At 33.2% G+C, this 71,019-nt stretch overlaps 2 protein-coding genes across 3 annotated transcripts; one reads left to right on the top strand and one right to left on the bottom strand.

The window, feature by feature from the left end:
• Positions 1–14,681: 14,681 nt before the first annotated feature.
• On the top strand, positions 14,682–22,395 carry LOC114757753 (protein ZINC INDUCED FACILITATOR-LIKE 1-like). Its single transcript, XM_028946818.1, has 17 exons — positions 14,682–14,715; positions 15,898–15,938; positions 16,220–16,280; positions 16,632–16,734; positions 16,836–16,938; positions 17,721–17,774; positions 17,881–17,943; positions 18,212–18,261; positions 18,455–18,530; positions 19,429–19,629; positions 19,965–20,052; positions 20,547–20,632; positions 20,844–20,951; positions 21,368–21,412; positions 21,519–21,607; positions 21,734–21,777; positions 22,283–22,395. The coding sequence occupies exons 1-17, from the start codon at positions 14,697–14,699 to the stop codon at positions 22,393–22,395; spliced, it is 1,344 nt and encodes a 447-aa protein (XP_028802651.1). The 5' UTR covers positions 14,682–14,696.
• A 4,753-nt stretch (positions 22,396–27,148) lies between these two features.
• Positions 27,149–38,456, bottom strand: LOC114757762 (histone-lysine N-methyltransferase, H3 lysine-9 specific SUVH1). 2 transcript variants are annotated; one of them, XM_028946837.1, is made up of 3 exons: positions 38,446–38,456; positions 28,766–30,596; positions 27,149–27,481 (listed from the first exon to the last, which is right to left on the bottom strand). In XM_028946837.1, the coding sequence occupies exon 2, from the start codon at positions 30,588–30,590 to the stop codon at positions 28,830–28,832; it is 1,761 nt and encodes a 586-aa protein (XP_028802670.1). In that variant the 5' UTR covers positions 30,591–30,596; positions 38,446–38,456; the 3' UTR covers positions 27,149–27,481; positions 28,766–28,829. The 2 variants fall into 2 exon arrangements, with proteins under 2 accessions (XP_028802670.1, XP_028802669.1); XM_028946836.1 differs by lacking the exon at positions 38,446–38,456 and having other exon boundaries at positions 28,766–31,302.
• Between the last annotated feature and the right edge of the window lie 32,563 nt (positions 38,457–71,019).

Genomic DNA, 71,019 nt, shown 5'->3' with positions numbered 1-71,019 from the left:
ATCGTTCAAACTTTTGAAAAATCTGAATTTGAACAAATCTTCAAACAAAGTATGTTAGAAGAATTGTTAGAAAACTAGTTGATTCAAATGAACCTCTTTCACAAGAAAATTCAGAACAGCCTAAAGCTAATTGCAGACATAATAGGAATCACCCTTTAGAACAAGTTATTGTGAAGTCAATGACGGGATCAAAACCCGAAGACAAGTGTTCAATGAAGTGCATTTCTCTGCATTCATTTCACATATTGAACCAACCAATGTTGACGAGGCTCTATCTAATGAATTCTGGATAGTTGCAATGCAGGAAGAGCTGAATCAATTTGAAAGAAATCAAGTTTGGGAATTAGTACCCAAACCAAATGCCATCCATAGGCACCAAATGGGTATTCAAAATAAGCTAGATGAGTCTGCACAAATCATCAGCAAAGCCAGACTAGTAGCTAAAGGCTATAATCAGGAAGAAGGAATTGATTATAGGGAAACATATGCTCCAGTAGCTAGGTTGGAAGCCATACAGGTACTCTTAGCCTTTGCTTGCATCAAGGATTTTAAAGTATATCAAATGGATGTTAAAAGTGCATTTTTGAACGGTTATATTTTGGAAGAAGTTTTATCAAACGGCCTCCTAGTTTTGAAGATTCCAATTACCCTAATTATGTTTACAAACTAAAAGGGCTTTATATAGTTTAAACAGCTCCTAGAGCTTGGTACAACAACTTAGCAATTTCCTGATAGAAAAAGGTTTTGAAAGAGGCAAAGTAGACGCTATAGTTTTCATCAAAAGAAATAAGAAGGAATTTTAATTGTTCAAATTTACGTAGATGATATTATTGTTAGGACTAAGGTTTTGATGATAACAAAGTAAGAAATTTGTGTTTCAGTATGTTGATCGATCAGATGATCGATCAAGGACTTATCGATAAGTTGATAGATAATATCTTTGTACAATCAAGTAACTTAGCAAAACTTTGATCAATAACTTGTTAGCTAATGTTTGATTGATCAATTGATCGATCATTGTTAACTTAGTTGTGTATAAAAATCTGGAGTAAATTATCGATCACTTGATCGATAATCAAGATGATCAAACATTAGTTAGATAAAGGACACAAATCTGATAGGCATTTACCGATAACATGATCGATAAACAGATTATCAATGAGAAGACAGATAAATGGTAATACGTTCTACTCATTCTATGTTTTGCTTTAGTCACTATTTATCAATCACTTTATCGATCAGTCATTTATCGATAATATGATTGAACATTGCTCCATAACTCTGCGTGTAGGTAATTATTTCAGTAGCTTATCGATCACCTAATCGATCAGCAAATTATCGATCATGTCAACACATCGTTTTTAAATCATGATTCTTCGATCACGGGATCAATAATCACATTATCAATAATATGATCGATCAGAGCACTTCATGTTTGCCCTGTTTTTCACATAACGTGATCGATAAATCAGTTCCTTGATTTTACAAGAATAAATCTCTTTATCGATCACTTGATCGATCATTTATTAATCGATCACCTATTCCATCAACTTACATAGCCTGTTTTTTCACTGAATATAATTTTGCTTATTGTTTATCGATAAGATTATCCATCATCTATGTATCGATAATGTGTTCGAAATTATTGTTTCAAAATCTATTTCTATAACATCGTGTTTATCGATAACCGGATCGATCAACAAGTGTTCGATCACTTGTTCGATCATGGAGTGATTTCAGTTTAAACTTCAACCAATCACGATGTTTCTCAAAACTTATCATCTATTTCATTCGAGCTTTTCTCAACTTTCATGATTGTCTTAATTCTCTATTTAAAAAGATTCAAAATCAAAAGTGACCTTGATCTTCTTTTTCTCTGCTTACCAGAATGATGTCACTATTTCCTTTTATTGATCACTTGATCGATAAATCATTAATCCATCATTTGATCGATAAACTTAGTTATTTGTTTCAAAAGCTCTTACTCTGAATAATCAATAACCTGATCGATCAACCCAGCAATCGACCACTACTTCGATCAAGCACGATCAATTATGCTCAGCACATTTAACAACTGATTGATTCTACTTGTAAACTATAAATGTTCATTTTATCATTTGTTTGGTTCTGTTTTTTATCTTACTCTGCAAAGAAAAACTTATTGAATCAATGTATTATTACAGATTATGAAGAAAAACCCAACAGCTCTCCAATGGTTTTCTAACTAGCCTGTAACCTATCTTGTCAGAAGCATTAATGGCGAAAACCATTGCAACTGGGAAAACACGCAACCAGACTCTCAATAGCTAGAAGCTCTTCTATCTAATGGTTACTAAACTACCTCAACTATAAAAGGTGCGAAGAAGCATTAAATGAAGACATTGAATACGCGAGCTACCCTCTATTGATTATTTTATTGTTACATTCAATACTCTGTTCCTCCATACACTGAGCTTCAGTGATTATCATTTATTCACTCTATAAGAGAGTTTATATTTCTCATCATTAATCACGTCTTGTGTGAAACTCAAGAGTGTGGACTCTTGAGTGGGTCTGTAACCTTATGGGTAGTAGGGGGAGTGATTAAGAGTATCAATTACTGTATCGAGGCACCAAGAGCCCGATCAATCTTGGAACATAAACTTATTAGATTGACATATTTTTACAAATTACAAGAAAAAAGTTCAATGGTTATCTAACAGTTATTCAGTACCCTGTAGCCTACCATGTCAGAAGCATTAAACGGCGAATACCATTGCAACTGGGAAAACACGTAACCGAACTCTTAATGGCTAGAAGATCTTCCATCTAATGGTTATTAAACTTTCTCAACTATAAAAGGTGCGAAGAAGCATTGAATGCAGGGAATTGAATACGCAAGCTACCTTCTGCAAATAACTTACTGTTGCATTCAATACTCTATTCTTATTTGTACTGGGCTTCAATTTTTCTCATCCATTTACTCTGTGAGAGAGTTTTACATATCATCTGTAATCACCTGCTGAGTGAAACTCAAGAGTGTCGACTCTTGAATGGTTTTGTAACCTTACGGGTAGTAAGGGAGAGTGATTAAGTGAATCAATTACTGTACTACGGTATCAAGAGCCCGATTAATCTTGAAACTTAGTGAAATACTCAAAGGTGTTCTGAGGACTGGACGTGGGTCAAGTGGTTGAGACCGAACCAGTATAAATTCTATGTCTACTCTTTACGGGGAAATCCCTCTAACCTACGCTCTCTGTTTTCTGCTTAGCTTACTAGTTTTAATTCACAAAATTTTTATAACTCACCCAATTCTCCCCCTCTTGGGTGAGACTACCACTAACATATTCATTGTTTGATAACTTGATCGATAATTGCCTTCAGTGTTTTTGAATGTTCTTCTTATTTATCGAACACGTGATCGATCATGCATCGATAACTTGATCAATCAATTTTGTACTTATAACGTTCAAAATTTGAAAAACCCTGTCAGTTTTTAGAACCCTAACTCAATAAACGCTCCCCTTGTTTTCTCGGAACAATAAAAAATCTACTGTTTCATTAAATTTCTCACTTCACTTCACTCATCAAATCACTCCCTAAGCTCTTTTGATCCCTTCCAAACCTCTCAAACTCACAAACCACAAAACAATCCCTGAAATTTTTCTTCCGAACAACAAAAAATGGTGAGAGCTAAGAAAGCTGGAAGTGACATAGAAGAAAGCACCAAGAGGCCAAACAATCCAAAGAAAAAGGTCAGACAACTTCAAAGAAATGATACAGACCCAAAATTTGAGATAAATCCTCAAAAAAAGGAGTACTCAAGATTAGAGAAAGTCGGGCAGAGAATGTTGAACCACAAAGGAGGTCACCACGGTCCAAGTCGAAGCTGCTAATTGTGACTAAAGGATCAAAGACCGAGTCTGATAAAGAGGTCTCAGTTCAGAAAGCTGTGGATAGAGCCCTAAATATGCCGTTCCATGGCATCCGAGACACAAGAACAACAAAGAACCACTGAAGGGGTGTCTCAACCCACTCAAGGTATTACTTCTGAATCTAAATTCTTAGTGGGAAACTTGGATAAAGATGACAACGAAGGAAAATTTAAAGTTGATTTTGCCACCAGAAAATTCTGTCTAATGGTTTCTATGAATTTGGATAGTCTGAAAACCAACGAGAAGATTAGGTTGGATTTAAGTAACCCTCTAGAATATTACTCGAACTGGTTAAGCATTGGAAGAGAATACTATCCTAAGGTAGTTAAAAGGTTTTACTGTAATATGGAATCAATTGAAGAATTTAATGATCAGGATAATTTAACAAATGAGTACCTCAGAACCAACTCAGAGGTAGATCACTTATTCTCACTCCTGTCAAGCTGAATGAATTACTGGGGACTCGAAACCATGTGAGGGGAGGAGAAATGAATGGTATTAAAGCTTATAAGATCCTCATGCAGAGTGATAATTATCTTAGTAAGTTGAGCTTTCCTCCCAAGCAGATGTGTGACTATTACAGAATAATTCACTACATCTACTCAAGAAGCATGATCAACAAGTCTGGCAGTTTCTCCCACCTCAACCAAGATGACTATCTGTTGTTGGCCAGAGTAATTAGTGGAGAAAAAATCAACATAGGAGTCCTAATCTACAATGAGATGAAGGACTTTGTACTTAACAAGTCCAAGTCTACTCCTATCCCGTATCCTCAGCTGGCCACCTATCTGCTGCAAGTGCATAACATTACACCACTTGAGCCTGGAGAAGTTAAGGTGGAAGTTCCTACTTTTGGCATCAACCAACTGAACAAGATGAAGATTTTTGTGCCCTTTAGACCTTCACAGAAGCTAGCTCACAAGGAAAAGGGAAACAACCAGTGACTAGCACCTCCAGACCCCAGGATGAGGCAGAATCCACTACAGATCCCTCTCACACCTTTGGACCATCTTTCATGGAGAGATCAATCAAGGAAATGTTCCAAATAGAACTCTAAGATTTTGAGAGGAGAATTTATGCTACAGCCAAGGACTATAGGCAGATTTCTAACAAGAAGTTTGAGGGTCTTTATACAATCCTAGATCTCCATCGTCAAGCCATGGCAGTCTTGGAAAAGAGGTTTCCTAGAGATTTGATTATGTTGAAAAAGATATTAGAGAGTTGAAAGGAATGGTAGCCTCTCTCTGCAACATTTTTTTGGCACCTAGCACCTCCTTCAGCTTTGAGGATCTTCTATGTCATCCACCCTCTCCTCCTCACCTTGATCCTAAACCACCTTCTTCACCTATCTCTACTCTCCCACTTCCTACTTCACCTTCTGTACCTTCCATATTATCTCCTACTCCTCCTCCTACTACCTTAGCCATTATTCACAATTCCTCAACCTGCTCCCTCTCTTCCTCTTCCACCTATTTCTTAGGCCCTGTCTCTACTTCTCTCTCAACTTCCCCCTCTCCCTATTCCCATTACCTTGCCTACTATCTCTTCTCCTTCCCTATCTTCTGATGCTGCCAAAAAGGGAGAGAAGAAGTCTGCTTAGTTCTTCTATATTTTAATTGTGCCTTCTATTATGTTTTTATATTATGTTTTCCTGTAATTTAAATTTTGACATTTTTTTTACTTATGCTTTATGTTATGTTTGTATTGTGATAGTACTTAAATGTTATCAGTTTATATTTTTGCTAAACTCTAACAGTTTGATAGTTACTGATAAATATTACTATCTGTCATGTGTTTTGCTCAATTCTGGATCTAATTTAAGTCTTTATCTAATGAAATTTGATTAATCTTACACCTATGTTTTGTCATCATCAAAAAGAGGGAGAATGTTAGATTTGAGTTTTTGATGATAACAATTTAAGTAAGATCTGGTTTAGTAAGTTGATCGATCACCTGATCGATCAAAGGTTAATTGATATGGTGATAGATAAATGTCTTTGTATAAAAGTAACCTAGCAGTAAGATTGATCGATAACTTGCTAGATAAATCAAAATTTATAAGTTGATCAATCAATTTATCGATCAAGGTTAACACTGTTTAGTCTACAAGCTTGCAGGAAATTATCGATCAATTAATCGATAATTTAATTATCGATCAACTGATAGAAAAATTCATACAATTCTGGTAAGCTTTTATCGATCACTGATCGATCAAGGAGTTATCGATGAAAACACAGATAAATGGTAAAATCCTCTATTCTGTTTAACTTATCTTTTATTGATCACTTTATCGATTAGTAATTAATCGATAACCTGTTCTGACATTGCTTGATAAATTACTGGTTTATCAATATTTTTGTTCTGTATGTTATTGGGTTCCTTAATCGATCAATTGATTGATCTGTGCTTTATCGATTGAATGATCGATCACCATCTCACTTCACTAAATTGTTTTAAGTCATTTTTAGATCACCTGATCGATCATTAAGTTATCAATAAAATGATCGATCATCCAAACTTTTGAAACTTCTGTTTTCACATAACGTGATCGATCAAGCTTTTTCCTAACCTATTTGAACTAAGTTCTTCAACAATCTTTTATCGATCACTTAATCAATTAATCTTTAATTGATCATTTACTCGATCATCGAATATTCTTAACTTATCTGAGAAAATCTATTTTTAAACCTTTTATCGATCAGTTTTCCAATCATGCATTTATCGGTAAAGTATCTTATCAATGGTCTTCTAAAAACTATTTCTCTCATACTTAGCTTTATCGATAATATGATCAATCATACAGTTTTCGATCACATGTTCGATCATTGTATCAATTCATTTCATAACAAACTTTTCATGATGATCTCAAAATCTTTTATCTTTTTTATCTTTAAGCTTTTCATAGCCTTCCTTTTACACATAGTTCTCTCTATTGAAAGGATTCAAAGGCATAGAAATTTAAAAGTTTTATTCTTGCTAACTTTCCTCTGAAGTCACTGTATTCATTTCTCATCTTTTATTGATCACTTATTTGATTATCTGTTGATCCATAAGCTTATCGATAAATGTATATATGTGTGACTAAAGTTTTCTTTGTAATTAATCGATAACTTGATCGATCAACTACTTATCAATCAAGACATCAATCAAGTATGTTCAATTCATATTCAAAGTACCTGATGATTGATCATTGCTTTTCTAATTGATATATGAATATCAATGATTATTATTTGTTTAGTTTACAAGTTTCCTTTTGAAAGAGAACTTACTTGTTTCAAGTATTGTTGCAAATTACGAAGCAAGCTCAGCAGTTATTTAGTAGCCTGTAACCTACTGTGTTAGAAACATTAATGGCAAACTGACATTGTAACTACCAAACACATGCAACTGATTTTCCAACAGCTAGAAGCTCTTCATCGAGCATCAGTGTATATTATTCATTTACTCTGTAAGAGAGGTTTGACATATTTTTTTACTCATTTTCTGAGGTAACCCAAGAGTGTGGACTCTTGAGAGGGATTGTAACCTTACAGGTAGTAAGGGGGAGTGATTGGAAAAATCATTACTGTACTGAGGTGCCTAGAGCCCGGTTAATCTTAGGATCATAGTGGAATCTCAGAGGTATTCTGAGGACTAGACGTAGATCAAGTGGTTGAGACCAAACCAGTATAAATCTTGTGTCTTTCTCGGTGATAAAATCCTTCTAACTCAACCTTCTCTCCTTTATTCACATCACTGTTTCATTACGTAAAAATTTTATACACACCCAATTCACCCCCTTCTTGGGTGAAGTTGCCACTCACGCTTTCTTTGGATTGTGGCAAATGATAAGCTCCTAACCAATGCTCAAAGAAACATTGGGTGGGGAACGACCAGAAATTTCCAGTTTTGTGGGAAATGGAAAAGCACCTTGTATGTGCTTAGGGACTGTGAAGAAGCCAAAAGGGTATGGAAGAGATCGTAGGAGATAATCAAATCCACAAAATAGCCAATCCATTTTAGTCTGGCTGTAAGAAAATTTAAAAAGAAGAGAAGAGATAAATAGTTACCTTGGAATATCCTCTTTAGGGTAACATATTAGTCCTTGTAGAAGATGAGAAATGTGAAGATCTTCAATCTGCAGGGAAGTCACGATCTGGTTGGTGTAACACCTTATGTTTCTACCAATTAACTTGCCTTGCAGAAGCATTTGGAATCACTTTTGAAGACTACAAGTTATTAAAAATCAAGTTTGAAAATTTTCTTTTACGGATTACTATTCATTGTAACCCAAAAATATAGCAAACTTCGAAAATTCATAACTAATCGTAGAAAAATCAAAATCAAGTGATTCTAAGTTCTATGGAAAGCTTTTTGGATAAAATTTGGAGAGAAAATAGTTTCCAGACTGATTGCCTTCAAATTCAAGCCTAGTTTTTCTTGGAAAAGTTACTGTTCATATGGTCATTTTTCATTTTCCACTTATTTTAGCCCAACTTTCAAATGGCATAACTTCTTGTATGGTTATCAGATTCAGGTGAACCAACTCTCATCTTAAAGAGAAAAATTCCATATATTTGCTCACCGAATCTCATGGCTATACTCACTTGATTGCTTAATTTGACTTTAGTCAAAGTTTAGGTCCATAATGTTGACTTTTATCCCCTTTGGAAAAATAAATTGTCTTACTTGACCAATTACTTGCATACTAATTCTCCTACCATATAATCATGCATATTGGACAACACTAGCATGCTTTCACATATTAACACATAAGCTAGCATATATCCATATCTTAAAACCTTAAAGCATACTCTTAATTACATTCATCCAACATAAGGTTTTTCTTCATTCTTCTCTTCTTCTTCTTCTTCTTCTTCTTCTTCTTCTTCTTCTTCTTGAGGCAAACTTAACTCTCCACTATAGCTACTTCTTTTCCTTTGCTCTTGGAGGTTGAAGGCCCTAGGGTTTGTTAAGTATGGGGGTAAGATTCTTAGAGAATCTTAGTAGCACATTGCATACATTACTATGGTTACACATCACAATGTAATTCAAGCTACATGCATACATACATACTTGAGTATTATGTACTTGCCATGGAAAAAGATAACATCATAACATAACATATCATCTCAACCTTGCATAAACCAAGGTATACATGCATGGAGGCATCATGGCATAACATCATAACACTTAGCAATGAACATACAATGTATAGTAACTCTAACAAGCAATGGAATGGAAAAGCTACCTTGTTGGCTTTCCTTCCTCTTGAACTCTTTTCTCTTGACTAAATCTTTGGCTCTTTGTTGTGTATAGCCTATTAGGCAACCAATGACATAACATTAAGTATTACTTCAACTCCATAACTTAACATAACCCCTTAAACCCCTTTTTTCTTGACTTTTAGGGTTTATTTTTCTAGCTTTGATTCTTGAACTTTCTTGGGCCTTTCCAACATAATTTTTCATGTAGAATCCATTTATCATATTAGTTTTATGAAAATCCAATCCCTTTCTATTGAACTTGACTTGGCCGAACCATAGGGATAAATAGGTTCAAAATTTTCATTTCAATTTTTAATGCTTCCAACATCCCTTTCTTGGTATATACCTACACTAAATCATCGTTTAAACTTATTAGAAGCATCAAATTGAATTGAAACATATTCCCTCCTACATTTCTCAATTTGGTCGAACCATATATATAATTATAGGGAAAAGGATTCTCAGCAAAACTAACATATAATCACCTAATCCTTAACCTTTAACCATGCTTAATCTTAACCATACTTTATCTAAACCATTCCCTATCATTTTGATAAAATTTGGGCAGCACTTTCCCTTAGGAAAATGACTTTCCATCATCATTAAAATAGCACAAAACCCACATATCATTATTATACTTGAAATAGGAGAGTTGTAGAAGCTTACCTTGCTTCCAAATGACTTTCTCTCACTAGAAATCTTCTCTTTCTCTCTCTAAACGAAAACTTGCAAGAGGTTTCCTACTTGAAAGGCTTCACACAAAATGAACATATGGGAGGGGGTATTTATAGACTTCCTTTTTCATTAATTCCACATTTGCCCTTCTTGCATAAGACTTAATCTTAACCCTCCAATTTTTACCTCTTTCCACATGTACAAATCTTAGGCTATGTGGCTTAATATGTTGACACTTGGATGGTGAGTCATTAGGGCTTATGTCATCTTTCTTATCCATTAAGATTAATTAGGCTTTAATCAACGTTAACTCTCTTAATTCCTTGATTAACTTGGCTAATTACCCTTCTAGAAACTTTTGACTTTTCAAAGATAGATAGTTAAATCCTAGCCATCCAATGAACCATGTTTGCCACGTCTTATGATCCTACGGAAGATGACTTAACCATAATCATCTTACTTAACCCTAATTAAATTTTAATCTAACTTGATTTAGTGTTTTCTTTTCCTTTTTCTTGGTCAATTTGGGTGTGACATATGTCCTTGACATTCTGTCAGAAATTTTACCACCTCGGTTATCCTGACAGTCTGCTGAATCGTAATATAATATTGGTTTATTTTATCTGATAGCTAAAAAATTCTAGTATCTCAGAATTCTTATATTAGATCACCATTAATTATATGTCAATAAAGGGAACTGTCTTGATTAATTTCATAATTTTTCTCCCCATATAACTCTTTAAATTACCGTTTCCGTAAAAACAGACAATCTACCGATATTAATTTAGATTTAAATTTAATTAAAGCTAACCTCCTCATCATTTAGGGTTGGAAATAATTTTATAAATCTCCATAATTCCTAAATGAATTTTCATAATTTTCTGAGATCTCTAGGTATTTTTAATAATTGATATTGGCCAACAAAAGGCACATATATGGCACCACCTTAGAGGAGTAGAGGAAAAAAAAATAGTCAATATTATTGACCAATTAGTCAACCTTATTGAGTTACATAGTAGAAATTTTGCTCTACCGGGTATATAGGTAACTGTCTAACACTTACCCATATTGCATTCTTATTTTTCTACTGCCCATAAAATATCTTCTGGTGACTCATATGATGACTCATCACCCTCATAAATGAAGCACATGGGAAAGAAGAAGAGAATTCAAGTTGAACTTGTCTTCCTCAAAATATTTGAGATATTTTCTAACTTTGTCTCCTAATTAAGGGACATTAATTATTTAACATTTGACTGGAGCATTTTATCCAATCCTAAACTCTAAAAATTCATCTATTTATACCATAAAATTTGTTTAATTCTGTAGAAAATCTCTGAATTTTCTCATATCATAACTCAGACCATAAGTATTTCTTTTTAAATTTCCCATAACAAGCCCACAAACTGCAATTCTGGCCCTAAAAAATATTAAAGCCATTCTACTGGCCTTCTAGGATTGAGACTAATTTTATAAATTCTATAGCCTCTTAGATCATACATCCCCATTTTACCATAATTTTCTGAGGTTTCCTTATGACTCAAACAATTAAATCTACCTCTACATTTCAAATTAGGCCATAAACTTATAAATTCCTTTTAAGTCAAATCAAGGGCATTTTCGCCATTTCTCCTTATATACAGGCCTTAAAATGTCCTTTTCCATTTTCTAGAATTTTCTAGAATTTTTAGGTATTACTTCCATTTTTACCCATTCCTGGCCCAAAACTTTCCAAAATTACGGTTTTGTCCCTAGTCAAGTAAACCTCATAAATCACCCTATTATGGCCTCTATCATAACCTTTGGTCTGAACTAACCTCTTTTCTCATTTCTGGGCCTTGAGACTTCAATGGAGCCTCTAACTTTCTTTACATTCTAGTCCCTAGAACTTTCTCTATTTACAGTTTAGTCCCTGAAACCCTTCAACATTCTTTTTACATTTCTGGGACTCCTACTCATAGGGATTTAGTAGTCTACCTATCTTAGGCTAACCCATGTACTCTTAGACCCAAAACTTGGGGTGTGACAATTGGTAAGCAAGTCCACTTGATTCTGAATTTCTACCGGTAGATTGCAAAAGTGAAGGGATAGGACAGGGCTATTGAAGTAGAAGAGGAAGATGTGAATAGAGAGGGAAGGAGGTGGGAGCTGCTTGATGAAGGATGGGTTAACTTAAACACAGATGAGGCTTGCAAAGGAGAACATAGAAACACGAGGTGTGGAGGGGTGGTGAGATTCAGATAGAGGGTGGATTGCTGGCTTCTCTGCTCAAATCGGAAGTTGTACGGTGAAGAAGGTAGAGTGTTGGGGAGTCTGTAAAGGCTTGGAATTGGCTTGGAACCTAGGGTTGAGAAAGGTTCAGATTGAAACTGATGCCTCCGAAGTAGCAAAGAAATTGAAGGGAAAGGTGGAAGAAGGAACCTTTATAACTCACATTTGGAATCAGATCTTTAAGTTGATGAATAGAAGATGGGAGGTCAGAGTGAGATGGATTAGGAGATTGGCGAGCTCTTGTGCAAATACCTTGGCAAGATTGAGTTTTGAAATGGAAGGTGAGATGCAGATCTGGAGTGAAACTCCACGGGAAGCACTAGGGATATGGGAGATGGACAGAGTACGAGGACGAAAAGCACATGTTGGTCAAGATTCAGAAGAGAGAGATGATCCTGGATAGATTTCCTTTATGTTAATGGGCTTGGGCCTTCGTTTTCACCAAAAAAATGTGTAGTAGTGTAGAGTTTAACTATTTTGGAATTTAGATCTTGACTCAGACTGTTTAAAGCTTGAACTCTCAAAAGGCACACATCTATAACCTATATTTATAAAAGTAAAATATTCTGATCACCTTCTAAAACTATTAACACCATTAAAAAGTATTCTAAAAATGCATATATAAAATACACAACATTTTCAGCTAATATATATCTAAAAAGAATACATCACAAGTAAGTTTTAATAAATAAACGAGATTAAACATTTACATTTATTGTAAAATATAAAATTTTATTTACAAAATTAGTTATATTATGGTAACGGATTTAATGGTATAACAACAAAAATATATGTTAAAATTAGTTTTCAAACTCAAATAAATATATCAGATGTGATTAAATGGTAATTATTAAGTAATATTTGTGTTAAGGAGAAGCATTTTGGTCAAAATAAAAGGTCAACTCTATAATTTAATAGTCAATGACAGTTGGATAGATAGAAGTTGAATTTCAAAAGTGAGGTTTGTGTAACATATATTTTAATTTTAAGGGAGTCTATATAGGTTTTCAAAATAAAAAGGAGATCTCTGTAATTTAGGCTAAACAAAGGGAAAATTAATGTATTTTACTCTAATTATAAATATAACATAAAGGCATTTGTGATATTACATCGTAAACTTCGATAGATTATCCTAAAATTTCTGTTACGACATTGTTTTGTATTTTTTGGCCACAAATAAATTTTAATATATATAAAAGATACGTGTTGCAGTGGCCCAGTACGTGCGATTATTATATACCTACTCCTTCAATTATTCTCACCAAACCTCTGCATTCAATTATTCATATATATAATGGATTAAACAATAACTTCACTCTAAATTAATGTTCAAATTTCACGAAATTTTTGTTTATTTTAAAATTAGGGAACACCTTAAAGCAGAAAATCAGTGTTTTTGTTAAATTTAAAAATGATGTACCCGAATTTATGTTGCTATCTTATTGTCTCTTTTCATTGATTGATTATTCTCTTCTCGCTTCTTGAACTACTACTACGTGAAGAAAGCTCTGCTCATAAAAATCCGTTGCTGTCATCATCAATGTCAACAAAATTTATTGAAATTATGAATAATGCATTTCAATTTCTGTCACCTGTGCAATCTTTTTTTTTTTTTTGGTAAAAACCAGATGGTATTCCCTAGCCGATAGCTAGAGACTGATCCTCTTAAGAGGTAGAGATCACTGAAGTGGTTTTTACCTCCCCTAACAAAGCCTTTTTCATGTACACGGCCTGGTTCAAACCCAGAACATCATGTCGTCTGTGCAATCTTTTTTTTTGTGCTTATTTTTTTTTTCATCTTTTTCACATATTCCGTGGGGGCTCAATATGCATCGTTAATATTTCTCGACATAATATAATGTTCAATTACAAAGTTTACATTTGAAAATAAACTAAGATCAAGTGGACATAATCTATGAAGCTAGTTATGTAGTTATTGAAATTAAATTAGACATGAATATTTTGGATTGTGAAATTGTACCATGTCAAGTACTCAAGTCTTTGCATATAAGCGTGTTCCTAAGGATATTCATCTATTTTGCTTCATTTAATTTAATTTCCTTTTCACTGATTTTTCCTTCTTCATCATTGTCCCTCTATTTCTAACAAAGTGACGTCGGCAACTAATAATGACAATTATTCCACCGTAATAATATCATTCAAGTTGATCCTATCGTATATATACAGCTCTATATATAAGAAGACTGCAGCCTCTGGTAAGCCCTCATACACATACCCCCACCAAGTCCCTCATCTGGCTTATTTCATATTCTTCCATTATTAACAGGTGTGTGTGTGTGTGTGTTATGTTCTTGTTCTTCATCCTCATATTTCCATAAAAACCGAACCCAAAAGTACTATCTTTTTTCTTTCTCTTCATGTACGTAACTTATTTGATCTATGTTGCTTTCTTGGGTTTTCTGGTACGTGAAAGAAGAAAATAATGGGCTCTCACACAGAAGTAGAGAGCAGTGTTATAGAGCAGCCATTGTTGAAGAAGTGTCATGAGAACTGTGCTGGTTGTAAGGTGGATAAAGCCAAAGAGACGAATAGGCGTGTGCCTATTCGGCATCTATTTAGCATATGGATGGTTGTTTTATGCACCAGTAAGTAAATAATGAACCCTTTGTATTCATTAATTTGTTTTTTTGTTTTCCTTTAACAAGATCGGTCAGTTTTGAGTACTGACTTAGCTCATACGTACTCAGATATTCTTTATGCCCTAAAAAGTTTTCTTTTTTAATTAATGGTATACCCTCTCCCATCCCATATACAAAGCATGTTCCAGAAGGGATTTTTAATTCTTTTTTATAAAGTATTTGATAACTTTACCGAGGATTATTAATAAAGAAAATGGAAAATGTCATAATCCAAATCAGGCACCTAACACTTCAAAATCCTAAGAAAGGAAGTGGTACTTACTCTGGTATTTTGTAAATATAGTTGAATGACTAAAATGCCCTTATATAAAAAAATTTATTAGCAAGTTTTGAATTGACAATGACAAGTGTTGAATAACAACTGACAAAGAATGTACTAACAATGACAAATTATTTATTAACAAGTTGTGAACTGGTAATAAAAAATGTTGAATAGCCAATGACACGAAATGTACTGGTAATAACAAATTATAAGGTTTTTTTTTTTCAAAATATGATACAAGGGCATGTTATTCATTTAACTAAATTTACAAAATACTAGATCGGACATGACTTTCTTTTCTATCATTTCCAACTCTTAGGTGCCTGAATTGCAAAATGATAATTTCAGGGTTTTTTTTTATAGAATTTTCCCTATTTAATATTTTTCTTTCATATATATATATACTCAAATTTAGTATAGTTAATAAAGATAATATTAAAAATTATTTTAATTTTATGATAAATTTTAGTGCATATGAATTAGTTAGAGATATATAAATTATAGTTAGGATTGGAGTGAATTTATCATGAATTTACCAGATTGAGCTAACATATTTTTGGGTTTGAAACTTAACTATGGTTACTCATTAGCAAGCATTTGGTCTTGCTTGGAAGTAGCGTAAACAGCCTAATACTACGTCTTAAAGTTTTTGTACCAAAAAATGCTGTTAGTAGATTTTAATAGGAAAATTTTAGATAATTTTCTTGTGTTTTAATTTTATGTCATTTTTTAAATAAAAGAAAAGTCTGCTATAATTTATGCATGACTCAATGATTTGGTTCGATCTGCTTCTTCTTCTTTTATATTTGTTCTTTGGTTAATTTTAACGACTCTCTGATGTTTTATTTCCTATGTTCTGTACACAGCTCTGCCTATATCATCTCTCTTTCCTTTCCTCTATTTTATGGTGAGTTTCATTATATATTTACTTACATATTACCTGTTTTTCACTTGAATATTCTGATCCTTCAGAAGTTAATATTCCTCGAAATTAACAAATCATTGCATATGAAGGAATCTTGTTGGGGTGGTCCCAGATGAATTTTGTTTTTTAACAAAGAAACAATTCTATTTATTATTTGTCTTCAGGTTTATAGTCATCAGAAATCTTTGTTTTCTTTAGAGGAGAAAAATATAGTTTTGTGTTTCCTCTTATGATCATATGACAGATACTGAATATACTTTCAGGTAAGGGATTTCAAAGTTGCCAAAAGAGAGGAAGATATTGGAGGCTATGCTGGTTATGTGGGTACGATTACTTTTAAAACTTCCGAAAATAAATATTATTTTTTCTGGTCTCCTAAAATATTCTCTTCAATAATTCGTGTTGGAATTATCTTTCAATGAAAACCCTTTTAATATATACAATTAACATGAATAGTCTAGAAAATAATTCATAAATTTGGCGTATTGAAAGCTTATATCTAGGATAAAAGTAAACCCCCTCACTAATTTTTATATTTAGTACAAGAGTGAGTAGCTTATAATCTCTCCGGATCCGAACTGGATGAGTTTCAAATGAAAAGCAGTACTACCAACATGGCTTTTACTGTTTTTTAGTATTTTGATTTATGGACTATATATTGCAAAAATGTTGCAGGATCTGCTTTCATGCTTGGCAGATCTTTGACGTCTGTAGTGTGGGGAATGATATCGGACCGATATGGTCGAAAACCCGTGATAATCATAGGGGTTTTGACTGTGTAAGTATACATTTACTATGATTAATCTTTTGTTTCAAGCTCTAATAATTCATGTGGCTTCTACATAATTATACTGATTTTTGAACTTGTATATATTTCAGTGTCATTTTCAACACATTATTTGGCCTTAGCACAAGCTTTTGGATGGCTGTTACTATGAGATTTCTTCTGGGAAGCTTAAATGGCTTGCTTGGACCAATGAAGGTACTAGCAGTTTCAATGTGTGATCTAATTAGTTACAAGTCTTCAACTGTGTCCCTGTAATAATAATACTAATAATAATAGTAGTAGTAGTAGTAATTTGATCATTGTTATTATACTTCTATCCATACTTTAGCTTTGCTTATTTGGATTTTAAATGTACAAAATATTATAATAATATCTCAAAAAAAAGAAAATAACTATCAAAGAGTCTCAATAATAAGTGAGACATCATTTCCTATACTGAAATTTGCTATTACAAACTATTGAGTTGTCATTAAAAATTTTAGTAATTATGTTTTTTTTCCACTTTATTGCAATTCTCCCTTGAGCATACCTAGAAATTATGGGAATACTTGTGGAGAATTAATGATAGGGATTACCTTGATAAGTTTGAAACCTTCCTGGGTTCCTATTAAAAGAATTTCAAATTTAAGAACCCAAAGTAAAATTAGTAAAACTTTTAAAAGGCGACCTAGGAGAGTCTAATAATTAAATTTAACTTTTGATCCGCCAGAGAGGGGAGGAAAAAAAAAACACAAGTGGAGCTACCCATTTAATAATGAAAAAAGACTGTTATTAAAAAGCATAAATAATAAGTTTGCACAAATTTTTCACGGGATAAAAAACGTATAATACCTATATAATACCAAGAAAAAATTGAAACTTCAATAAATAAATTTTTGTATTGGACTAACATCGAATCTGTTTGGTTTGAAGGTGGTTTTCTTTACATTATTCTGATACTAAGCATACATTAATGTGTAAATTTTCTCTATGTTCAGGCTTATGCTACTGAGATTTTTAGGGAAGAACACCAAGCTCTTGGACTCTCAACTGTATGCTTCGTTGACCTATATTTATTGTAATTTAATGGAATTCACACACACACACAGAGCATTCGTTCATTATAATATTTAAATGTTTGATATATCTGATTTTCAGGTGAGCGCATCTTGGGGCATAGGTTTAATTATTGGCCCTGCATTGGGAGGTTATTTGGCTCAGGTTTGGTCTAATTTTTCTGCCACAAATTTAACTAAATTTAGGTATATTAATTAGAAGGATGATAACCTGAAACTCTATATTTTAATATAGAGAAAAAATGTAGAAATTTACATTTCCTTTTACAATAATAAAACAAATGAAAATTTTTTTCAAGTAAGCTTAGTCTACCAAACGGATCTTAAATAATGTGTGCGCATATATATATATATAAATATATATATATTCCTTGTTTCTCTAATTTTTTTTATTTTGGAATTTTGAATTGCAGCCAGTAGAGAAATATCCAAATATATTTCCGAAAAACTCCTTCTGGGATAAGTAAGTGCAATTATTATTTATTATACTCTTTTTGTCTGATGAAACAATATTACTGCTATTAGCTTACTAAATCTATCTACTCCTTTATGTATATAAATATCTATTTTTTTTCTCCAACATCTACTCGTTTATATTTCTTTATATATTTTTTGGCCTTGACTTTTATTTGACAAAACATTTAAATTTCTTGCAGGTTTCCATACTTCTTGCCCTGCTTCATTATCTCAGCTTTTGCGCTAGCAGTGATGTTCGGCTGCATCTGGATTCCAGTATGTATTTTAGGGGCAGTTGTGTTTGTTTTTTTTGGGCCAAAATCCTTAGGGCCAGTTTGTTTGCCTTTTTTTTCCGACAAAAAAAATGTAATGTGAGTTGGGAGAGTAAGGAGAATTGAGAGAAAAACTTGGGGATTATAACTATCTATTTTAGCTTATTCTGACCAGTTAATTGGATTATCTTACCAAAATAAACAAAAAAATATATTATTTCCAACATATCCCGATACTTATTTCAAGATCTTTTCTCCCAGATCCTCTTTACTCTCCCAACTAATTAAAATTACTTTTTTATTGTTTTTAATTTAAAAAAAAAAACTCCTCCATTAATATGCTAAATATCATCTGATGATTAATCAAATTTATATCTTTCTCACCATAACATGTAAGATGATGTTCTTAATAGCCTAGCAAGTTCCAATACGAAACCTTTACGATTTTAATGGAAAGGAAATGTCTTTTTCTGGTGGATACTACATACATATACATATACATACACATACACACACATATACACACACACATCCCTCATCCACACATACACATGCAGAGAGAAAGGAAATGTCTTTTCTATTGTGCAGCCAGTCAGGGGAATTGAGTTTCGGCGGTGATGAGCTCGTAATCTCGATTATCTAAATTCATGTGTTTATTATTTTCATTTTTTAAACAATTATTTTAATAGGTATAGGATCTAAAATAAAAATAATTCTTGACAATCAGTTTTTCAAAAAATAATTTTATCATCTAAAAATTACAGTTGAAAATTTCAAATATGAAATCTCTGAGAAACATATTCAGAATAAAAGCTAGCTTATGATTTAGAGTTGGATTTTCTTTTTGTTTTCCCTTTTTCTTGTTTTTTTTTTTTTTGAAAAAGCTATCTGCCTTGCTGTAGGAAACATTGCACAACCATAAAGTGGGTGATGAGTCAACTGAGGATGATACCGAAGCTTTAGAAAATGGAAGCAGTTCTAAGTCTAATGACACAGAAAAGAAAGTAACTCAAAAGGAGGAGAATCTCCTCAGGAATTGGCCTCTCATGTCATCAGTCATAGCTTATTGTGTATTCTCACTTCATGATATTGCTTATCAAGAGGTATTAATTAACTGAAGTCAAATTTGTTTTATGCTATCTCTGGTTCTTAATAAAAGAGTTAGATAATTAATTTTAAGATACCAAAAAAATTAATTAAGTTAGTCATTTGTCACAAATATGTATTGATCTCTTTAAACTATCTTCTTTAATCATATTTATTGGATGATTAGAATTATCTCTTAGAGGGAATTCCTTACAATCATAGATAGCTCTTATATTCAAAACCAAATCCAACCTTTTAACTAGCTCTTATATTAAGTATCAGAGCTAGTATTTATCCTAATTGATATTGTTCTGTTTCAGAAACTAATTTTGAATATTTTTTTTTTTTGCAGGTTTTCTCATTATGGGCTGTAAGTCCTAAAAGGCTGGGAGGATTGACATTTTCAACTGATGATGTTGGTGATGTTCTTGCAATATCTGGTATTGCCACCTGCAAAATGTTTCATTACTGTACTTTCACTTTACGATCCTTTATGCATGTATGACATGCCCACAAAAAAGTAATAATAATAAAGGCTTGTTTGACGGGAAGGAAAGATTTTTAATAAAAGGGAGATAAAAATTGAACTTATGGTAAGCATGAAAGTGGAAACAAAATATTCTACTTAGACGATGTTTGGTAAAAGGGAAAGAGGAGGACTGTAAATAATTAGTGCCAAAGGACTAAATTGGCCCTCTTAATTAAATCATAAAATAACTCAGCGTGGGCAATTTTGAATTTTTATAAGGATCATCCCAAATGGGGCTTCGGCCTTCTTCTCTTACATATTCAGTGTTTGATACTCAATTTCATTTTTTGTTTTTCCTCATTCCATTGCACCCCCCTCTCTCTCTCTATATATATATATATGTTCTTTTGAGCTTAATCGCTTTTTAATTGGTTAATTACTCTGTTTTCTCTTGGTTATTTTTAGGTGTTGCACTTATCATCTACCAACTTACTCTATATCCATCTGTGGAGAAAATTTGTGGACCTCTCAGTATTGCTCGGATTTCAGCGGTTAGCATTAAAATTAACGTTGCAACTTACGAAGCACAGATACACATATATCAACTATGATTCAACACTTCAAATTCCATTTAAACACTACATATTATTAATTATATATGTCATGTCATGTTTCATATTTCTGTCAAAATTGGACCTCTTAGCATTTTAGTGCATGACCTATTTTAACTAAAAGTTTTTTATTTTGGCATGGAAATTGCAGGCTTTATCCATACCACTCTTACAAAGCTTCCCCTGCATAGCGATGTTGTCAGGCTTCACACTGTTATTAGTATTAAATGTTGCTTCTATCGCAAAGAATCTTCTATCTGTAAGTAGCTCTGTTTTCATTTAACCATCATGGGTGAAATAGTTGGTCCAAAATGATATTTAAAGTAAAACTACTATTCCATGTGATAAATATTCATGATATTATTTTTGTGAAAACTCAGCATGATAACATTATAAGCTGTATTACGTAAAAACTCAGCAGGGAAGCGTTTGTTTCATATAGGGACCCGTTTGGTAAGATGGAATTGAGTATGTGGAAATAGAAATGAAATTCGAACCCGTGCTTTAACCATGTTTGGTAGCATAGAATTTGATACAATTCCATTTCCATATATCCATCAAAATATGTGGAAATAGCTTCGATCTTCTATCAATTAAGTTTTCAAATTCCATATCCACATTCTCCATTTTGGGCCCTGCCTTGGCCCTTTCATGGAATTTCTTGTTGGATTTTAGGTGACAATTACAACTGGCTTATTCCTTCTGCAAAACAGAGCCGTGGTAATATTTTTGGTTTCAACAAGTTTATTATTATCATGATTATGATTATGATTATTATTATTATTATTATTATTATTATTATTATTATTATTGTATGAAAAAACAGGAACAACACCAAAGAGGAGCAGCTAATGGCATTTCTATGACGGGAATGTCAATATTTAAAGCAATAGGTCCTGCTGGAGGAGGAGCAATGTGAGTATCGACTTTGTTTCTTTTGATTTACTTATTTTTTATAGGGGGGAAAAATAAGATAAAATGGGTATAATTATTTTATTTTTCATCGAATATCTGATTTATGTATTTTCTTATTGAATACAGATTAACATGGTCACAGAAGAGAATGGGTGCTTCTCTCCTCCCAGGTATGATCTTTAATCAATTTGTTTGTGTTAATTGAATTTCTTTATTTAATAAATATTTTTGGTCTTGGCATGGGGCAAAGACGGAGATAAACTTCTTACTTCTTTAAATTATTTTTGTTTTCATTCATTAAGTTCTCTCTCGGGTCCTAATAGAAATAAAATAACTAATTTACAGATATTAAAAAATTAGTTAAGTTAATTATTTTAAAAAAAAATATGCGCTGATTTTTCTATAAATTCTTTTTAATCATTTATATTGGAAACTACATTCTTGATGGAAAATACTCTTAAAGTTTGGAGACACAGTGAATTGAGGTTTTATATTTAGTATTAAAGGAAACCCCTCTACATTATCATAATTGAAATTTTAAATTATGATTTTTATAAATTTATTTATGTTAATAATTAAAATTTATTTTTTAATTTACTTAGCATTGTATCAAAACTTGAAGCTGATTGAAGAGCATATATATATATATATATATATATATATAATTATTTGCAGGTCCCCATATGGTATTTTTTGCGCTGAATTTAGTTGAAGCAATTGGACTGCTTATGATGTTCAAACCATTTCTGGGTGAGAAAAAGAAGAAACCTTCACAACAGTTATACTGATAAGACCAGATTTTGCGGAAAGAAAAAAGGCTTCAAGCATTTCTATGGAATTCCGTTTTTGGCGGCGCCCACTTCTGGGATTTGCCTGCTTCTAATTGATAGAGCAATAATACATCATACATGTAACTTGCATTCTGCTTTGTTATAAGGGGAAATAATTATTAATAATGACGAGGATAAAAAGTCAAAAAGGGAAAGAGAAACAGTCATATGCTATTGTACTATTGTTCGACTAATCATGAAATTTAAGTTTTGCTGGGAACTTAAAATATGAAGTTCAAAGGTTTGATACCGGTGTTGTCATTATTTCATTCTTCAATCTCCTCTTTTTTTTTTTATCCGGTGATAATCTTCTTTTTGTTTTTTCCCTCCTACCTGTCATTGAAAGTTTGTACTTCTCGTCATGTTCTATGATTCTTTGCAATTAATTAAAACACCTAAATAATTTAGCACAAGTTTGGAGGTTGACAACTTCCAAAATTTAAAAAATGTTTAGGTGAAAATGAAATTATAATTTTAGAAATGATTTTATGAAATTTGAAATAAGTATGTAAGAAAAATTGTCTCTATTTATATAAAAATATATTTTTTAAAATGCTTTAAGGGCATATTTTAGAGCATACCTAAACGTCTAGTGAAAAAGCCCACAGCCCACTGATCTATGGGTCGCTCAATTTGGTGAGAACGTAAAGCTCCTCAATCTAAAGTACAAGGTCCAAATTACTCATTTTCTTTTAAATTTTTTAAAAAATCAATGTACTGATATAATTCTATTTATAAATTATTTTTAATATATTTCACACAAATTAATAAAAAAATTAAATTATATTAACTTTTTTTGTGAGCTAAACTATATTATCTCCGTATTAAAATTTAACAACTTTCTGATTTTATCTTAATGTACTATACATTATACACTATGAAAATAAAGCCAACGCAATAATAAATGAAAAATATATTTCTACCTTATAAATAGAATCAAAAAATTTTTTTCTTTCTCTACCTTATAGGAGTATGAATATTTATATGTATAATAAAATATGTAATAAGTTGTCTTAAAAAATTAGATCCAGTGACTTGTTTGTTGCACAGGGGCAATCAGTATGATAAGCGGGGAAAACGTTACTCCTTTTCTACCTACCATAACTCGTGGATTATCGGGAAAGAATGTCTTTATTTAGTTTTCTCTGCACTATCTTTTATTCATTATCTCTGCCATTGGATTAATATCTAATGGCTAAGATTTAAAAAATGTATAAAAATAATTTTAACCTATATATAAATAAATATTATCATATTATTATAATCAAACGGCATAGGATAAAAAAATAAAATATTTAATAAAAATCTATAGAAATAATATATGCATATTAAAATCTGACTGTTTATGTATATTTGTTGTTTAATTAATATTATAATAATATTTTTATAATATATTAAATATCAACCAGTGGATGTTAATCCAAAAATAAAAATAGTAGAGTGAAGAGAGAATTAAATGGAGACATTATCCAGTTAATTAGTCACTAAAGTAATTCAATTTTTCCAAATATATCCTCCATATAATACAGTTAACTCTTTTAATGGAGAGTGAACCATATTGAAGAGGGTCAAGGAATTTTTTTAATTAATCAGAAATACTTTCTAGATAAGCATATTGGTTACTCTCAATATTTTGCAAAAGGACTTATAAATGAAATAAAAAAAATCTTTTTAAAAGATGCTTTGTAATAAGCAACGGAGAGAGTATACATAAATATGTGTGTGCGCGCGCGTGTGAAATCTTGGGCCTCGTCTCTAGTTTAGTCTTCTCAAATCTGACCAGGTCTATCGTGAAACGAAAATTTTAACTTCAAAATCAACTCACAACCTTGATGTACAGTTTTTGTCTTTTATTAGTCTCCTTTTAAGATGCATGGGATTAATTGTAGGCCTGCACAACATACTGACTGGACCAGATCAAAACCCAACCCGCTAGACTAGATTTCCAATTTTCTTTTTTTTTTCTTTTTTTTATGGGAAATAAGATTTCAACATGATAAATACAATTTAAGATAATAAAAATACCTATAATCATATAAAAATCATCCTAAAATATTAGGACTTCATCATAAATACACAAAAATCTCTAAAAACATTAAAAAAAAATTTAAAAGTAACATCTAAATTACAAATTATTGAAAAATAAAAAAATTTACCTGGATTGGACTAGACCAGTCCAAGTGGTCTAATCACTTGATCTAAAACCTAGTCCAACCCAACCGACCAATCTAATTCAATCTAGTCTAACTTTATCATATAGTTTATTTGGACTAGATTGGACAGGAACAGACCACTTCACGTTGGACTAGACTAGACTAGACCTAACCATCATGTACTTGCATACCCCTAATTAATTGTGTTTACTGAACAAAGTACTTAGGCTTCATTGTGTATGAAGCATTAAGGGTTGTGATTGGCATTGACATTGATATAACTTATTTTAACATATTTGGTAGGAGATACTAAATAATACTTGGGATTGTGCAATACTACCCAGATAAGATTGCATAATATCACCACCCTCCATGGTATTATAAAATCATTCATAAGATTGAACATTATTTATACCAAATTATCCCTATGATATTTTATGAACTCCTTTTTTTTTTTAATTTATAAGGGTATATAAGTTTTTGTATAATTTATGGCTAATTATAAAAAAAAATTAATATAAACATTCTCCCAAGTATTTTTTTCATACCAAATGTGATTTCAAAGCCTTATTCCCACTCTCATTCCCATTTCTATTCCCACTCCCTATACCTTAAAATTCAGGTCCATATACTTGCAAAATGATTCTACGAGTTTAATGTTTTTATGTTTTTAACTTATAAAGCGTGTCAATTCGCTTTTAAACTCATGCGAACTACAAACTCATTTGAACTTACGAGTTCACTCATTGAGTTTACTGTTTTTAAGTTTTTAGCTTATGAAATCAGGTCAACTCACTCTTAAACTCATGCCAAATTTTTAAATCTAGTTATGTTTAATGACTTTATACATGAATTTCATAAAATTTTCTTTGTTGAATATAGTAAATTATGAACATTAGTGGATTTAATTTCAATTATTTGAATTTAAAATATATTTAAATAAAATTCTCATTTTTTATATCTTAATTATTTAAGTGTATATTTTTAATATCAATTTATTAGTAAACTCTTATAAGCTTACAATCCGAATTTACATCTGTATCACAATCATAAGTTTAATAACTTTGACTCAGTTGTTCATCCATAACCAGTGTGTGTTAAAGACAGAAAATCTTTTATAAGGCCCAAACATGTACTGACTTGAGTTTTCAGTTTTGCAAGGCCCAAATATATACATGAAAACAAGTTTCCGAATATAGATTTGTATAAACTACAACCTCCATCCTTTATTATAAACAACATAGAACTCCATTGCGTAAATCTAAAAGCTAGTTAAAAACAATAAATAGGTCAGAATTAAAAAAAAATTTCTCCAAAATACCCTTATTTATAGGGAGAGAGAGTATAAGAAAGAATAAAAACATTATTATAATAAAAAGAATTATAAAAGAAAATGTGTGATGGAGAGAAATAATAGCTTGTAAAAAGAGACAATAAATATATTGAATATTAAAATAAATAATTAATAGGGATAAAATAACAAATTTGTTACAAAATTAAGACAACTTGTAAATATTACTTGTATTTAGGAAAAAAAAAAAGAATGACAGTTATTACTTAAAAAAAGATGGAGGGAGTATTATTTATCCGTTGTTTTATTATAAAAAGGTATTTAAGATCCAGAAATTGGTAATCACCCCATTCCATTGAGCGTATTGCCAGTTCTTGTACTTGATAATCTCGATATTACAAGATCCCAAAGTAGCCACTAAGATTTATCCAGCGACTCATATCAAAACATGTCGCAGGTAAGTTTCTGTTTTCCGAACTTGTTTTGTAAAATCAATGCTTTCCACCTGGCTGTTTCTGGCCAAGGATTTTACCACAACCGATTACTGCCATTTTGTCAAGCTTCAATCCAATGGTTAGCATGTCATTAATGAACCCTAAAGTGAGGGGGGGAAGAAATCCGCTTCATCTTCAGGTGCTTTTCTTCCAAGTTCACAGATTGTCTGTAACTTTGTTGATTCAAACTTTGCTTTACTAGCCGGACCACGCACACGAAAGAAAGAGGCGTAAAAGCAGAATCTACGGCTTAAAAAGGAGATTCCAAGTAACATTGATCTGATTGATAAATACTCCAAGCCAAGGTTTACCCTCAACCAAAAAGTAGAATCTAGCAAGGCCCTAGAAGATTATTTTAACGACAGTGCAATTAAGAAAGGTAACAAGCCATCGGATAAGCTCACTAAAGGAAACGAGCTTGATTTCTAATAACTTCAAGATGCTGTGGGTGGCATCCCATACGCACGTAAAGCATGGAATTTGAAGCTAATTATGAGAATTCCCACGCGGTTAATATTGTGGCCCAATCAATGATCTAGGTACACAACAATGTTACCTGAAAAAAGGAGGGTGTGACCGATAGACGACTGAGTTGTATGTGACTTGACTTACGGGTGAGCGGTGAGCCAATCCCCTGACTAAAATTTTTTCACCGGAAAAAAAAAATACAAAAGAAAACAAGACATACCATACTTTCACATTTGAAGCTCGAACAAGCAGCACTCTCAAATATGCATTATTTAATTTGCAATTTTAAGCGTTGCTATATTTGATACTAGTGTTGGAATTTTATTTCCATTGGCATTGACGCTTCTAACAAAATTTGAATGCGATAAGGCCATTCAATTCAAGAACACATCAATTACAGTACAACAAAATACAAGTTAAGATATACCTGTTTGGATGCCCTGAATATCACAACAGATGCGCTTTCCCTTATATCATGCAACACAACTAACTTTAATTTGACCAAGAACAGAATTATTGTACAACTTTTCAATTTGTCATAGACTTGGTATGGGGAAAAATTCCATGCTTAGAATGCTTCTATTTCTTGCGACACGTATCCAAGCATGTATCTGCTAAATGAAGCTTCCGTCCTTGATCTGTTGCAAGCACAGAATGAGTTAGACAAAAATATTTGCTTATTTTGAAGAACCATGATTTTATCAAGCATTGAAAAAAATAAAAAAAATACTCTTGGCATACTTCTAAACCGCGTATTTTTGTAAGATTTATCAGCCAAGATTTTTTATTTTTTTATTTTTTTAATAGACAGAGAAGCCAAAATGGGAAACAGAATTAACCATACAAATCTAAATGCACATGCACATAAAATTCAATAAGTACAACTCTTGATGCTGAATGATGTCTCTCATTGAGCAACCAACTAATTTAATGGACCTTAATCAGGACAACTAGTTTGGCTTGGGCATCATATAACTTCGTTTTTTTTTTTTTTGGGGGGGGGGGGGGGAGAAAGAAAAGGCTTACACTTGCAGACAATCATTTCTGGCATAGACACAATATAAACATATTGGCAATAAGGCAAGGAAGGAGGAAATAATGAAGAAAGAGAAGCACCTCTTCAATTTCTTTCAATTGTTAGGAACAAACATAATTCGTTAGCTTGATTCAAGAAACCACAAAAACCACAAAAAGAGAAGAAAGGGAAATAAATGCAGGCAGTGAAATTAAAAAGAAATTTATTTTTGGTTTAGAATGATTAAAATTATGTAAATATGTAAAACATATAAGATACAACTAGAAAAGAATAAAGTTTTGCACCCATATATATTAAATCCGGGAGACCGAGTAGAGAGTAAAGAAGACTAAACCTGTTAGATTATATTCCTCCATATAAGAGCTAGATAGCTAATTTGAGAATATTAAGAAAATTAGTTAAGTTAGTTATTTGTTACAAATGTACTCTAATCTTCCTAAACTATCATCTTCAATTATGTGCATTGGATGATTGGAACTACTTGGTGGGAACCCCTTGCAATCAATAAGAATATTTTTGGAAAAGATGAGAAACAAAGTAGATTGAGGTCTTATATTAAGGATTCAGGCTAATATAAATATTTGGAAGACTAATTATATGATCATAGCACCAAGAATACATATAAACAAAATGGTTCTTATAACGCAAAAGTACAGCCTGCATGGTTAAAAAGCAAAAGACAAAAGAGAAAAGGAAAACATAACAAGAAAGGGGGTGGGGAGTATAAAAACTAAAATGAATTCAAACATTATGCATCCATTCATTTGTTATGAAAGCCCTAAAACTCTAATTTGAAATAAATATTAAGGAAGAGAACCGCGTTTGTTACACTGATCAATTCAAATCTTGACACCTAAAACTTAGGAAACAAGAAAGATCCCCAAACCTTGTCAGTCATGAACACATTGAGCAGCCCTGTGCCTTCCTTTGATCATCTCAAACAAAATCTATCAGCCAAAAGAACCCCGGCATTTTGATGATGCACATAAGCATTTCTTTTTCCATCTGGGTGCAATGTGACCCACAGTAGAATCAGATCGGGCAGCCCCATAATCATATGTCAATTCTGTCAGTGGAGGAATGTGTCTAAGGGCAAAAAAGGAAATATGGACAACAGGTTGATTGTTTTCTTCATATAAAACTGGCTGCCAAAAGACATTTGGGGAGCAACTATGATTCATGAATCTCGCCACATTTCCAACATTCTTGGCACTAATAATTACAGGAGATGGAATATCATAATCCTCGCTAGAATCATTTGAACTAGCTTCTTCAAGTAACTTAGGTTCATAGTTCCACTTGAATGGTTGATATATTCGAGTCGTGTCAAAAACATACTCATCATTATTGCCATTCCATCTTACCCTGGCTCTGTCAATAACTTCTCCAGCATACTCACAAATAAAGGTACCTGCACGGATAGGATCCAATGATCGAAGGCCCCATCCTCTATCCTTTGTTTTGAAAACCTCCATACGGTACTTCAAACCAGTTTGGGATACACGATTTTTGCAGTTAGGAGAACATTGACATGAAAGGCCACATTCATAAACCAATTTCTTCCGACTCACTAAAATGCCGTTCCCAGTATATGGAAAATCACCTTCATTTCTCCGAATGCAAGAGCAGTTCAAATCGCCAGGAATGCAATCTTTTTGACAGTTGCAGAAATCATAAGGATGTGAAACAATGAAGGATTTTGAATATCTAAGAGAATGGAGATAAGTGAAATAGCCAGGTGCTTTCTCATCATCAAAATCATTAACAAGCGACACAGGAATTTTCTCAGCTCCTGAGGAGAGGTCTGCAAGAATAAGCCCAGTCCTAGAAGCGATGCCACCTTTCCACTTTTCAATAGATTTCCAAGCAGCAAAGGCTCTGGGCTGCCCCGGAACTCTCACCAACTTGTACTTGAATACACCACCACCAGATTTCCCTTTTTCTACCCATGAATCCTGGATTTTATACAGCCCATCATAGATATAGACCTTTGAAGTTGAATTCATTTGATCTTTCATGCCCCGTATTACTCTGACATCAGTCTTCTGTCGCAAGCTTCTATCCAAAGCAAGATTACCCCTTTCTAGCTTCTGATCATCCCCCTTATCACCACCCTGACCACTATAAATCAAAATATCACTATCCTCTGCATTGTCATTATATTTTCCGGATGAAACAATAGCTAAAGCCAGAGGATCAGACTCATTCTTACCACCCATATTTGTATAGTCGATCCCACCCATAGACTGACTATGCAGACCCACAATACATAATTCTAGTCGGAAAAAGAAAATGTCCCCAATCTCAACCCCAGGCACAGCTCCTATTCGTTTCCTCAGGTTTGTTCGAATGCCTGCACTCATCAAAATGTTGCCAGCTCTCATATCCGCTCGCTTGCTCAACCCTAGTGTCAATTCTTTGGAATCTTCAAGCTGGCCGATCCTTCTCCTAAGAGCATCAAATGTCATGAGCAGAAGATTAACCAACTCCCTATTACCATCTTCACGCTCATTTTTGCCAATGCCCAATAATGAACTCACATCAATTTGCAGATCTTGACTTATCTTGGGCTTCTTTTTGGAGGATCTAGATTTGTTTGGTGCCGCGCGATCGTGGCTATCAGTATTTTCTCCATTGGATGCTACAGGAAACTCAGCCGGTGTTGCTTCTCCAGTGTCAGAGCTTCTAAAAGACCGCAGTGGAGCAGGCATGGGAACCTTAGGAGGCGATGCCTGAGGTCCTTGAGATGCACCAAATGGGAAAAAGGAATAAAACCCAGTGGGACAGGCGCCGTCGAAGGTAGTAGCCCTAGCTGAATTTGGAAACACAGGGTCCAAAGTACGCAGAGGTTTAACATCTAAAACCCTTGTCTTATCTATGGATCCTGAAGGAAGATTTGAGTTTTGACCTAACCCTCCTTGCATTTTACAGAACCTTGAATAAAATCAAAACCAAGCTTCGCAAAGAACAATCCCTAATTCTTATTTTTCCCCTCTATCCCACTATCAGAAGTGGAGTCCGACGCTCATTATTTAGACAAAAAATAGGAAAAAAAAACAAACCTTGACTGCGAAAAGTGCAAATGAATAATCATTTATTCAACAAGACGATATTTGAAACACGATTTGAAGGCAAACCCAAATAGAAAATAATATCCAACGAGGGTCATCAAAAGAAGAGTAGACGGGCTCATGATTCGCCACGAATCTGCTGGCGAAGCTTAGCGAATAAATGCAATAACAGCTGAGAAACTGGAACTCAAGAAATCAAAAGATTTCCGACCGGAAGATAGAGATAGAAGATGCACCTTCAAAGACAGTACCTACGGCTGGAAAAACAACTAGAGCTCGGGTTCGGCCGCATAATATAATTATATGCACTGTGTTGTACTGGTCGTGGGGTTTTCCTATGTGCGATGTCGTCAGAGTATCTCCAGATTTTACACAGTTTGGGTACATTTCATGCAAGGGGTCCAGTTCCTGCCCATTTGCAAACAACAGTTTTTGTAATTTTTCTTTTTATTAAATTTTTACAGTTTCACATTATTTTCAATTAAGTTCTTACAGCTGCAAATTATTGATGAAAAATTTATAAAGGCTCAATCAAATGTGAAACTTAAGGACCTAATAAAAAGACTATTAGGGTCCCTAATTAAAAGTTAAATAACACTATATAAATTTGTAAATTAATTTTTTTAATTAGTATCTTCCTGTAAATAAGTTCGTTGCGTAACTTATGGATAAAATAAAAAAATATATATCATAATAATTTGCATCCATAAAAGAGTACAGTTTTGTATATTTTATATTTTCTAAAAAACATATAAATTGCAAAAAAAAAAAAACTGCACCTACGAAAATTTTTGAAGTATTAATCTATCTATCCATCTATTATATATAAAAGCAGGGCTAAAAGCAGGCACCACAGCGTGCCACATGATCCCTAATTTCCTCCCTATTAAAAGCGTCCTTTTATGCCTGCAAGGGTCGAGTCCGACTAGTAGCAAACGGGAATGCAAGGCGCCTTCCTTATCATGTCATGGGTTCGATACCTGCGAGTGCACTTGGGATTAGTCTGGCCGGTTGTGCTGGTATCCTAAGGCAGCGATACCATTCTACTAAAAAAAAAAGCATCCTTTTGTTGTGAAAGACTACGAAGGCCTATGGTTTTTTCCAGTGGGTGGGGTACACAGTTTTGAAAGCCAGTAGTAGGAGGTAGTTTATAAAGGTGCCTCCCAATTTTCCCCGGAGCCCTCAGAGGTTTTTACCCGTTGCTCTCAGCCTTAGGGTTCTCTTAATGCCTTCCACCCGATTGAAAATTGTGGGAAAGAAAACCACCCGTAAGAACCGTACATCTGACCCCACCTCAAATACTAAAGCCTCCAATTCCGACTTGACCGAGACAGCCACGATCATGACTGCTACCATTATTGGGAGTTAGAGAGAAACAGTGAGCATGGAGTGCTAGCGTGGGTTCATTATAGTGCGTCTTCAGCTCCCAATCTTTCGATCTCAATCTCCTCTTGAATTTTCATTGAAATTTATGTCTTCGCAAATTTGTTTATCATATCGCTTGTTTACTTGAATCGCAATACAATAACTTATATCAGTATACAAGAATTTCACTATTTGTTGTTAATCCCCTGCAGGAATTGAATGTTTGCTTGAAAGGGGGTTTTATTAATGTAATACAATAATTTGCGCTTTGCTTTGGCACTGATAATGATTAACGATGATGTTGAGAGTTGCGTGAGTCTTGCCATGTAGTCACAAAAATCGGAAAGATGATTTGAAGTCTTCTCAAAGTATCGGTCAGATCATAGGCGAAGTTCTCAAGCCTCTTGCCAACGAACGCTGTAATTTTTCTTCCTACCATACTAAAATTTGAAATACAATCTTGCTATTCAACTTTTCTTGTACCCTTTCTATCCTGAATTTTAGGTTCTTTTTTTAGTGCTTTGCTAACTAGCATGTTGTATTCTCGGGTTTGTTCATTAAATATTCCTTTCTGGAACTGTCGAAAAAATGTATATTTCTTTCTGCTGTTTGAATTAGAAGTCTTCAAGTACTAACGGATTGTGTTCGGGCTGTCAATATGCTTACTTCCCCTTATTTACCGTTCTACCTAATTATTTTTCCAATTACCGATCTTCTTCCTTCCATTCAAAATATGTGAATTAAAAAAAAAAAACAGTTTCGGTTGTGCAACATTTTATTTTGTTGGGCTTTAATTCTATTCAGATTTCTTTTGCCCGTTAATTGATTTTATTAATTGAGAAAATCCACTATGATTATTCACCGTTTAATAATGGTAAAAATAAAATATTATGCGAGTAAGTGTTGTTAAGTTGTTAAAAACTTAGCAAATGTTTTGATATAAAACTGACACTTAATGTCAATAAGTTGTAATTGCTAAATAGCAATCATTGCAGAGAGAACAATAGTGCAAGTGGACATCACTTGAAATACTATATGAATATGCATGTGATGTATCCCTATTTTATACTATATTTTTATATATAATGGAGGGATTTTATAATGTTTAAAGAGTTTAAAATACAAAAGATACTCATATTTTGAATTAAGAAAATTATATAAATTAATTGCTTAAAAGTATATTTTTTATTATATTTTTATAATTTTCCTTTTGAAAGGTATCTTTGCTTTAATTCCAGGAAATATTCTATCAAGCAAAACATGGACCCCATGGAAACTACATTTGTGGCAGTCACTTGGCATTAAAAGAGAATTCTCCAATTATCTAATTGAAAATTATTCAAAATATCTAGTCAAAATAACTTTTATCTTCTACCATAAATCAAAGAGCTTGAATAATTAATTTCTTTTATGGATGATTCTTTTATTGTATTTTGAATTCGAATAAATATTTTATTTATATATCCATTATCCATTTAATTTTTCAAATATCCACATTATCATCTTTATCCTTTTTCTAAACCCTAATCCTAGTTCATTCAATCACCATATCTTTATTCAAATTTGAAATATTATCCTTTTATCCAATATCATTTAAATTCAAATTTTTTTTCCTTTGGTTGCTATGAAAATCACACCAAATCAAGAAGTCTCAAGTGTTTCTTCATCCAACCAGGACAGATTCAAGAGCCATAAAAGGAGATCAAAGGAGCGTCGGGGAAAAAATGAAGCCATCTAAACTACACAAGCACAAGCATACACTTGGCTTCTTCTTGTGTCTAGTTGTTTCACTGTTTCTTTTTATTATTTTCTTTTTATCATTATGGTGTCATCTAACTATATGTATGGCTAGTCCTCTTTGTTCCTGAGGATAAGATGATGTGGCTTGAGTTCTTATTTATTTTAGGGAGTTTGTTAGTTGTCATATTTCAATCCATGAGTATGTTGCTTTTATGAATTTCCTAGGTTAGAATTTTGATTTCTTTTGTGCACTGATATTTGATTTATGTTTCAGTTAAACAATTATATTTTGAAGCTTTTACTGAATATATTTTCAGTTTCTTCATGATTCTATGGGTGTTTATCTTTATAGATTTCTATTTTTTATTTGCCCAAGTAGTTCATACTCTAGGGTTTTCGATAGATAACTCTCCTCAAGGGACAAGATATAATTGTTTAATTGAATTCACAAACTAATTGTTTTTTAAATGATTAATTGAAAGATGATTATATGCTAACTCTCTATGTATAATTATTAATTAATTAATTATGACTTAGATGTTATCTAGGGTTTTTCTTTTTGACTCAGTAATTATTTTTATAAACTCTTTATTCTTTTGAACCATGATAGCCACTCATCAACATCCTCAGGAAGTGCATCATTCTGGTAAGGTCTTCGTTCCTTTTGCTTTCTTTTAATTATTGTTATTTCTTAATTTATTTTCCTAAAAAAACAATCAATTTTCTTTCCTATTACTTCCTTCTCTACATCACATTTTTCTTAATTAAAAAGGTTTTCAAAATTTTAACAAAGCTCCTTATAGAGAGATGACCTAGGTTGACCTCTATACTACATAGGGTTAATTTAGTTAATTAATTTAAGAGCTTACACAACAGGGCAATCAACATGCTTAAGAATTGTGTAGTTATCTTAATTAATTTTGTGATGTTGAAAGTAGATCTTGTGGATCTGTTAATGAAACCCCTAGGAAAGAAACAAATTATAGAAACATCAAGGGGAATGAGACGCAAACCAACATGAAATTAACAACAATAGAAACCCAACATTTGTGATTAGAGACCCCATGAAAAAGGTTCAAATGGGAAAAATAAGTCATCTATTAGTTCTACTAGCATTAACGGAAATTCATAGTCACTTCCTATGATGTGAAGAAGTGCTAGAATGTATTTTTTGAAGAGGCTGAGTGAAAGCTCTTAATGATTTAATAATCTTATGGGATGGTATGCTCATTGCAGGTACACTTAATGAAAGCACCTATTTGAATGTAGAATAGGGCTGCTCTCATAAGATCATGACAAAATCTCTAGAGCATTCGTTAAGAATCAGGGACGCGCATGGCCATTTTAATGCATAAAACCGCCATTAATAGTAAAAATTGTGAGGGTATAATATGACTTTAAGTACTTCTAATACACAACCAAAAGTTATTGGTTGATAGAAGCAGGCTTTACTAACACCTTTGTGTATTAAATGTTATCAGTTGAGGTCTAGTTCATAGTTTGAAAGACACCAGATTCGAAACAATTATACTCATGTTTATAACTCAGACGATAATACTCCTTTTGACACATGTGGAGATTACTGGAGCTTTAGTATGTGAGTGTGTCAAAAAAAATCTCATATTACTCAAGATTGAGAAAAGCTTAGTGTTTACTAAGATGTGAGCTTGAGCTAGAAGTGTTTTTAGAACTGACCATTAGAGATGACTATTGCAGTATTTATATGTTTTAATTAGTTGGTTTTATTCTTTCATTAACCAGATTTAATGGCCTTAGAATATTTTAATTCACCTTAATCAAATTTTTAAAAGCCGTCCTTTTAATTGTCATTAAAACAATTTTTAATCACCATCAGGTTGTCCTAACGATTACGTACTATCAGCTTATAAAAGGTGATGTGTGGTGCATGTCAGAGAGCATTGAGTTATATCCCCAAGCTCTCCTCCTCTCTCTCTTCTTCTGAGTTTTAAATTTATGTTGTTTTGTCACCCTACTCTATGCGGGAAGGATTCATTTAATTTTAGGAGTGCTGCCTTTTATTCTAACCTTATGTGGTGGAATAACTCTTAAGAATAATATCCTTGAACACGTCTTGAACCATATGTTTATTATTTTGCAGATGTTGCCAACATTTTGAGTAATATGTAGCAACAATAAAGAAATTAGAGATAGCAAAGGTGCTTCTAAATTTAAAAATTAACAATAGGTTTGGACATGAGCTGAGAAGTGGGTTTATAGATCCAATGATTCAAGATTCTTTATAGGGTAGTGGGGCATCTAAGCTGTTCCTTGCTCCTATGGTCTCAACCTACCACTACAAAAAATAGGAGATTAGTGACGAAATTTTCGTTGCTAATCTAATTAGTGAGGAAAATTTCATCGCTAATTCGTCCAAAAAAATTCTGCGACAGAATTTACGATGAAATATGTTACGTCGCTAAAAAGGTTGTCACTAATTCATTTATGATGAAAATACAAATTTCATCGCTAATTTGGCAACAGAGTTATGACTGACATGCCATCACAAATTTTGTGACGAATTAGTAAGGGAATAGTAAGTTGCTAATTTGTGATAGAAATTTCATCAAAAAACTTATGACAGATTTACGACAGCATTTCCGTCCCAAATCAGCAACAGATTTGTGGTAAAAATATGTCACAAATTTTGCGACAAAGTTGTGATGAAACTTCCGTAACAAATTTGCCACAAAGTTGTAATGGAAATTCTGTCACAAATTTATGACACATTTTTGAGATTTTTGACAATTTTCCTTCAGACGTTTACTATGGATTTGTGATGGAACTGTTCGTCACAAATTAGTGATGGAATTCCCTGGTAAATCTATCGCTAATGTTCCACCTTTTCTTTCTTTTTTATTGATTATATATTTAGAGATGGAATTTCCGTCACAAATATGTGAAATTTTTTTTATTTTTAACTTTTTTTGTTAGTAAATTTTTTATTTTTTGTTTCAAACTGCGTTTCTTGTAAGAAAAAAATTGAAATTATAATTATAATGTAGCAAAATATTCAAACTAAATTAAAATAGCAATTGTCATTACAAGCAACAAACCTAAAGATGTCAAATGAGAAGCTCCAAATTAAAGAGCAATCGTTATAACAAGTCTAATATTAAACAAACTACTAACTAGCATTATGTGGACTTGCTTCACTTTGAATGTTGGAGTTGATAGGCGACCCAGTTGAGAATTTTTGCTCAAGTGCTTCCAATCTAGATGGTGACATTCAATTGTCTAAGTTCTTTATTTTCTTGTTTAATCATTGATAGATGAATTAAAATTGTCATGGGATGAGGGTGTGCTACTCAATATGAATTGTCCACAACACAAAGACACACTTTGATGTCAAAAGTAACCAATTTGTGGATATTAGATCAGCTGAAGTTTCTCTAAGTATATATTCTCGTGTCATACACAGCTTGGGTGACATATTATATGGAGTAATAATTACAGGCCAACAAGAATATTGTCTCTCTGATTGCCCAATTGGTGTAACTCCATCAGCACATAACCTAAGCCTCACATTTTGTGGATCATGAGCAAAGTCAAGATATGTACTATTAAAAACTTTCCATGCTTAGCAGTTAGAGGGGTGAGAAAGGACATTGGCATCTTTACGATTCATATATTGCCATGTCATTTCCTTTGTAGTTTTCTTAGAAGCATACAACTGCTGCAATCTTGGAATCAAAGGTAAGAACCATAATTGCTTCCTTGCAACTATCTTTTCCCTTCCATGACACCTTCTAGAGAAATATCTCTCCTCACCACAAAACTTACATTGAGTTGCACTATCATTAGCTTTATAGTACAATATATACCCATTCACACAACAATCAATCTTTCTATAATCAAGACCTAGCTTTGACACCAACTTCTTTGTTTGGTACAAGTCTGCAGGCACACAAGTATCTTTAGGCTGTGTCCTCCTCATGAGTTGGGAAATTAAATTGTATCCTTATTGTGACATGTTAGTTGTTGCCTTAATGCTTAATAATTAATAAGCTGCTAAAAGTTTAGACTCTTCGTAGCTTTCCTACAATGGTTCTTATGCAATATGTAACATATCATAAAATGCTCTTGCATTAGGATTTGGTATCTCTTCAATACCTTCATTATAATTATCCCTAAAACTTGGCTCGACTGCATCCATCACTATAGTCTCATATTGATTTAGTTGGTTATCGATTGGCCTATGTGAGGCATGTATGACACTTGGTATTGGAGACAAAGGAGAATAATATTGTATTTCTGCTTCACCATGACTATTCCATGTATAATACTTTGCATGAATCTAGATTTATAGATGTGTGTCTTCACCTCATCAACAGTTAGATATGGCCTACATTTATACTTGACACATAGACACCTAAGCTTCCCTGATGTTTGAGAATAAGGTGCCCTTAGAGCATAGGCAAGAAACTCCTCAACACCTCATTGGAAATCTTGTGTGTACCATTTAGTGCTCGAATCTAGTCTATTATACATCCATCTTTGCTTTGGTAGGACTTCCATTGAATAAATGAATGTTTCTAGCAATGTGAAATCAAAATGTAGCAATTTTTCAGTAGCCCCAAATCTTTGTAATTTGAGTGTTGAAATTTTTTTGGGTAAAATTTTGTGCTATAGCAACAACCAACCCTAGATTCATTCATGAAGGTACCCCTGATGGATTGAAAATAATATCAATAGTTCTTCCATCTTGCATTAGCATTACTAAAGTTCTTGTCTATTTATAAAGACACATAAAGAGGGAAAAGACAAGCATTAGCAGCAAAATTTTGATTGTGTCTATTTTGAAGTCACATTACTGACGTTATAGTCTCATAATTAGACAGGGCCCTAATAACTCTCAACTATTTGTACATGTTAATTATTAGACATACTGAATAATAGTCTTAATGTTCAAGTTTCATTAACTTTGCTAGCTCATATATTAAAACTAATTTAGACCACATTTATTTCTGTTATTAAGACATGCTTTTTTAATATTTTACGAATCCTAATAGACAATCTCTCGTATTATATATCATAAGAGTAAATGAATTAATTTAATTGCAATCTTTGATTGGAGGTTCAAGGCTAATAGCTAATTCGTTTAAAAAAAGACTCAGAAACATCATTTAGGAAAAATACAAATAAAAACTTTGAATAGACACAAGAACCCACACACCAAAAGAAGTAAGTTTAGAAGTAAACACAGACAAAGCAGAAATACATTCAAAGCACCGAAATTTATTTAAGGCAAACTGAAAATTTATATTTTTTTCAAAATAAACATGCAATCACATAGTAAGAAGAACCAAGTGGGAGTCAAAGAAAGAAAAACTCACCTTGAGGCTGGTGATGAAGAGAGACTAGAGATCAAGCCGTGGGAGTCAAAGAAGTCAAAGCAGAGCAAAAAGAATGCAAACGGTGACTACGTTGGTGATAGCGTCGTTGGTGATAAAAGTTGGAGGAGGAAGTCGATGTTGTTAACAGATTAAGATAATTGAAGAGATTCCGTCAAATGTTTCTAGTATGGCCAATGGGTATTGCTGTTTTAGATCTGTCAGAGGAAAAGTATGTAAACAGAGTGGGCAAAGAGAAGGCTGAAGTCAGCAATGGTGGTGAAGAATAATGGAGTCAAAGGTAAAGTCATTGATGGTGGTAAAGATGAAGTCATGAGATCTAGGGCTAAGGGAGTTGTGGCTATGGAGAAAGAGTGGTCAACAGATATGGAAAAGAAGAAGGCATTCGTAATTTTTCCATCAGGTGCCGCAGAGTTGTATTCAAAACGATGAGCACAATCACACTTATTATTTAATAATAAACTTAAAATTATATACATTTAATAAGAAACTTAAATTATATACATTTATCTGAAAATTGTCTTTACAATAAAAAAATCAAACTATTAGCTTCCCAATTAATTAATTCTTCTTAAGAATAAACATTCCTAATTCCTCCATTATAATGATGTGAAATTCGATAAATGTAATGAAAATCATATCATTAAGTGACTATACATCAATAATTATTAAAAGTGAGATAATAAATATATTAGCCATTTTTAATTCAGTTGGGTGTTACAAGTTACTAAGAAGTTAAATTGTTTTCACAATTAAAAAATGAAAAATTGGGGATAAATCCCTCATTGAAAATTTAATTGGCAAATAGGATTACGATGATTGATTGCATAAGGAAATATTAGTTGCACACAAAGGAAGATAAGTTGTATAAAGAAAAAATAGTTTGCACAGAATATTATTTGGATATAAAAAATTATTTTGCATATAGGGAGGATGAATTGCACATAAGAGAATTTCATTTGCACAAAGAGAAATTGAGTTCACATCGCACAAAGGAAAATTATTGCACACAAGAGAAGATAAATTACACACAAAGGAAGTTAAGTTGCACAAAATTCTTAGGTTCCATTTGCCAATTAAATTTTCAATGAGGGATTTATTCCCAATTTTTCCTTAAAAAATCAATGTATTAGTTTCCCAATTAATTAATTCTTTTTAAGAAGAAGTGTTCTTAATTCCTCTGTTATAGTGATGTGAAAGTCAATGAATATAATGAAAATCAAATCATTAAGTGACTATACATCAATAATTATTAAAAGTGAGATAATATATATTAGCTATTTTTAATTCAATTGGGTATTACAAGATATTAAGAAGTTAAATTGTCTTTACAATTAAAAAATCAAACTATTAGTTTCCCAATTAATTAATTCTTCTTAAGAATAAATATTCCTAATTCCTCCATTATAATGATGTGAAAGTCCATAAATGTAATGAAAATCATATCATTAAGTGACTATACATCAATAATTATTAAAAGTGAGATCATATTTATATATATTAGCCATTTTTAATTCAATTGGGTGTTACAAGATACTAAGAAGTTAAATTGTTTTCACAATTAAAAAAATCAATGTATTAGTTTCCCACTTAATTAATTTTTATTAAGAATAAATAGTCCTAATTCCTTCATTATAATGATGTGAAAGTCGATAAATGTTATGAAAATCATATCATCAAGTGACTATACATCAATAATTATTAAAAGTATTAGCCATTTTTAATTTAATTGGTGCTACAAGACATTAACAAGTTAAATTGTTTTCACAATTAAAAAAATCAATGTATCAGTTTCCCAATTAATTAATTCTTCTTAAGAATAAGCATTCCTAATTCCTCCATTACAATGATGTGAAAGTCCATAAATGTAATGAAAATCATGTCATTAAGTGACTATACATCAATAATTATTAAAAGTGAGGTAATCAATATATTAGCCATTTTAATTCAATTGGGTGTTACAAGATATTAAGAATAAAGTAGATAGATCATTAAAAGCACCAACACTTTATACTTATATATGAAAACATTTATCCAAGTTTACTACCATCATCTCTCACTTGCCTCAAGCCTTCCTGTTATGTTAGAGTTCATAAATGGAGGTATGTGCATTAATTCACATAGTAAAGTAATTGAAATTCTTATCTTCTCTTACTTATTTAGTTGTTATTAGGTTACAAGGAAAAAAGAAAATTATCACTAAGTTATAAGAAGAATTGATTTTAACACAAATATAAACAACTCTATTAATAATATTAATAATGAAGAGGACCTAGTAAAAATAGTTCAATTTTTATACCAAAATAAAAGTATTTCTTTTTTCGTAATTAAAAATATATTTTTACATAATATAAACAACAATAGTAAATTATACAACTATTTCAAATAGTGACGGATTTGTGATGGATTTGCAATGGAATTGTGATGGATTAGCGACGGAAATTTGTTACGGATTAGTGACAGTAGTTGTATTAGCGATGGAGATTTGCCACTAAAAAATTTCCATCACAAACTTCTGTCACAAAGCCGTCCCTAATTTCTATCAAAAGATTAGCTTGTCTCGTGACAAAATTAGGGACGGAATTGTGATGAATTTGTGACAATTTGTGACAGCTTTTCAATAAAATTAGCTATAGACTTTAGTGACAGATTAGCGACTGATTAGTGACAAAAAAAAAGATTCCGTCACTAACTTGTCACAAATATTTTTTTTTAGTGACGGAATTTAGCTATGGAAATTTCTGTTGCTAAAATCCGTAGCAAATCCTTCACAATTCCATCACTGATATTTGTGACGGAATTAGTCACTGAGTAGTGACGAATTTATGATGGAATAGAATTCCGTCACTAGATTTCATTGTTAATTCCTTGTTTTTTTGTAGTGCACAAGTCATATGAACTTTTCTTCAAGAAAATTATGGTTATTTTTTTCCTGTAATATTTGGTTGTTCTCTTGAGCCTTAGAAGAATGACCATGAATTCTATTGAAAGATGCTTTGAAACAAGACATGTTTGTTCTTCTATTATGGTGTATCCATCGCATGAGGTTAAGCTTTGAACTTGAAGAAGAAAATTGCTTCAACTTTGAGTTGTGACAAACTATGAATATTTGGTGCGATAAATGTCCCTGATGTTGTCCATGGATATGGTGACAGGCGAGAGACGAGCATCGAAAGGAGGGGACAATGTTCCAAAGTTGGTTGGCAAATGTGGAGAAGATGTATTACAAATGCCTTTGGGAATTGATCCTTCATATTGCACAACTGATGATGCACATTCGTCTTTCCCTCTAGAATTTATTACAATCTTTTCGTCTGTTACACGAGCGGATTATCCAAGGCATGCACACAAGACAGAATAGATCAGTGTTGTCACGCCTCTAATGTTGATGGATTTGCTAAGTTATGTGTAGCTATTTGAAAGTTAGTTACTCTTTACATTTATTTATGTTTGATGTAATTGAAATTGGTTTTTATCCCTGTATTCCAGTAGCAGGATCAAAATGCATAAGATAGTTGAGTTGAATTTTCTTTCTTAACCTTTCTTAGGAGTTTTAGTCTCTTTGTTAATAAGAGCTATCTACATGTGTTTGTAGTTATCATCAGCATTGCCTAATCATATTGATTGGATCAAAACCAATTAGGTCCTTCCCTTAAAAACCTAGAAGGAAAACCAAACTGATCCGCAAATCTTGCTCCCAATCTAATTCAAATAGTGATAATTTAACTAAACATGCATGTAGAAACAATTATGAGCTGAACATAAAGAAAGCTCAAAGTTATTTTTTCTGCAATATCGAAGCTGCCTTGAGATCATCTCCCAGGCCTTATAAGGCGTCAGCTTTAAAGAACCTAATTCTTTAGAGCTAGTAATAAAAACCGCCTGTTCACACCCACGCATTGCGCAACACTTATACTAGTTACTATTATAAGGAAGGAGTCTCCACAAGAATAATTAAAAGTTCGTCAAGCGGCACAACGAGAAAAAAGATAAATGTCTTAATTTTTTAAATCATTTCTCAAATAATGTATCCACTCTTGCAATTTAATAAATCAGATAATATTTATTTATTAACTACCTATTTCAGTTTCTCCACGTATTCCCGTTTGGCTAGGTTCTCCCAAGATATGAATGGACAAAGTTTTCTAATTGAAATTTAAATTATGCACACCCCCCATTAAATAATGAAATAAATAGTATAAAATCAGTTTTTTAATTGTCCATACACAACGGTTATCTCACATTATATTCTGAAATATTTTTAAGAAAAATAACAAATAAAGACTCCCGAATTATCAAAATTACACAGAGGTCACCTGAATAGGTAAAATTACCATGAAGGACCCAATCCTATATTGCAAAGAAATCTTAGTGAAATGTTTGAAATGCTCCCATCCAAGTTGTGATTTGGCCTACTGAAATTGTTATTCATTAAAGTAAACTTGTTATTTCTTATAGTCACCTTATCATTTGTCAAACCTTCAATCAAATTGTGATTTGATCTACTAAAGTTGTCATTAGTTAAAGTGAATTTGTCATTTCTTATAGTCAACTTGTCATTTGACTGAGAGGCATTTCAGACATTTCACTAAGATTTCATATTTACAATATGAGACTGGATCCTTCATGGTAATTTTGTTTATTCAGGTGACCTCTTCGTAATTTTAGTAATTCTGGGGCCTTTACAAGATTTTCCCATATTTTTATTTAGTTTACTTTTTCCGAATATGGTGGGGACTATGAAATAAAAATTGGGAATTGGGAATTTTTGTTTTGACCGATGTTATTTTTTACAAATAATTTAAATTTAATTTTTTTAGTATTGTATGAGCTCAGTTTTTGAGTGAGTTCTATTTTTGTAATTTGAAATTTCTAAGTTGCTTTGAATTGGGAATTTTTAATAGTGAGAATATTACATATTTCTTATAATTTCCTTTTGTTTTGACCGATGTTATTGTTTACTAATAATTTAAATTTAATTTTTTAAGCATTGTACGAGCTCAGTTTTTGAGTGAGTGCTATTTCTGTAATTTGAATTTTCGCTTTTTATTGATTCAATTAAAGAATTTTAAATTTCGAAATTCACCATGAATTTCTTTCTGTGTTTTAAAAAAAATGTCTCTTTTCCTATTTTAAGCCAATACTTCAATATTGACTAAAATATTAGTTAAATTTAGTTAAAGTAATCCAATATTTTTGTGTTTTTAAATATTTCAGTAGTGTCGTATTTACTACTACATTAAATATATTAGTGCTTCATCCAGATATTTTTCTTATTATTACATAATTTTAACAACATTAAATACCTAATTTTCTAATAATTTAAATAGTGAATATATTTTATCTTTGATATGATTTTTTTTTTACATATTTGATCTGATATTCGCCCTACATTATTATATAATCTTGAAAATAATGAAATACTGGATCTCATGATCTTATTAATTATGATAATAAATATATTTTATATTTTATTTTCATTTAAATTTGTAAATGGTTTGGATTTATTATTTATTTCATATTTTAAATTTAGAACAAAGATTTTGAATATAAAAAATTGATATAATAAAATTTTAAATTAAATTGAGATAAATGGAGCAATATATTTTTTTAAAGATAAAAGCGATTTGATAACTAAGTAGTTATTCCTCAATTTTGACATTTGAATAAATAATAAATAATTATTCTATTAACTGCCAGTAAAGTTTCATTATGTATAATGCTCCTCCACTTTTTAATACGAAACCTAATTAACTAATTTGAGTAGATTAATAATATTAATTAAATTAGTTAATATGATTTTTTTTCCAAAACATTGTAAACATCTTTATCAATTTCCTCCCTCTTTTTTCTATTTGATTAATTTTGAGGGAATATTAATAGGGCCAATTTGAAAAAAATTAATAAACATATGACATAGGTCTTATATATAAAATCAATATAAACTCCCCACTTAGATCCTATATTAAGGATAGGAGGAATATGTTATTACTCTCGTTATAAAAGGCGACTTCTTCATGCAGATATAATATATAAGTAAACCAAAAGGTTCAAATCAACTCAAGTGCCCACTTTCCCGCATTCTCGCCTAAAAATGGTTTGGATTTAGTGTTTATTTTATATTTTAAATTTAGAATAAAGATTTTAAAATAATTATTTTAAATTTTAAATTAAAATTTAAAAAATCTGATAAACTCTCCAGATTTACTCTAGTTTTATTTGATCTGCTCTTGAGACAGTTGAGTTTTTTTTGCTAAAAGACCTGCTTTAATATGAAATGTTAGAATGACAGCTCACCTTAAGGAGATGTAAATTAAATATATTTATTGTTCATGCATCTATGTGGAATTTTTCTTAAAATTATAAGTCTTTTGGGTCATTTTATAAAAAAACTAGTTTGGGAAAATTTATCTTTCAGTCATTTAATTTTTTACTCACTTATAACTTAGTGGTAGAATGACAGCTCACCTAAAACGGGGTGAATTAGGTAATTATTAAGAATTTAAAAATGAATTGAAATTAGATCAATTAAATAAGTGGTAAGTTAAGGAGATTTCATCGAAAGAGTCAGAGAAGATGAGAACACATGTAATTTAACTAGTTTGTGTTGGAATTAATATTTTGATTATGACAAAAGTTTTCAAACTAAATAAGGTTTAAAGTTTCCTAAGTAGAAAATCTCAATCTTGCTTAGTTACCCGATTAAGTGCTCGATTTGTGTTAGAATGGTTTACTTGGCCATCTACTCAAGCGACTTTCTTTGGCTTTTGCTAAAGTAACTCTCTTTGATTCGTCAAAGAAAAGTAGTCTTTTAACTGAGTTGGTACTCAAATAATACCTTATTTGAGTATATACTCAAATGTTCTTCAAATATTTATTCATAGTTCATTTAGGGATGACTTATTTATAGTTTATTTGGGGATGACTTATCCCCCTTATCTATCTATATGTACTATAAATGTCGTGAGTGCTTTGTGATTGGTCCACGTGTCTTCTATCTATAGGCTCATGGCTTCTGATTGTTTGTTTTCCCGGATGTTTACTAGATGTTGAGAGATTTAAGTTTTCTTCATGGAGGTTAATGCTTGGGATGAATGCTTTTCTGGGAGTGGGGGAATGAATTTGTGGGGAACATTAATCGGTGCAGGAATTGATGCATAGTGAAATTAAAATATATTAAGAGGAACATGTTAAGGGAATTAAAATATAAGGTCGGGTCTCCGGAGAAGACGGCCCCATTGTTGGGGTATAAAGAAAAAGATAATTTCTTTATCAAAGACTCCACCTTTCCTGACCCGACTAATATAACGCGATCCATCTAAATATTTTAATATTTCACTCTCAATTAAATTTTTTTTCCTTTTTGCCAACAAATCTAGATTATTTGCTGGGATCTCAATTAAAATATTTAATTATAAAACAACAATATATATTTAAAGAGTTCTTAATTTTTAAAAACCCAAAATCACAGCTTTTTGGGATGAATGCTTTGCTGGGAGTGGGGGAATGAATTTGTGGGGAACATTAATCGGTGCGGGAATTGATGCACAATGAAATTAAAATATATTAAGAGAAACATGTTAAGGGAATTAAAATATATTAAGAGGAACATGTTAAGGGAATTAAAATTGGAATAGTTATTATACAGATCCAATTCAAGGGACTCCCGCATCAATGTGGTGACTTTTCCTCTTCGACTTGGCGGGCTGAACGGTGCATGATTGATTGGTGCTGGGGTTCATGATGGTCACCTCGAGAGTTGGTCGGTTCCTTATTCTGTGGGTTTAATGAATGATGATGGATGAGGCTTGTAATTAATTTGGGGCTATAAATTCATGTGTCGTGGTTTGCTAGTCGCATAGTCATTGCTTTTGGTTGCTGTTATTGTTTGGTGATGGAGAATTTAGAGGTCTTCCCTCTCGCTCATGTGGATTCCGATGCCCTTGACTGGAATGTCTGTGTCTGTGTCCTATGTAAGTTTTGGATGTTTGATGAGAATTTTGACTGGCATGTTAAATCTTTGAATGCCATTGTTGCCGATTGTGAGGTATCTATTGATTCATGACTTCTCTTTTGCTCCTTTTGATGTTCATGATTCATGTAGCATCATGTGTTATTCTTTTTTCCTAGTGTAGGGTACTATTATGGTTTTTACTTGTGGCATAGAAAATATGTTCTTAATGAATCTCCTTTGGATGTTATTATCCGAGGGTTATTCTTATGTGCTCCAGTCTATCGGTGCAAGGGTTAATGCGGGTCTCTTCCCAGTGCCTGTGTCGTGGAACTTAATCCCGGTTACACTGACAAGAATTTACTTTTCTCCTATTTCAGTGGCTAGGCCTGAATTTAGGCTATTCAATCTTTGATATATGCGTCTTGGGCTTGTAGTGGGGAGGCACTTAATATGTAAGTTTATTTAGTGGCGCCCCGCATAGATTCATTCCCCGTAAACTTTAACTCAAAATTGTAATTTTGCAGCTTACTTTTAACTACCATTGTTTGTGGTGATATTTTTTATTCTACCTTTTAGATATTGCTAGGTTTATGGAAGATGTGCATAGGCTCGTGGTGGTTGCCGATGGTGATAATGAAAGATGGAAGGTTCAGTTTGGCTTGAGGGATTCTAGGTGATTAATTTTTTACATTTCTCGGGTATTTTACTTCCAATTTGAGGGAAATATTGTTCTGATCACTTTTCCTTGTCATTTCTTAAGTGATCATTACATTCAATGTTGCTTGTGCGATTCACCAACATGGTATGCATATAATCACTATCCGATGCTTGACAATCACACTCCTGTGGTTGTGTTAATTGAGTATGTTCAGATGGCCGAAATTGAGGGTGATATTTTCATTCATACCTTGCGAGGAATTTTTATATCCGCTTTGTGGGTGTTGTTTTGATTAGTGTTACTTCGTAATAATGTTTGGCATGGTTCTCGCAGGTATCAAATTCCTGGTAAATTATGAAAATGCTAATCGTGTGCTCTTCAACTAAGAACATCTAGATTTTAAATCCTTAAGGAATGTATCAAAGGGCCGTTGACTAGAGATAATTGCTCCTGAGGCTTGCGCCCAGCCTGTCGATTAGGAGATGTGGGTCTCATTTTAGGGTGTACCAACTTTTTTTTAAAATTAAAGTTGGGTTTTTCCTTCGCCAATGTGGATGTTTTAGTGTTCTCTTTGCATCTTTCTCGTCATGGACATGCACTATAACTAATACAATCTCACCCACTTTTAGGTTTAAAATGTTGTTCCTCGTATTGTTATTAGTTATAACGTTAGTTTAACTATGCCATGTATTCTAAAAATATATAATCACCTCCCAGCAAATTAAGCATTAATAATAGTAATAGTAGCCAGCCACAAAATATGAATAAAACCAGGAACGCAAGATTGCTATCGTTGCTCGATTGGAATTATGACCCCCTTTTTTTACATCAGACGAATCAGGGAATATACATCTATGCCCATGTTTGTCATGATAGCTTTTTTCTATTGATGGATATTCAATGAAACTGCGCAGTTCATGTTTTTATTTCTTGCTAACGCATTAAGATCGGAGGTAAGATATCACAGCCAAACAATTACGATTTAGTGAACAATCTCTTTTAATTTTAATTTTAATAATAAATAGATAACTATCTTATTTTAAATGCTCTACGGACATTGTCGCTACTATTTTTGAACTTTATATGCTCTAAAGAGATCATTTTGATTCTAACATATGTACGAGGAATATTATTGCAATTTCAGAGATTTGCAGATAAAATAACTGTTAGGATTTTTGGATTTTTGAGATTTTACGTATTATTTACATGGAATTAACAGTTTGCTTGAATTATTAGGATTTGAATTGAATTGAAATGGATTGAGCATGATTGGTTTACATTGGAATGTCAGCAGTATCTTTTAATTTTCAAAGTAAAGAGATCATTCGCGTAATTTATATACTCTGTAGACATTGGGCTTGCTATTTTTGGATTCAGTCTACATCATTAACTCTAAGAAAAATATTCTAAAAAGATATTTTTTAATTAAAATTTATATTAAAATAATTTTTATTTACTGATTTTATTTTTTATTTTTTGCAAATAGTTATTTGTTTAAAGTCTTTATCATAATAAATATTAAAAAATTCCATCAATATGTTAATGGATTAATAGCTGTGAAATAAATGTGAATGTAGATATTTATTTGCGGCAAATTAAGAGTAGTGAATGTTTTACGTTTATTTATTTTATATTTCAGCGTATGAGTAGTTCTTATTCATTGATGTTGGGAATTTGGATCATATTTATATTTTTTAATTTTTTAATTTTGAATATTGAATAGGATTTACTTCTCTTGTCTTGTCTATAAGATAATTCCAACATATTTCATACAAATCTAGAAAATTCCTAGACTGTAGTAATTCTCCATCAAAATATAATAACTTCTTTTCTTCATTCTTATTTAATTAATTATTGATTGATAGTTTAATAGTCATTGCAAACACTTTTCAACACATTTTAAGCCTAAGAAATAAATTAACGACATTTATGTGCATAAAACAGTGCGATTAAATTAAAATGCATAAAACTGAATGATTCCAATAAATACAGATTAAATCAGGTAAGTTTTAATAAGTAGATAAATCTTGTAGATATCACATCCAAACAATTTTAACGATTTAGTCAACAGTTTCTTCGATAATCAATAAATATTAAAAAATTCCATTAATATGCTAATGGATCAATAGCTGTTAAATGAATGTGAATGTAGATATTTATTTGCGGCAAATTAAGAGTAGTGAATGTTTCACGTCTATTTATTTTATATTTCAGCGTATGAGTAGTTCTTATTCATTGATGTTGGGAATTTGGATCATATTTATATTTTTTTAATTTTGAATATTGAATAAGATTTACTTTTCTTAAGGAAAAAAAACAGCTAAGCATTAGAGAGTACCTTGCATTCAGACTAATGAGTAGAAAGAATGAGATCTCGATATTACTACATTCCAAAAGACTGCTACAAGAGTTTATTGTCGACGGATATTCTCTGGTAGAGAGTGAGAGGCTACGTGTAACACCTTACATTTGCATCCTTATATTATGTCAAATTAAGATATTCGGAAGCGCAATTTCAGGTTACCGGGTTGAAAAATCAGAGTTTAAAAATTTCTTTTCCCGCATTACTATTCACTACAACCTTAAACTTGGCATAACTTTGGAAAATCATAACTAATTCTAGAAAAATTGAAACAGGGTCGTTCTAAGTCTCACTCGAAGCTCTTAACATCATCTATCAAGGAAAAATGACCTCAGGTTCGTTCCACTTTAATCAGAAATGCATCCGATTTTAATTTCAAAAAGTACTGTTCATTTGGTCATTTTTCTATTTTCCAGGATTTTTGCCTAATTTCGGAAAGGCATAACTTCTGTCATAGAGCTCCGATTGTGATGCTTTACCACTCATTTTAAATGGAAAAATAAGATCTATTTGCATGCCAAATTTCAGGGAAAAAGTCAACTATTTGACCAGGGTCTTAATTGGTCAAAGTTTGGTCAAATTTAAACTATTTTTATCCCCCTTTTTCACTAATTCTCGCACCATTTCGTTTTTCACTAAGCATACCATACTCGCATATAAATCTATTCTACCATTAATATACATCCAAAAAGGGTATCATGTTATGTGTTCATGATCAGAATATGCTTACATGGCTTGGAAAAGAAAGGTTTAAAACCATATAATACAATACATAGATCATAATTTCCTCAAGCCATGATTACTTCTTTTCCCTTCTCCTTGGAAGTAGTGGCACCTAGGATATCATGTTATAGGAGGAATGAGATTTCATAGAAATCCTAGTAGAATTGAACATACAACCATCAGGTTAACATGCATAAGATGTCATGCTACATGCAGTAAAATAATATTGCTAGTCTCTATGCCATGCCATAACCATTCTGTATCCATGTCATCATTATGGAGCATATAATCACTTTAGTCAAAACTCAATCATACAAGAGACAAGGCATACATTGCAAGGAGTTCACATCATCTGTGCATAAACATTCTCATGGCACATAAACACACATAGCAGAAACACCAAATGCAGGTCAACAAAATAATTTCAAGTTCACGCTACCTCGGTTCCACGCTTAACGTTTCCTCCTTGTTTTCCTTGCTTGAGGTCATCCTAGATTTCTAGAAAATTGCCTATCAACCATACAGTAAGGGTATGGTAAATTCCATATCCAGTATACAATTCTTTCTCAATATAATACTACCCTTGTGCCTTTCAATTTATAACTTCTGTATACCTTTCCTAATCCTTTACCTTTCAAACACAATCCCTAGCATCTTCCTTAACCTCTCTAAGCTCCACAAAGTTTCACAAAGTGGGGAAAAGATTTGCTTCTAAACTCTGTAGCTACTAGATGAACTTGTTAATCACCAAATGAACAAGTTAAATTTACTTCACCCATTACTTCATTTTCATCAACAAATATGTACTTTAAACTAAATTATTTACTTGAACACATATGCATTCCATGTAACAATATCACCCCTAACAGAACTTGTGTGAATATCTCATCTAAATCTATGTCTAACAAGTCTCCACAACATTTCGCATAGAATCTCCTAGTCTTGATGAAGCTTCTTCATGTGATAATGCATGTCACTTCTTCCCTTGAACCCATATCTTATAAACCTTCCTTCCATCCTATTTTCAATGTACACTAAATAACCAGGAATGTAGCTTGACTCATTCATGAAGATTCCCATTAATCGCATGTGACGAAGAAGTATATCAATAAGAACGGCATTCTCTAGAGCACTTCACAGAAGATGCTTATTTCTTGTAACATTCAAATACCTTCATTCAAAAACCCATTTGCAAAAAAATAATAATAATCCTGTAGCAATAAATTACCTCTCCACACTAGTGCATTGTTTGTAGTCGCCTCCATTAACACATTTTCATAAATTCTCGTTCTTCCTTCCATCATTTTCCTCCTTCATTCAACTCTCCTACATGCACTTGCAACAGGGGAATGGTTTATAGCTCAGGGCTTGGCAGGCAACTTCTTTTTTATTCTTAGTTTACTCTTTCATTAAGGGTAAACAAGTTTTGGGAGAATTTCAATTAAGGACCACTGTAGCCAAGTTATTTCAAAATCCCCCCAAAAAAATATGAAACTTCACTACAGTCTCATAAGTGTAAAATGAAATTAATTTTTAGAGCAAAAAGACATTGTTGCCCCTGAAGCTTATTGTGTCTGAAACTTGGATAAAAGAATATAATAGATTGCTCACTAAAGCTTCTGCCTAAAAACATCACTCAATCATCCAGCTTTTAGGTGTGTTCTATTGGTATTGCTGCTATCATTCTGTTGAGTCCATTGCCATCCTAACTCTGTCCTATAGTGTTGTGTCCTCATCATCACTGGTGCGTGGTGTGTGAGGTAAAATTTTATTTTCAAAATTTTTGTTTTTTTTCATTTGAGTTGGTGAGTACTAGTGCGTTGTAAGGGATGAATAACATAGAAATGAGTATTGAAAAGAATGGATAAATAGGTATTAAGTGAGGGAAAATTTGATAATACATTTGATTTTAGAAAGAAATTGTCATCCTCTTCTTATTTTAAGTTGTTCAACATTGGGCATTTCTGATTTTTGAAAAGTGGGTGAAAATGGATGAAGATTTACAGTCATATGTTGTTGAAGGAACTTAGGAAAGCACGAATGAGAGGAAATGGGTAAATGTGCTTGAGTAGCTGATATGGAAGTTAATTGTGCAGAGAAATGGTAATTTGATCTTGTCAAAATCTGTAATTGTGTTGTGAATTTGCAAATTTGAGTTGTATAGGAAAATGGTAATCTGGTGTTGTGAAAACTCATATTTCTATTGTAAATTTGCAAGTTCCTGTTATAAACATAGACTATGTTGAATTTTTCTAAAATTGATTGAAAATGATACTTGAATGATGTGCAGCAGCAGATTATATATCACTAGCAATAGTGGAAAACAATTATCTTGCATCTTTCATATGGGAAGCAAATTTGTGAAGATCTTAGAACGAAAAATGATATATGGAGGGTGATTATAAGTGGAAGATTGATAAGAAAATGGATTACATATGAAGAATTGCAGAGTATGGTAACAAATGATGTGTGGCCTGGGAGTTGTCAATATAAGATGAAGCACACAGTTAGGTTTGACGGCAAAATATTATTGGACCTTGTTGATAGTATAGGAGTTGGACAATTAATTGACTATACTAATAGCAACAGGTATGTTTATGTTTGCAAAATGAGAAAGATTTGACACAGGTGTCGCAGTTGGACAATGCAATAAAGAAGAACTATGGTAATGTATATGCATATATAGAGTATTGCTTTTTATTCTTAGCTTAAGAAAAAATTTATGACAGACTTATGTCCTAGTTGAGACTATGACATTCCTAGGCGAAATTCTCTTTGATATGATGATTACCCGTCCACTATCTTCTTATAACTACCATTAACTACTCATCGTCCTGGAAGGCCTAAAACTAAGAGAATTGAATCACAATTCCAGTAAAAGAAAGTGTATCATTGCTCTAGATACAGTGGAACTGGTCACACTAGAAAGACTTGCAAGAACCTAAACCATGCGTGACTTTATTGCTAAAAATAGTCTTTTTTGGTTTAATATACATCTATTTTTGTATATATATAAACCCTAATATGTATTTTTGGATTGGTAAAGGAAATAGCTATGACGACCCATTTGGGATTTTTGGGGTGGGTTGGAATATTTCATGACGGTACTTGATGATAAGTTATCCTAAGTACTGTATTGAAATTAGCTGGAAATAATGTAAATGTATGAAGCTCACTTACAAATGGAAGTATTTTTGTTGTCAATTCACATATCCCTAATATAAATTTCCTAACTCCAGTTGTGAATTGTCTCTCCAAAATTATACAGTATCATGTTCAACTTTTTAGTTATATTATTACACTTGTAAATGGACATATTTCTGTTATTAATTCACGTATCCTTGTTGTAAATTTCTTAATTTCAGTTGTGAATTGTCTTTCCTGACTTGTACATTATCATGTTCTTCTTTTTAAGTTACATTAGTCTAGTTACAAATGGATGTATTTTTGTTGTTAATTCACGTATCCTTGTTGCAAATTTCCTAATTTCAGTTGTGAGTTGTCTCTCTAGCCTTGTACATTATTATGTTCAAATTTTTTTGTTATATTAGTCAACTTGCAAATGGATATATTTTTCTTGATATCTCTATTGCAACTTTTCTAATTTCAGTTGTGATTGTCTCTCCAGAATTGTACATTATCATGTTGAACTTTTTACTTGTATTAGTCCACTTGCAAATAGACGTATTTTTGTTATTAATCCATGCATCCCTGTTTTAAATTTTCTAATTCCAATTGTGAATTGTCCCTTCCAAACTTGTGAATATTTAACAAGTAGCTGTTTTGTTATCAATGTTCAACTTATAATCCCCCACATGTCGTTTTCTCCTATAAGGTCTTTACATAGTTTCCTCTCACATGGAAAATGCGAAATAATTGCTTTCAGAACTGTTAGCCATGTCTCATCCCTTGCTACACATCATTAAGATGTCAATTTCAATCAGTTATCAAAACTTAAATAGACTATAAATTTACAATTGAAATTTGTGAATTTACAACGCAAATATGTATTTTCACAACACAAAATAATAAATTTTTTGTACAATTTAGTTTAATATCACCAATTCATTTGTAGAAGAATATTAGGTAGAATCAAGTAGAGGATATTGGAAGAAAGAGTCACTATAAGATTTAACATGCCTTTGAAAGCAAAAGTTGACATGTTTGCTGTCACACCTTACTTTTATACCCACATATTATCTCAATTGGAATCATTTTGGATCATTTGTTGTGGCCTTAAGTTGGAAAAAGTTGAACAAAATTTCTTAAATTCGGGTTACTATTCATTATAACCCTTATAAAGGTTAAACTTTGAAAATTCATAACTAATTCTAGAAAAATCGAAACAAGATGATTCCAAGTTCTATGAAAAGCTCTTGACATTCTCTTTAAAAGAAAATTACTCATTGGCATCTAGAACTTATGCATCAATTCCAGATTTCATTCAAAGTGGTACTGTTCATTTGGTCATTTTTCAATTTTCTAGGATTTATGCCCAACTTTGGAAGGGCATAAATTTTTGTGCAAAACTCCAAATTTGATAAAATATCACTTGTTTTAAAGCTAAAAATATGATCTATAAGCCTATCAAATCTAAGGTCAGGACTCATCCAATTGCACAAAATTTCATTGGTCAAACTTGACTCTTAAAAAGTTAACTTTTATCCTTTTTTTTTTTTTTACAATTCTTGCCCTTTTCTTTTCTTTCCTTTAACATAACCTTTCCAATCATATAATACATACTTAAACATGATTCCTTAATCAATTGCTTACATATAAGCATTCTTAATCCTTAATACAAATTCCAACATAGTTTACAAATATACATAATAATACATAGTAAATTACAAAGCATAACTTTAGTAGTATTAGGCTCAACCATCTTCCAAAGTAAATCCCTTTCTTGTCTCCTTGCTTGATCCAACCCCTAACTGGTGAATATTGGAATATAAAGAATGAGATTTCATAGAAATCTTAGTAATAATGAATCATAGTTATCATGTTAATTAGGCTTTGCATAATGCATTATGTTACAATACTTCAAGACATCCTCAAATCATTATGTGATGCGCCATGAAAGAAAACAAGCATATAATCATATTGGCATGTCATTATGCATTTGGCCAAATAATATCAAGCATCATAAAATCAATGCTACCTCTTATACTTGAACCAATTTGGCCATTTCTATAACATAGTTCAATCAACACAAGGCAAGTAACATAAATACATTAAGCAAGCAAGAAAACAATCAAATTATAGATTCAATGCTACCTCTTATACTTGAACCAATTTGGTTTCTTGGAGTTTTATTGTTGATTTGATCAAGTTTTACTATATTAATTCATGTCCAATTGTATGTTTTTAGAAGAATTAATTGGTTTAAAATGCATATTTTGATATTAATTGCAGTAATTTATAAATGTGGTTTTGATTTTTTATTAAGCACTTTGTAGAGGCAAAACTATCAAATTATGCATCATTTTAATTAATCATCATTTACGAAATTGAATTGGATATTACAAGTGCTTAATTTGGATATTACAAGTGCTTAATTTGATTTTCAAGTCAAGAGTCAAGTGAAAAATATCTCCAAAGGACCTAAGTTCGAGAAAATTACAGTTAAGGCCCAACAGGTTGTAGGAATTCCAGAAAAGGCCCAACTAAATGCAGCTGTTCGTTTTGACCGTTTAGTTCAATTTTGATTAATTGTGGTACCTAGCTAGCATAGTTGGTTATTGTGTTTAAGTTGTTGTTACCATTGCATCAATCTCACCAAGTGGTCATTCATGAAGGTGGTTAGTTTTGTTGTGAGTCTTTAGGTCAAAGGTTTTATTAACATACTAATTTACCTAAGTTTAGAAGGTCTTCTAAACTAGCTAAGATTGGTTTTAAAGTAAACTCCAAATACATTTTAAAGAATTAAGGCTTAATCAATTCTCTAAGGGGCATATTATCAATTAAGTTTACAACTTATCCTTTTGATTGTTTTCTTCACTGTTGTTTTAATTCACTAAAAGAAAAAGACCAAAAGAGTTTCCTAATTCCTTTTTGATTTCATTGGAATTTAATTCAATTTAAAATCCCTCCAATTTTATCTTTCCACATGGTTTTGTCACTAAGATTGCATAAGACCAAGTCAGGCTCCTCGAAGTGAACACGACCGGATCGTGCCTCTATAGTGCATTCCTATCTAGAACTAATTGTTTTTGAGAGCCCATAATGACTAAGGCTTCATCAAACTGGCACCGTTGTCGAGAAGCCATTGATTTAGTTCCTCATGTAATTTTGGTGTCAACTTAAGTATTGAGCTTGGGTTCAAATCGTGTGATCGAGGTTGTCTAGCAGTTGCGTCTACATTGTAGTTGTCTTAGAGTCCTTAGTGTTAAGCATAGTGTTTTTCTCTCTTGTATAGAAAATTTTCAGAAAACTCATAAATATCTTGATTTCTTTTAAGTTTTTCATGTTGGAATGGCTGAACACCCAAGAGGGGGGGTGAATTGGGTGTTGATTAAAATTAAAAATCTTTTCACAATGTAATGAAATTCATAAGAAATTCTAAGTATAAAAAACAATGAATCGAGATAAGTATAATCACAGTAGTAAAATGGTTTAGCTGGAAATATAAAGAGGTAAGGGAAGAGAAGATGCAAACAGTGATTTATCCTGGTTCGGTCCTCACTGACCTACGTCCAATCCCCAGGCTCCCCCTGAGATTTTCAATCGACTATCTCCCTTAAGTTTAACACGGGTACTTGAGAACCGCTACAACCACAAGTTTGATCTGGGCACTTGTGTCGCCACTTACAATCGTTCGACTAATCAGTCTAATTCAACAACAACCTCTCACTGAGGTAATACTCCCCCTTACACACCGTAAGGATACAATCTAGCAATGATAAAGAAGATTGAATATTTCTTCTCTCAAAGAAGTGATAGATGAAACTTAAGCACGTCTGGGAAACTCTCCTCTCTATCTTACGAATACATAAGTTTTAGTCTATGAAGTACAGAGACAGGGAGTTTTCTCTCGGAGCTCTAAATGACAATATGTTGATTCGGCATTTTAGCATTTGATGTTGTAAGCTCAGACTCTTCTTCTTTTTTTTGTTTTGAATGCTCTTCTATTTATAGATGATGTTGGGTACTTGACCGTTAAGCATTTTCTTCCCGTTTGGCTTGAAGAATATGACCGTTGAAACTAGCCGTTGGAAGCTCCTGATGAAAGTCGATTCTTCACATCATAAATTCGTTGTGGCTCTTTACCTGAAATAATCTTCCTCAAATCAAGTGATAAGTATCTGATAATCTTAGAAACAATAAGTTGGAAAACATGGAATCAATCATCAGATCTTCAGATATTCAGAAAGTAAAATAATCTTACTTAATCGATGCCTTGATCGATAATCCTTTGATCGATTATATTATCGATTAATTACATGAAGAAAAGATATAGCAGATAGATGCAATTATCGAATAGATTATGGATCATATGATGATCGAACGAATGATCGATAAATGATGAAGCATGAATACAGTGACCCAAAAATGATTTATGCAAGAATAAACCTTTTCAAGTTATGTTTGCCTTCGTATCCTTTTAATAGAGAGTTATGTGTAAAAAGAAGGCTGAGAAAAGCTTTAAAGAAAATAGATCATTGATTTTAAGAATCATCATAGTCGACTGATGTTTAAACGGAAAACGTTCCATGATCGAACAAGTGATCGAACACTTGTTGATCGAACAGATTATCGATAATCCAAGTGTTACAGAAATGAAACTTCAGTCATTGATGATCGAACAAATTATTGATAAATGGATGATGGATAAGGTTATCGATAAACAAAGTGTTATAGAATAGAATTTTAAGTAATGATTGTCCGAACACATTATCGATAAACAAATAATAGATAACCTTATCGATAAACAATAAGCAAAAGTATATTCGGAGAAAACACATGCTATGTAGGTTGATCGAATAGGTGATCGATTAATGAGTGATCGATAAAGTTATCGATAAAGTAAAACAAGGAGATTTAATCCTGTAAATTCAAAGAACTGATTTATCGATCACGTTACGTGAAAAACAGGGTAGACATGTAAGAGCAATGATCGATCATATTATCGATAAATGACTGATCGATGAGGTAATCGATAAATGGAGACTAAAGCAAAACATAGAATGAGTAGAACGCATTACCATTTATCTGTCTTCTCATCGATAATCTATTTATCGATCATGCTATCGATAAATGCCTATTTATCCATAACGTTAACTTTGTTTATCGATCAAGTGATCGATAAATACATCTATCCATAATGTTATCCGAAAACCATTTATCCAATAGGTTATAAAACCTCAATAATGCATATGAAGATAAAAGAGAAGAATTAAAGAGATAGTACCAGGAACTCGATAAAATGATCGAATATGTAGTTGTTTGATCAGGCTCGAGTAACATCTGATAATGACTTTTCATTTCCTCATTTCTTCTAGTGCTTTTACTCAATAACATGTTTGAGTAGTATGTTGTTTGAGAGATTAATCAATCAATGTAGAACTTCTGGTCTTTGCCTCAATAAATTCGAAGTCTGATTCAAGCAGAACGAAGGTCAACTTTGAGTGATCATAACTCTTCCAATTCAACTCCAAACTTTGCAAATGACCTATCCCCAGAAAGCTCTTTGAGTCTACTTTCTAATGCAACAAGAATCACCCCAAAATTCGTTGTGGTTGAAAATTTATCTTCATCACAATGACTAAAGGTCGGAATCAAGGCGTTAATCCTTACTGTAATGTTTCGAGCAACATATCTCCCTCATATGAAACTCTTTGAAGTTGATTTTGGTGTCCATGAACCGTGTTCTGAGTCTAGTTTCATATGAATTAAGTTTCACCTCAAACGGATTTGTGGTTTGAGAGATATTAAAGAAATACCGAACCTATGTCAGAGCTGAACGAAGAACAGAGCATAACAGAGGATGCATTTTATCGATAACTTGATCGATAAATGGATGATCGATCAAGTGATCCATAATTGCCCATGAAAATCACCTCTGAAGCTTATTTTCCATGTTTATATGAAGGGTGACTCAATATATGATGGTATAACTTCCCGGTTGTATATTTTAGCTTCCGACTGAGCCATCCAAACTTCTGATTGAGCATTGCAACCTTTAACATCAAATCTATGAACTTGAATCTTGATATTTCCATTTGATCTTGCAAGTTCTTCTTTTCTCAATCTCTCTTCTTCTTCTTCCTCTTGATCATTCTCGATAACTCAAAGTTCAAACTCTTTTCTTTTCTTTGCAACCTTTAACATCAAATTTATGAACTTGAATCTTGATATTTCCATTTGATCTTGCAAGTTCTTCTTTTCTCAATCTCTCTTCTTCTTCTTCCTCTTGATCATTCTCGACAACTCAAAGTTCAAACTATTTTCTTTTCTTGAGGAAACTACAAAAGATATTAAGTATGATAGTTAGTCAAAATATGAGGTAAACAATTTATGCAAACTTTTTGCTCTATTATTTGACATCATCAAAACTAATCATATCTAACATTTCATTTCTGTTTCTTTTGTTAGTTCTTTAGATTTCTTGTGTCAACACTGTGGTTACTGGCTTCCTTACTGTAGCTTTCTGATCCTTGTGGGGCATTAATACCTCTGGTATTGTGAGTGCTCTATTTTTGTTGTTACCCTGTTCTGAAGTCGATTTTGTAAAGATTTTTAGTCGTGACCAACACTTATTTTGCCACGATGAACTGCTTTCCATTTTTCTGGGTTTGCTTCGATGAACACCTTAGTCGTGACGAACTCAAGTTTAGCGACGACGAAAAACCTTTTTGAGCTAAAAGTTCGTTCCTGAGTCTTGGTTGATACATATTCACTCCACATTTCATTTGAGTGTATTGTTATATTCATCCATCATTCATTCATATTGTATACTCTTGCACTCCATTCATTCATCCTTTTTAATTGAATTGCTTGTGTGCATGGAATTTTTGCATCTCTTGACTATGCATACGAAGAAGCATTGAACCTTTAGTGCCTTATCAACCTGAGTATTGAGGAGAAAGCATAGGTTAGTGAACATTAATTCCCACAATCCTAACCCACCCACTAGTGAAGAGGTGGAAAACCTAGTGAAAACACTCGTAGAAGTCCTCATCATGGAGGGTGCGAGTGGTAATGGAATGAACCCAAATGACATTAGGAAGAATGAACCAATTGGGGGCAATAGGTTAAATGGTAATAGACATGAGGGAGCCGATGAGAATGTAGGATTCAATGGTACTAATAGGCCATAAAGAGGATGAACCATTAAAGACCTTACTCAGTTCGATGCTAATTTTGAACCTTTGCCTGGTGTATTACCTATTTTTGAAAATGATTTTGAATTTAAAGGTCAATTAATACACTCACTTTCTAAGTTCAATGGTTTGTTAGGTGAAAATCCATACACTCATTTAAAGTATCTCTATATGTAATGCTTGTCTATAAAGCCAGCTGGGACGAGGATCGAAGATGTGCTTTAGAAAGTTTTTCACCTATCTTTGGAAGGGAAAGCCAAGGAGTAGTATATGACTCTATCATTATATGTGGACAATCTGTATAAATCTTAGACTATACTGAGGAGAGCTTTCCTTGACAAATACTTCCCATCTATGAAGATCTTCGTTGCTAGGAAGGAGATATCTTCTGCTAAGCAAGAGGAAGGGAAAATTTTCTTTCAATTCTGGAGCTGATTCCAAGATATGCTTACCAAGTGCCCAAATCACCAGATTATTGAAGAGCACCTTGTTCAGTATTTCTATAATGGGTTGTTGCCATATGATGTTGAGGTGTTAGATGCTGCAGCTAATGGATAAGTTGAGTTAATTGAGCCACAAGCTGCTTAGGCCTTAATTCGTACCTTTGCCTTAGACTGCCAACACGTGAGCCCTAGAGATGCAAGAGGGTACAAGGGAGATTGGGATCCACTTCTTATCAAATTAGCTCAAGATATGCCCAAATTGGCTTCTACAATCCAGAATCCAAGGAGCAATCAACCTCACACTGAGCCTCTAGCCTTGGTTATTGCTTCTTATGGCATATGTGACTCCTTAATGCATAGAACTGAAGATTGTATCAATCTCGCTAAAAATGTATTTGCTATGTATCAACAGAGGCCAAACCAATACCAGAAACGGGACCCATATTCTAATACCTACAACCCTAGTGGAAGAATCACCCTAACTTTAAGTAGGGGGGAGGTAACAATCATGGTCAAGTTGGGAATTACCAAGGAAATAACTATCAGGATAGTTCCTCAGGTAACTATCACAGACCCAATCCCTCTACCGTTGTAGTTCCGGTTAATCCCCCACAACAACCAAGTGGTAGAAGCAGTAAGTTACAAATTATCTTGAAAGGGATTGAGAACTTGTCTAGCTAAATGTCCAAGAGTGACAGTAAGATAGCTTCCCTAGATAATAAGATGAGCTAAGTAGAAGGGAAGATGGTGGCTATGGGAAGTCAGTTTGAGAACAACTTTGCCACTGTGTACTCAAAGATTGAACAGTTTGAAAGTAGACATAAGAATCTGAATGGGTTTATCACTCAAATGTCCAATACCATGAATGATCAATAAGCTAAAGCTAGTGGTATAATGCCTTCAAACACTATCATAAATCCTAAGTCTCTTAATGCTATTGAGCTTAGGAGTGGGAAGCGAGTTTATTTCACTTAAAAGGAGGGCAACGATGATGAAGTAGAAAGCCTACCTCTCTCACCTATAAAGCTTTTTGAAAGCTCTAAAGAGAAGGCATTGCTCAAGAAATCCAAGGAACCACAAGGAGGTGATCAAAAGGTTAGTGACACAAATGAATGCCATGAGGAGCAACCCAAGGAAGTGCTAAAAAATTGAAGAAAAGCTGCTACAAAAAAAGGAGAAGTGAGCAAAGAGGGAGCCTTAATGCATGATGGTAAGAAGGTAAATTCTAAAGAACTCCCTTTTCCTAATTCATATGTTATGTCTAAAAGGATTGTGACATCTAAAACTTTGAAAGAGGTTGTGAATTTCTTTAGTAAGCTTGAAGTGAATTTACCTTTCATTGATTTGATCAAGAATTCTCCACCTTTTGCTAAATACCTAAAAGAACTTTGCACTAATAAGAGAAGGTTTAAACCTAATGAGTTAGTTCAAGTTAGCCCAAATGTTTCAGCTTTGTTTAAACCCCAAATCCCGGTCAAATGCTAAGATCCCGGTGCCTTTACTATTCCCTACACTGTAGGAAAAGTTGCCATAGCGGGAGCCTTACTTGATCTAGGGGTGGCTATAAATGTTATGCCATTGTCGATATATAGAGCTTTAGGAGTTAGTATCTTATAGACCATTACTGTTACACTCTAATTGGCTGATAGACCAACTAAGAAACCTGAGGGGATTCTAGAGGATATCCTAGTTCAGGTCAAGGGTTTGCTTTTTCCTGCTGACTTTTATGTGCTTGACATGGCTAATGAGTTCTCTCATGAATCCACACTCATTCTTAGTAGACCATTCTTAAAGACTTCAAACATGATGATTCGAATGAAAGATGGTGTTATAACCATGGAAGTGGGAGAGCAAATAGTTTCTTTCACTATGTATGAGGTAATGAGGCATCCATATGAGGATTACTTTCTTTTTGGTTTAAATGTTATTGATGTTGTTGTTGATGATGCTATTTCTGAATTTGAATTGAGTGAGGTTATCTATGATATTTTTGAATTTTATTCGTGCGTGTCCTTACTTGATGAGGATGAAGCCCCTACTTCATTTTCTTCCCTTTATTCTTTTCCCTCTGCATGTTCATATGGTGGCAACGAGCTGTGTCTTAACTGTGCAATAGTTAATTGTACATGACCAGCCCTATGTCCACTTTTATTATCATCTTGTGAATCTGAATCTTGTATTAGCACTATACCTCCAATTATCAGTGACAACTCTCTTACAGAGGAGCTTTCTGTTAGTATTGCAGGAGATTTAGATCTAGATAAGAGGCAGAGGATTGCAATTTCTAAAGATGAAGCTTACTGTCTTCTATGTTCGCCGCAACGAGAAGAGGGATTGGTCACGACGAACAATTCTATCTTAAGAGGAGTCAGCTCTGCTCCTCAGTTAGCCACGATAAAATGTACTGGTTGTCGCGACAAATCCCTCATAGTATAGCAAAATCAGAGTGCCCATCTACTGTTGCGGTTCTACCTTTGCATTTACCCACAGAAGAAGCCTCGATTTAAGGGCCATAGAAATTCCTACTCTACCTTGTGAACGAATCTCTTGCACCATTTCTTCTCATACTTTGAAATATCTGTTTGATAATACCCTAACTTATTGTTTAAGTGATGCAAATATGGTGTCCAAGGCCATTGTTGACAATGATCAACAATTGGTTGATTCAACCCTTGGAGAAACAGAGGGATTAGTGGCGAACTCAATCAACCTTTGGGTTCATTCCATGGTAGAAAAGGGATAGGGGAGTAATCTTACACTTTCTTCTATTGATATTTCTTAGCTAATTCCTTCTTTAGTCCAACCCCCTACTCTTGAGCTTAAACCCTTGCTACCCAACCTTAAATATGCTTTCTTGGAATCTAATGAGCAACTTCCAGTCATAATTGCCAACTATCTATCCCTAGAAAAAGAGGACATATTGCTTAATGTTTTGAAAAAGTATAAGAAAGCCATAGGATGGAGGACTCTAGCCAATATACTGGTATTTGTCCAACCATCTACACTCATAGAATCCTTTTATAGGAAGGAGCAAAACTAGTAAAATAAAACCAAAGAAGAGTCAATCCTTTGATTAAGGAGGTAGTTAAGAACAAGATCTCAAAGCTCCTAAATGCTGGAATTATTTATGCCATCTCGGATAGCAAATGGGTTAGCCCTGTTCAGGTAATGTCCAAAAAGAGTGGGTTAACTGTAGTGAAAAATGAGAAGAATGAACTCATACCCACTAGAGTCCAAAATGCATGGCGTGTTTGTATTAACTATAGGAAACTTAATGATGCTACATGCAAAGAGCACTTCCCTATCCCTTTTGTTGACCAAATGTTAGAAAGATTAGTAGGCAAATCCTGCTATTGTTTCCTTAATGGTTTTTCTGGTTATTTTTAGGTACCCATTACACCAGAAGACTAGGAGAAGACAACATTTCCTTGTGATTTTGGGACGTACGCTTATAGAAGAATGCAATTCAGACTTTGCAATGCCCTTGAAACCTTCCAACGATGCATTATGTTAATCTTTAATGATTTCTTGGGGGATTACATGGAGGTATTCATGGATGACATTAGTGTGTATGCAGTCCGGTATCTTTTCAAGAAACTGCACTCAAAACCTCAGTTGCTTCATTGGACTCTCCTCTTGCAAGAGTTTGATCTTGAGATCAAGGATCGAGCTGGAGCTAAAAACCATGTGGCCGATCATTTAAGCCGGTTGCCCTTAGATACAAGGGGAGTTGATAAATCTGACCTTATCTTTGATTCTTTTCCTGATGAGATATTATGTTCCATAGCTCTTAGGGAGCCTTGGTATTCTCATAATGTAAATTATCTCATGACCAAACTAACCCCACCTTCTATGTCCACTCAACAGGTGCCCAAGCTCTAAGCAGAGTCCAAATACTATGTGTGGGATGAACCATTCCTTTGGAGGCTATGTGGGGACCAGATTATAAGACAGTGTGTGCCCCAAGAAGAGCAACAACGGATTATTTCTGCTTGCCATACCTTCTCTTATGGGGGCATTTTAGCTCAAAGAGGACAGCTAGGAAAATTTTAGAGAGTGGGTTTTACTAGCTTTCCCTATTTAAAGACTGCTATGAGTTCTGTAAATCTTATAAGACTTACCAAAAATTCAGGGGGTTGAGTTGGAGGCATGAGATGCCTTAAAAGCCCATATTATTTTGTGAAATGTTTGATGTTTGGGGTATTGACTTTATGGGCCCTTTTTCTCCTTCCAATGGCTTTAATTATATCCTCCTCGCAATTGATTATCTTTCCAAATGGATAGAGGCCATTCCCACCTAAAAAGATGATGCCAAAATCATAGTTGAGTTTGTGAAATCTAACATTTTTAGTCAGTGATCAAGGAACCCATTTCTGCAATAGGCTTCTTAGTAGCCTACTTGTTAGATATGGGATCACACACAATACCTCTACTGCCTACCACCCTTAGACAAATAGCTAAGCAGAGGTATCTAAACAAGAAATCAAGCTAATCTTGGAGAAGATGGTAAAGCCTTCGAGAAAAGATTGGAGTTTGAAGCTTAATGATGCGTTGTAGGCATACCGAATAGCGTTCAAGACCCTATAGGGATGTGTCCATACTGCTTTGTCTATAGAAAATCATGCTACTTACCAATGAAATTGGAGCACAAAGCTTATTGGGCTGTTTTGACATGCAACAAGGAAATAGATAAAGCTGGCGAGGAAAGGCTATTGTAGCTTCAAGAGATAGAAGAAATGAGACGAGAGGCCTATGACAATTCCCGGATGTACAAGGAAAAAGTGCAAGGCCATTCATGATAGTGGTATCTTGAGGAAGAGTTTCAAGCTTGGTGACAAGGTCCTTAAATTCAAAGCCCGTTTCAAATTTGGAGAAGTGAAGCTAAAGGAGAGATGGGACGGACCTTACACCATAACAAAAGTCCTTGGCTACGGAGTATTTGAGCTCAAGAATGAAAAGGATGGCACTACACATCTAGCCAATGGACATTTGCTCAAGCTTTTCTATGGCAAGCCTGCAGAAACGTAACCTCAGGTTGTTTCTTTCCTCTCCTTATCCTCTATCATTTTGAGATTGCTCATGATATCAATTATTGCTTAGATTGTTGGATTTGTGTAAGGGAGGAAACTCTCTAATAGTGTAGATGTTCTTTGCTTTTGTAGTTTGTTCTTTTGTTCTTTTTTGTTTTTTGTTAGTGTGTTCTCTTGTTTTGTTCTATTCCTTCCATGTTCTGCTGCAACTTCTGGCCTATATGGTGCTTTGTATTGTTTTTCTGGGTGATGATTGCTGTAATGTGCTATTTTGGAGGAGGTTTTGGTTCAATTTAGAGGGTTTTTATTGCTGGGGTTTGTTTTGCTAAAGATGTTGGGTCACTGGTTTGGTATAGGGGCTTAGAATTCATTGGTTGTTGGCTAGAAGGGTTATTAGTGGTTTTTTTAAAGGTTGCTGTCAGTCTAATTCTTCTTCGTGACTAACATTTGGTTTGTCACGACCAACTATGCCTTTTCCGACTTCCCGAATGCCTCTAAACAATTTTTAGTCACGACTAAAATCCTGTTTGGTCGTGACAAAAACGCTTTATTTCTAGAAATTCCATATTCGCATTTTTACTATTTCACCCTTGTTTATTTAGTGGAATTCCCCTTCTGCCCTTCGACCACTGCCCACAACCGTCCAGATTCCAAAAACCCTAAACACTTTTGGTCTTTTCCCCTTTAAAACCCTTACTCTATAGTTTCCACTACCCCAACCAGTCCAGACCTTTCGCTCTTCTCCAAAGCCAATTCCCCCTCCCGTGCCATTCTCTTCCTTCTAAACCTTCAGTGATCCACTCAACCGAGGACCATCTCTGCTAGTTTGACTTTTATGCTCCACTCCTTCTTCGATCCATTGAAGGTATTTCACTTTTTCTCTCCCTATTCTTTCCATTGTTTAGTTTTCCTTAGTTTTTAGAGAGAGGTCACCAAATCTTTGAGGTTTTGAGTAGGGCAATGATTGTAGGTTGGTGTCTCTACAATTATGGACTGTTTCTAGGGTTTTATTTACTGATAAATTGAACTGGTTTGCAAGTTTTACACTTGGCATTGCTGGATTTTTTGGTTTCTCTCCTTAAACCCTGGTTTTCACGAACTTCTGTCATATTTCATCACGGCGAGATCTGTTTCTTCATTGCGACCAACTGTTTTTAAAGAAGCTAGAATAGGGACCATTATACATATTCGCGATGACTAAGGTTCCTGTTTGGTCGCGATGAATGGGCTGAAATCTTTCTGTTCCAAATTTCTTTGACTAGTTTTGAACTCCACTTGCAATCGATTTCTTTTAATTCTTTTGAACCTTCCTTTAAACCAATTCAGCTTTCTCAGCTTCAGTTGGGTAGAGGAGTGCAGTGTCTTAGGATTTGTTTAGCGTAGTTTCTTTTTCCTTCTTAGAAGTCTAGGAAGTTGCTTTTGTGTGTTTTGTTCATGTGTGTTTGTGTCTTATGTGTGCTGTTTTACTTTTATAGATGCCTCCTCGTAATGCTCTAACTGAAACCAAAGAGCAAGCTTGAGCCATTATTTATTCTCAAAACCTGCTGCTAGAAAGGGAATTCCTAGATTCCGATGAATGTGAGTTTTATCAATTAGCTATTAAAAGAGGTTTTGGAGAAATAAAGAAAAAGAGAGAGCCCGGCAATGAGTACTTGGTTAGGGAGTTTGACATTACCACAAAGGTTGAGGATACATTGATGATCAGGCTACACTGAATGGGTATACAATTAACAAAAGAAGCTATTCAATGGTATTATCATTTGCAGATGGTGAAGGAGTGTAAATTCCAGCATTACAGGAAGAATCTGAAAGATGTGGATTGGGACGACGTCATCAATATAATATGTGTAGAGCGTGGCAATTGGGCTAAAAGGGGCAAAGACCAGCTCTACTTGGAAAGCAAGGTCATGAACGACGAAGCTAGAATCTGGCTTAACTTTATGTGTTGTAAAGTTATGCCCAGCACCCACATTTCTAACACCACCAAGGAAGGTGCCCTGCTCTTGTACTTGCTGATGACAGGGGAACCAGTTGACATTCCTCTGATTGCTTTGGAGTCTATTCTGTAGTGTGCTCGCTCCACCAGAGCCAATCTAGTGTTCCCCTACTTGATCTCTAAGCTTTGCTTTAAAACGGGAATACCGGTAGAGGACGATGGCGATTTATTTGAGGGAATCCAAACTAAATGCTACAAGCCCTCCAATAAGCAGACTGTAGAGGTGAGTAGCCATAAAAAGGGTAAGAGAGTTGCTGAAGACGACCCTACTGACGCTGTAGAAGAGGCTGAAGGAACTAGTAGCTTTAGTATCACTATGGAGAGCCTCAGCCAGCAAATTGCCTTGCTCCAAGATAGCTTTGATCAAAGGATTTTAGCTTTGTAAAATTATGTCCTCATTCAAGAAGCCTGGCGACAGCAATTCTTTGATCCTATAATGCCAGCTTTGGCTACACAGTTTGGGATTCCTTTGCCACCTGGGTTTGAGGGAGCATTCAGCACTAGTTGTCCTTGTTATAAAGGGCCATTTGAACCACCTGCTGGACCCTCTAGCTCCCAGCCATTGAATAGGAAAGCACCTACAGAGGAGAGGAGGGCAGATGAGGAGGACTAGAGTCCATTTTACCCTTGATTGTTTCCCTTTTGCCGTATCTCTTTTTCCGCCTGTGGTTGATTTTAGATGTTACCTGGATTCTGTACTGTTGTTGAACCTTGACTTTGAGTTTGCTCTTGATGTTGCCTTTGACTTTAAGTTGTAATGGTAATTGCATGATCTCCCTATTGCTTTAAGTGCTTCTGCTATGTTTTGCTCATTCTCGTGTGTCTCGTGGTGCCTCAAGTTTTTATGGTGTTATCTTTTACAATGAGGACATTATAGCATTCAAGTGTGGGGGAAGGGAGTGTTTATGCTCATTTGTTTCTATTTTGCCTCTGCCTTCATTTTAGTCGTGGCGAGTAGTTATCTTGGTCGCAACAAAGTGCTGTTTCTTGTGTGTGTTGCTCTTGGTTTGTTGATTCGTCACGACCAGTGCCAAGTTAGCCGTGATGAAGTTTCATTTCTGTGGCTCTGTGATTATTGTGGTCATGGCGAATTACTGTTTTAGTCACAACGAGTATGTAATATTTTCCATAAAAGCTATTTTGCATGTTGTGCAGAGGTCTAACTAAAACTCACCCATATTTGGACTTTGACTGCTTACTTTTGCAAGAAAAATTTTGCAAGATTTTCAAGTTGCATTGAAACTCTTTCAGTTCTTGACTCATTCATGGGTGGTTGAAACTTTCAAATGGTTTTCATTCTTTGATTTGCAATTTTAGTGGATTTATTCATGCATTGGGATTAATCTTGCATTCGATTGAGCATTGTGGATGAACATAAGAGATCTAGCCTTATTGGAAGTTATTTGTGGCTAAATTCCTTTCCAGTGTGATTTTTCCACTTGATCTTACATTCTCTAGAACTTGTTCTGGTTCTTTGTCAAAGCTTCATATGCATTGATGTTTCGGATATGATAAAGGCATTCATTCTAAACCATTTACCCAAGCACTAGCTACTTCGATTAACCCTTGTTCACCCCTTTGAGCCTTCTTCAAATTTAAGTACCAACACATGTATTGTTTATTCAAAGTCCCAACTACACTTTTCACTACTGCATCTGTGATGTTGTACTTTATCTTCTTGGGTTTTGGAATTGCCAAAATGTTTAGTTAAAAAAAAAAGGATCCTTAGAATAAAAATTTTGAATAAGGCAAATTCCTTGGTGGGTTGAAGATTAAAGTTTTGTGCTTCAAGAAATTCAATGAAAAGCTAGTGGGAAATCAATTTTGGATATTGGTACTTGTTTTATTTCATTCTATTATTCATTCCATTTAGCCTTCATTCATCATTACACCCCTTAAAGTCCTTTTGATCCAGTGCATCATTGCATTCTTAGTGGAGATAGTAGAACCATTACAAGCTTATGGTAGTTTGTTTTGTCAAGTGGATTTGAGAGAAAATGATCCAATTAAGGTGAGTTGAGCAATACACTTTTATCCTTTGAGTGATCTCCGATGCTCATTCCCTTTGCTTGATTGGTTGTTTTGGTTAAACACTTTGCATGGTTTT

This window comes from Neltuma alba, unplaced genomic scaffold (assembly GCF_004799145.2).
Source record: "Neltuma alba isolate B1F8T4 unplaced genomic scaffold, ASM479914v2 tig00010625_pilon, whole genome shotgun sequence".
In the NCBI taxonomy this organism is placed as follows: domain Eukaryota; kingdom Viridiplantae; phylum Streptophyta; class Magnoliopsida; order Fabales; family Fabaceae; genus Neltuma; species Neltuma alba.
Note: the sequence above shows the minus strand (reverse complement) of the source record. Positions and strands in the feature narration are given on the sequence as shown.

Bases quoted from the DNA above. Each gene is read 5' to 3' on its own strand.
- LOC114757753 (XM_028946818.1), top strand. The intron at 16,735-16,835 runs GTAAGTATACAT...TATATATTTCAG, and splicing joins ATCATAGGGGTTTTGACTGT to TGTCATTTTCAACACATTAT. The intron at 20,053-20,546 runs GTATTGCCACCT...GGTTATTTTTAG, and splicing joins TGATGTTCTTGCAATATCTG to GTGTTGCACTTATCATCTAC.
- LOC114757762 (XM_028946836.1), bottom strand. From the start codon at position 30,803: ATGCAAGGAGGGTTAGGTCAAAACTCAAATCTTCCTTCAGGATCCATA.